This window comes from Papaver somniferum, unplaced genomic scaffold, assembly GCF_003573695.1.
Source record: "Papaver somniferum cultivar HN1 unplaced genomic scaffold, ASM357369v1 unplaced-scaffold_18, whole genome shotgun sequence".
NCBI classification, from domain to species: domain Eukaryota; kingdom Viridiplantae; phylum Streptophyta; class Magnoliopsida; order Ranunculales; family Papaveraceae; genus Papaver; species Papaver somniferum.
The window spans coordinates 2,713,751-2,775,959 of NW_020627707.1; the positions used below are offsets into that span (position 1 = coordinate 2,713,751).

A 62,209-nucleotide genomic window follows, 5' to 3' on the forward strand; every position below is an offset into this window, starting at 1 on the left:
ACTCACTATTCTGAAATACACTTCTTCTGTAGCGAGTAACTTATAATATTTGCGATAAATTTTCAGGATCTGTACCATTGACAAACAAAGAAAAGTTTGTGACGATCGATAACCGTAGACGTCTTAAGGAGGTGTTGCAAACCGAAGGAGGATACTTAGACATGGGTGTGACATATTTCATGGAAAGTTTCCAGATAACTCCCAAAGGATATAACTCATGCATAATCAAATCCATGGTTAGGTATGAAGTGCCTGATGCTGCTGCGTCTAATGTTTCTCCTCTCATTAGTGTTGAAGGTCTTCTTGGAATGGCTGGAGTTGCAGCACAATATGTGATCGATAATAAGAAAAAAATAGCAGAATATTAATATTAATGGGTGATTATATTTGATGTATTATCATTGCTAATTTGTACTATTTAAATGAACTTGACGTTTTATTTTTAATTTGTGCTATTTAAATAAATCATTGTTATAATAAGAATTGCCGGATTTGCGTGATAATAGCTGTTACTTAACTATTAAAAAAATCCGGTTCAAAGAAGAAAAAAACTACTCCGGAGTGTGGATAGTTTCACCGTCTTCATATGTTTGTAATGTAACCCTCTTAGATGAGGATCTTACAGGGAGAGCCTCCCCCCGATCTTCTAGACTGGACCTTCTTTTGATGCTTTGCAGCCTATGAAAATAATAAATAGCCGTCACTTAATTATGCAAGTCCTGCGATGATAAGTAAAAGTAAGCATTTCGATGAGCCGAGATAGCATTATTTTAGTGTATAAAAACAAAAATTCTTTACAAACAACGAAAAAAATCGAGAAAAAAAAAATCGTCCCTATCTTCTCTCAAAAATACCGGTCACTTGCTGTCCTCTACGGGGCCCGTCGGGACCCAGAAAAAAATTTAAGTCTGACGGTTTCGCCTTAATCAGTTTTCTCGGTCCGTAAAGAATCATTGGTATAAAAAACTACTAATATACAAATAGAACATAACTCTTTTAATAAGGCTCATAAACCAAGTCAAATAACATTGAATGAAATGGATATCTATTACAGGATAATCATATGCCTTAAATAGGCAATGATTATGACACACTTCTTTCACACACTTTACAAGACCAGACTGGTCAAGTCAACTAATGTTGATTTGACTAATACAGATTATTACATTATTTAATACACCCCCCTCAAACTGATAAGGGCACACAAACAGTTTGAAAAACACAGTCTGGAGCAATATGTGAATCACAAAGACCTTGTAACTGAAAGCAAAACTAAGAAATAATGTCTGCAGAAGTGCCAAAAGAAAGACCCTGCAAGTGAACATCCATGAGAGACTGTAGAAGCTTGAAGAAGATGGGAAAGCAAAGTCCTTTGGTAAAAATATCTGCAATTTGATCCTCACTAGCAATATGCTGAAGTTTTAAGAACCCATGCTCCACCAGCTCTCTAATTGTGTGATATTGAATTTCTATGTGCTTTTTCCTGGCATGAAAAACAGGATTAGAAGCCAAGGATAAAGCCCTAGTATTATCACAAAGAAATAATGTTGGAGTTGCAACTGAAACATGTAATTCAGACAACAGATCAACCAACCACTTTAACTCTCCAGAAGCTACTGACATACACTTATACTCAACCTCTGTTGAGGATTTAGATACAGTTGGCTGCTTTTTAAAAGACCAGGATACTAAATTGTTACCCAAAATACTGCATAACCTGAAGTTGATCTTCTTGTATCTGGGCACCCAGCCCAATCAAAATCAGTGTAAGCTTTTAAATGCTGTAAACTGTCTTTCTTTAAAGTAATTCCTAGACCAATAGTACCTTTCAAATATCTCAAAATCCTTTTTACTAACTGTAAGTGAATATCTGAAGGAGAATGCATGAATTGTGATACATAATTAACACCAAAACATATATCAGGCCTTGTAATGGTTAAATACTGCAAGCTACCTACAAGTGTCATGTATTCACTAGCATTAGGAAATTTATTTCCATCATGTAAAGATACTCTTGCTCCTTTAGCAACTGGAGTATGACAAGGTTTACTATCAAGCATGTTGTCTTTTTCCAACAATTCAAGTGTATACTTCTTTTGTGTCAAAACAATAGAATCGGGTCCTCTAACTGCTTCAATTCCCAAAAAATAACCCAATTCTCCTAATTCCTTCATTGCAAACTCTTGTTTAAGAGAAGTAATTAATGAATCAATCAAACTAGATGAACTTCCAGTAAGAAAAATATCATCCACATATAGTAAAAGAACAAGCATTCCTTGTGGAGAAGAAAACACAAACGTGCTATTATCTGAAATTGCCTTCTTAAAACCATAATGAATCAGAAAGGAACTAAACCTATGAAACCAAGCCCTGAGGGCTTGTTTCAATCCATATAAGCTTTTCTTCAGTTTACAAACATAATTTGGAGGATAATCAGGATGTAGAAAACCTTGAGGTTGTGCCATATAAACATTTTCATTGAGATATCCATGTAAAAAAGCATTACTAACATCCATTTGCCTAATCTGCCATCCATAAGCTAAGGCCATACAAAGAACAATTCTGACAGTAGTAGCTTTCACAACAGGGCTAAAAGTCTCATTAGAATCTATGCCATCTTGTTGATCATACCCTTTTGCAACTAATCTAGACTTAAGTCTATCAATTGTTCCATCTGATTTTTTTTTAACCTTGCAAACCCATTTGGATCCTAAAATGTTCATATGAGGTTCTGGAGCTACATAATCCCAAGTATCATTATCTCTTAAAGCTATATATTCATCCTTCATTGATACTTTCCAGTCAGGAATACTCATAGCTTTCTTAAAGGTTTTAGGCTCAGAGACTGTAGTTAACAAAGAAGCATAAGAAAAAGAAATTGGATATTTTACAGAACAATGGGACAAATGATCTGGAAACTGTTTAGGCTTAGTAATACCTGTCTGAGACCTAGTAACCATAGTAGTTGAATTAAGATTATCAGAAGAATTAAGAACACCAACAGGTAAGGAAGAAATAACAGTGTCAGATGGCAAAGATGGATGAAAAGAAGCATTTTCAGGGGACAAAGATTCTGTAAAGTAAAACTGAATTTTATCAAAAGTAACATTTCTGGATATTTAAGACTTTTTAGTAATTGGATTGTAACATTTATAACCCTTATGTAAGGGACTATATCCAAGGAAAATACACTTTATTGTTTTAGGATAAAGTTTATCAACTCTTCCATAGGCTAAATGTGGATAACATACAGTTCCAAAAATTTGTAAAAAAGAGTAATCTGGAGTTTCACCAAACAAGAGTTCAAAAGGAGATTTGAAATTTAAGAGTTTTGTAGGTGTCCTGTTTATAAGATATGTGGCAGTTAAGAAAGCATCATACCACATATCCTTAGGACAAAAATCATTAAACAACAAGGCATTGCCCATTTCAGTAATGTGTCTATGCTTTCTTTCATCTAGACCATTCTGTTCTGGGGTTTTAGGACAAGAAATCCTAAGCTTAATGCCACTTTGTTCAAGAATAACCTTAAAAGGTCCTTTAACAAGTTCAGCAGCACCATCAACTTGAAAGGAAATAATTTTTGTAGAAAATTGATTTTCAGTGTGCTGTTTAAAATGAGTGAAGCATTGAGAAGCATCAGACTTCAATTCCATTGGATAAATCCAATTGAACCTACTGAAATCATCAATAAAAACAATATAGTATTTATAACCATTTAAAGAAGGAACAGTTGGCCCCCAAACATCACAGTGAATAAGAGAAAGAGGCTTATTTTCATGAGAATCAGATAAATGAAAAGGTAATCTTTTGCTTTTAGCTAGCTGACAAGGATGACACAAAGAAGGTGAAATAGGAGTTGATAAAATAATTTGTTTTGAAGAATTTAACTTTTGAACTATAAGGTTAGATGAATGACCCAATCTATTGTGCCACACTTGAGAAGGATAAGACAAAGAGGCTGACAAGGACAAATTGTGAGAAGGGAACAAAACAGAATGATATATGGGATACAAATTGTTAACTACATTCCCTTGAGCAAGCAAAGCATGAGTAGTCAAATCTCTTATCTCATATCCATAAGGGTGTAAATTGAAATAACAATGGTTATCTCCAGTAAATCTTGCTATAGGGAGTAAATTATGTTTCATTTCAGGTACTAATAAGACATTTTGGAGCCTAAAGGTAGCAGTAGATGTATTAATAACTGAATTTCCAGTAGAAGAAATAGTAAGAGACTTACCATTCCCAACTTGAACTGTCTCCTTTCCCTTGTAGCTAGAAGAATTTTGAAGAAGACCATCATTTCCAGTCATATGAGCAGTAACTCCTGAATCAGCCAACCATTATGGAGTCTCAGATGTAGAAGGAGCAGTAAAATGTGAAAAATGACCCTCTTCTGACATAGATTGTTGTTTTTGAGCTACATTTGCAGAACTAGTACTTGGAGGTGGATAATATCTGAAATGGCACCTACTAGCATAGTGACCCTTGATACTACAAATTTGACACTCAACCTGAGAAAAATCTCTTCTCCCATTAACAACACCAGAAGAAAAAGCTTCATAAGAACCAGTTGTAGGTGGTTTCCAATTTTGAGTGTTTTTATTAGTACCATATCCACTACCTTTATTGCTAGCAGTATTATTTTTATTCTTTCCTCTCCCATAACCATTGCCATTATTGCTACCATTATTACCATTTCTTGAATACAAGGCAGAAGAATTTTGTGCATCAAAGACTAAACTTGTATCCTTATGCTGATCAAGAAGCCATTGTTCATGGTATCAATCAGGTCGGTCTGATATTTCATCAAAAAAAATTCTCATCAAAATCTTTCTCTGCAAACAATTTTTAATCAATACCTTTTAGCAGATTTCTGAATCATTACAAATATTTTTCACAATAATCTTTTCTTGATTCAATTCTTCAAACAACTACATCAAGATCCTTTTTAGGGTTCTTTATTTTCTGGCTCAAGCAACTTTTTCAATACTATTTGATGTCCGTTATTGTTTATACAAGGAGAAACAAGATGAATCCAAACACAAATTCCGTTGTTGCTGATGGTAATTTCATCATACCCTTTTCTAATATTGGAAATTTTGTCTCAGTGAAATTAGATTCTTCAAATTATTTTCTATGGCGTGACCAATTTGAGTCGATTTTATATTCTGTTTCTTTATTTGGATATGTTACTAGGGAAGAAGTAGAACCAGAGAAGAATGTTACTGTTAATGGAGTTATTTCTCTTAATCCGAAATGGGTTTATTGGAAGAAAGCTGATTCTTATGTTATGAGTTGTTTGAAAGCTACGTTTACACCTTCTGTTTCTGGTGATGTATTGGGGTTGTCTTCTGCACAACAAATTTGGTCGTTTCTTGAAGTAAGCTTTAAAAATCAATTCATGGCTAGGAAGAGTATGTTGAGAAATCAATTACATGGTTGCAAGAAAGGTAACTCCACAGTTCTTGTTTATCTTAAAAATTTAAATACTATTGCTGATTCTTTAGCTGCAATAGGAGAAAAGGTATCTGAATCTGACTTAGTAATGTATGTACTCAGTGGATTGGGAAGGGAGTTTGATAGTTTTGTAATTTCTGCTCAAAATACAGATGTTCCCTTTACTTTTGTTGAGATAAAACCAAGGCTATTAAACCATGAACAATGGCTTCTTGATCAGCATAAGGATACAAGTTTAGTCTTTGATGCACAAAATTCTTATGCCTTGTATTCAAGAAATGGTAATAATGGTAGCAATAATGGCAATGGTTATGGGAGAGGAACGAATAAGAATAATACTGCTAGCAATAATGGTAGTGGATATGGTACTAATAAAAACACTCAAAATTGGAAACCACCTACAACTGGTTCTTATGAAGCTTCTTCTTTTGGTGTTGTTAATGGGAGAAGAGATTTTTCTCAGGTTGAGTGTCAAATTTGTAGAAAGAAGGGTCACTATGCTAGTAGGTTCCATTTCATATATTATCCACCTCCAAGTACTAGTTCTGCAAATGTAGCTCAACAACAACAATCTATGTCAGAAGAGGGTCATTTTTCATATTTTACTACTCCTTCTACATCTGAGACTCCACAATGGTTGGATGATTCAGGAGCTACTGCTCATTTGACTACTCATGCTTTGCTTGCTCAAGGGAATGTAGTTAACAATTTGTATCCCATATATCATTCTGTTTTGTTCCCTTCTCACAATTTGTCCTTGTCAGCCTCTTTGTCTTATCCTTCTCAAGTGTGGCACAATAGATTGGGTCATTCATCTAACCTTATAGTTCAAAAGTTAAATTCTTCAAAACAAATTATTTTATCAACTCCTATTTCACCTTCTTTGTGTCATCCTTGTCAGCTAGCTAAAAGCAAAAGATTACCTTTTCATTTATCTGATTCTCATGAAAATAAGCCTCTTTCTCTTATTCACTGTGAAGTTTGGGGGCCAATTGTTCCTTCTTTAAATGGTTATAGATATTATATTGTTTTTATTGATGATTTCAGTAGGTTCAATTGGATTTATCCAATGGAATTGAAGTCTGATGCTTCTCAATGCTTCACTCATTTTAAACAGCACACTGAAAATCAATTTTCTACAAAAATTCTTTCCTTTCAAGTTGATGGTGCTGCTGAACTTGTTAAAGGACCTTTTAAGGTTATTCTTGAACAAAGTGGCATTAAGCTTAGGATTTCTTGTCCTAAAACCCCAGAACAGAATGGTCTAGATGAAAGAAAGCATAGACACATTACTGAAATGGGCAATGCCTTGTTGTTTAATGATTTTTGTCCTAAGGATATGTGGTATGATGCTTTCTTAACTGCCACATATCTTATAAACAGGACACCTACAAAACTCTTAAATTTCAAATCTCCTTTTGAACTCTTGTTTGGTGAAACTCCAGATTACTCTTTTTTACAAATTTTTGGAACTGTATGTTATCCACATTTAGCCTATGGAAGAGTTGATAAACTTTATCCTAAAACAATAAAGTGTATTTTCCTTGGATATAGTCCCTTACATAAGGGTTATAAACGTTACAATCCAATTACTAAAAAGTCTTAAATATCCAGAAATGTTACTTTTGATAAAATTCAGTTTTACTTTACAGAATCTTTGTCCCCTGAAAATGCTTCTTTTCATCCATCTTTGCCATCTGACACTGTTATTTCTTCCTTACCTGTTGGTGTTCTTAATTCTTCTGATAATCTTAATTCAACTACTATGGTTACTAGGTCTCAGACAGGTATTACTAAGCCTAAACAGTTTCCAGATCATGTGTCCCATTGTTCTGTAAAATATCCAATTTCTTTTGCTTATGCTTCTTTGTTAACTACAGTCTCTGAGCCTAAAACCTTTAAGAAAGCTATGAGTATTCCTGACTGGCAAGTATCAATGAAGGATGAATATATAGCTTTAAGAGATAATAATACTTGGGATTATGTAGCTCCAGAACCTCATATGAACATTTTAGGATCCAAATGGGTTTACAAGGTTAAACAAAAATCAGATAGAACAATTGATAGACTAAAGTATAGATTAGTTGCAAAAGGGTATGATTAACAAGATGGCATAGATTATAATGAGACTTTTAGCCCTGTTGTGAAAGCTACTACTGTCAGAATTTTTCTTTATATGGCCTTAGCTTATGGATGGCAGATTAGGCAAATGGATGTTAGTAATGCTTTTTTACATGGATATCTCAATGAAGGTGTTTATATGGCACAACCTCAAGGTTTTCTGCATCCTGATTATCCTCCAAATTATGTTTGTAAACTGAAGAAAAGCTTATATGGATTGAAACAAGCCCCCGGGGCTTGGTTTCATAGGTTTAGTTCCTTTCTGATTCATTATGGTTTTAAGAAGGAAATTTCAGATAATAGCATGTTTGTATTTTCTTCTCCATAAGGAATGCTTGTTCTTTTACTCTATGTGGATGATATTTTTCTTACTGGAAAGTTCATCTAGTTTGATTGATTCATTAATTACTTCTCTTAAACAAGAGTTTGCAATGAAGAAATTAGGAGAAATGGGTTATGTTAAGCACTTTTTATCAAAAAAAGGAAAAAAAAGTGTTAAGCACTTGACGGCATATCTCAAACAGGTTGTAAGCTTTATTAATAGCCAAATGGAAGTAGCTGGGCCAAATTATAATAGAATGCAAAAGTTGTATTACAATACGATGCATGATGAAACTCTTCAAATCTTTGAAAGATAACCAGAACAATATCAAACATTCATGACACTGAGATTGAAAATATGAATAACCCTATGACTTCCTCTGGAATTGGACTATCTCTAAGTGACTATGCAGGTACAACTATTGAAGCTAGGGGATCCTATGCAGATTGCACAAAAAGGGAACAATTAGAAGAAAAAGGAGCCGAAGCTGCTTTCTGATGGGCAAATAAATGGAGTGGGTATTCAAATCATATTCCAAAGAAGATTCAATCCAACTCTGAAGTTGTTGATGGGAAAATGGGAAAATACGTCGATGCTAGACAACATAGATATAGAATTAGTAATGATTTTGTAAATCAAACAAATGATGTTATTAATTTTAAAGTCAATGACTTTATTTTTACCTTTAGATATAGTATAAAAAAAGCAGCAGACATCTCCATCTTTTGTAGCCGTAATGTTGTTGAACACATATGGAAAGAAGATGCTCTAATTGCTATTTTGAACAATCTATATATTAGGAACTGTATCAATGTTGTAACTGCAAATGATACTCAGTTTTCTGAGAACAATCATTATTATTATCATGAATTGTTAGATAATAGGAAATAAAAAACCAAACTTATTGAGCATTCCTCTAAGTACTACCTCCCCAGTTTGGCGATCCTTCACAAGACAAAAAGAGTCATGGAATTCAAAGAAGACATCATTATCAAGGCAAAATTTAGAGACAGATAGAAGATTTTTGGAGAGATGGGGAACATGAAGAACATTGGGAAGAAGAAACTTACGAGTAGGAGTAGCAAGAATACCATCACCAGTATTAGAAATAGGCAAAGAAGAACCTCCAACAGTCTGAATATGATCAGGCCCATTGTATTCATAATGAGTGTGAAGGTTGCGAAGATCATTGGTCATATGATTTGTCGCACCACTATCGGGAAGCCAATCATAAGTATAAACAGAGTTGTGAGATGCAGCATAAGCAGCGGGAGCAGTTGGTCGTCGTCCTCTAGTAGCATTATTCTTGAACAGTGGGCGTTTGTCACGGGAAGGATAGGTCACTGTATTCAACCTCTTGCGACAATCACGAGCATTATGAAAGGGTTTAATACAAATTTGACAAACAACAGCTAGTTTACCGTCTCGTGTAAGCGGAATATCCTCAGTGCGATTTACAGAAGCAACATTAGCAAGCGGTGAAGAAAGAGCTACCTGATTTTGTGTAGTGACACGAAGATTATAGGAGAGAAGCATGGATTCAAATCATCAGTTGTGATGACACCCATTGTGGTGATTAAGGATCTAACAATTGATTCATATGACGAATCAAGACCCTTAACAACAAAATGACGAAATTCTTTATCAGAAACTTCAACACCACTAGCAGCAAGGGAATCCACGATATTCTTCACAGATTGAATATAATCTGACATGGTTGAGCTTCCTTTCTTGATGGATGAAAGCGACTCCTTGAGATGTATAAGGTGTGCATCTGTTTTAGATGCAAAGAAAGCATCGAGTTTTGTCCAGATGGAGGAAGAAGTATCACACATTTTAACCTTGGCGAGAATAGGGGAAGTGAGAGATGACATGATCCAGCCGAGAAGTAACTTATATGTGCGCCTCCAAGACAGAAATAGTGGATTAGGAAGGTCATTAATCAGGGCCGGAGGAGCTGGAAAGGAACCATCAACGAATTTCTCCAAATCATATCCCTGTAAATAGGGTGTGAACTGAGCTCTCCATAACAGGTTGTTGGAACCAGTTAATTTTTCAGAGATAGCACCATGAAGACGTCCAAAGGGTGTGTGATCCATAGAAACTGAGGACGTAGCAGAGAAAGACCCAGAAGATTGAGAAGACATAGAAAAAGTGGTGGAAGAAGAGTCAGAAGAAGATTGAGAAAAGGAAGTAGCCATGAAAACAGAAGCTGTAGGTAAGAAAAAAGATGAAAAGAAGATGAAAACCCTAAAACAGGTCGTATTTTAGGTAAGAAAAGAAGATGAAAACTCTAAAACAGGTCGTAGTTTTGATCGACCTGTCTGATACCAAAACAGAAATTGATTTTGTGTAGATTTCTCAATGTGAGAAACCTAAGGTGAAAAACCCGTTTATATATATGTAGTGTTTACAAAACTTGTAATACAGGGAATTTAGCCGTGACTTGGCTTACAAGATATAACAAACTAAACCAAAGCTATATACAAGAAAACAGTATTTCAATAGGAAATAAAAACCAAACTTTCCTATTATCTAACATGAATCAATAGAATGAGGTTTCACTCCTCTTCTAGGAAAAAAAAAGTGACAAATAACCAAGAGGGAGAATTGCACCTCGTTGCTTAGGCGTTGACCCGAAAATGATGGAGGAAATGAAACTTGAAACAAAAATACTAGACCTACAAAGGTTCGTACGCACCAGTTTGCATCGTGTGAGATAATCCCATGGGATCCCGAGCACAAAAACCCATTGTCTGCTAATTTGTCAGGGGAGAGGATTGTCTCATACCGTCACACACGGGACAAACCATCTTGAAACAACTCACAGTAAGTTTTGCAGTTGTGAACTTGAAACTCAACAAAGTTTAACAGTTGTCATTAAAAAGATTTCTTTGTCATCAATTAAATTTGAAGTTTGACTATTAAACGTAAGAAATTGTATTGTTTTCATCCTTTAAAAAGAGATCATTTTGCTCGCATAAATTCAAGAAAACAAAGGGGGAGTTCTGTGTTTGTTCTTTTCTTTTAATCATCAAATGGATTTTGCAATGAGTTAGCACCAGGAGAAGATTTAACATCAAGTTTCTTTTCTGCATACATATTCTTTTTCTTAATTAAAAAATATCAAGGATACAGGCTATCACCTGCCCTTAAATCTCTCAACAAGATACAACAACACTCAGTCCGGTCCTCCAATAAACTCTGCTACTTAGTTTACGGATCTCAGTTTGTTTTGAGTTTGAATATTGACTGTGTAACAACTTCTATAACAGCCTAGTTGTGAATCTGAGTATAAATAAAAATCTATCTCTCCACTGCAGAACTGTGGAAGAATTCACCAAAACCCTTTTTGCTAAGTAAATGAAAAGACCAAGTATCAAGTTTATTGCACTCTTGATCCGAAATCTATTTCTATAACTAATTATTTTGGGAAATCAATCCCAAAATATAAATTATTTTTGCCGCCCCCTTACAAATCATTTTTGAAAGGTTGTTTGGATAGGATATGCAAATGTCAATCCCACATATTAGAAGCAAAATATTTTGCTTCGTAAAATTAACCATTTTACTTCTAAAAATCATTTTGAAAATTAAATTCACAAACTTCTAATTTTTTTTGTTTCTACAAGTTCAAAAGTGTTCCCTCCGTTTCAAAAAGACAGTCCGCTTTGACTTTTACAAGATATTAAGGAGACCGTAGTATTTTACTTGACTGTCCTTAATTATTTACCTATTTTATGTTAATAAAAATGTAAGTATTAAAAATTGTCTAAAATTGTTAAGAGGATTGTAATAGGAAATTAAAAAAGAAAAATTAAAAGATATCGAATTTATGGAGTATAAACTCTATAAGGAATTTAATTCTAGGAGCCAAATATATTGTTTTTTAAAAAGAATGAAGGATATATTTATTTCTTTAATTATATAATTTTTTTAATATTTTAATATAATAAATTGAAGGTTATTATAGAGAGTTCATTGGAAAGACACGATTATAAATAGAAATTGGACTGTCTTTTCGAAAAAGAGGGACTAACTTTTATAGTAAACGGTATTCAAACAAGTTAAACAGGTATCCAAACACCTGTAAGCATATTCGACCAGACTACGCATTGCCTGTAAATCAAGTTGCAGCCCCCTTGGAAAGTTTATTGACTGAAACTGCCGCAGACGTGCCAAAGTGCATTAAGATAAACTATACTTTCTCAAAAATTAATCGTAGACTGCCAAACCCACATAGTGAATTAAATTACTTAATTAGGAAATAATAGCCGCCTCCAAGCTGGGAGATGCTGTTTGAAATCCTTACATTTTTCTATAAATGCAATCACACAACGGTAAGCAAGATACAAAACTCTATCCATCTTACACCCAGAACATTAGATTTAAGAGAAAGAAATGAAGTCCCAACTTTGTTTTTCAATCTTTCTGTTGTTTTCGTCCATCTATAGCACAGAGTCACTGAAATATACACTTATCAGCGAGTTGGACGTAGTAGGCGCTTCTGCAGACGAGATATGGGCCCTTTTTGCGTCTAATGATGCTCCTCAGATCTTCCAGCAATTACTTCCAGGTGTGTTCGAAAAGATAGAAGTTCTTGAAGGTAATGGCGGTGTTGGAAGCGTTCTTCGCATAACTTATCCAAAAGGTACGTACTTTGAGATATTACTCATTATTTTGCTCATATATTTCCTTCTTATCTTCCATCGGTAGTGAGTGACTTATGAGTTTTGCCATGAATTTCAGGATCTATACCGTTGACAAACAAAGAAAAGTTTGTGACGATCGATAACCGTAGACGTCTTAAGGAGGTGTTGCAAACGGAAGGAGGATACTTGGACATGGGTGTAACATTTTTCATGGAAAGTTTCGAAATAATTCCCAAGAACTATAAGTCATGCATAATCAAATCCATGGTCAGGTATACGGTCCCTGATGCTGCTGCGTCTAATGTTTCTCATCTCATTAGTATTGAAGGTCTTCTTGGCATGGCCAAAGTCGCTGCAAAATATGTCATTGATAATAAGAAAAAAATAGCGGAATATTAATTTATATTAATGCATGATGTATTATCAACTCGATGTTTTTTATTTTCAACTATTACTAGAATAATTGTATTTGCGTGATATTAATCATTAATTAATGTTAATTGTTGAATTGTAAAACAATTGAATTACTAATTTATAACTCATTTGTTAATCATAATCGTAATGGTAAGCACTTTGTAAATAAGTTATCTGCTAATCTCTAGCTATATCTAAAGGATAAAGACAGGACTAAGAGACAAAACACGCGGTGGGCCAAAGACCAAGAGGGAGGGATGAATTGATTGCCCCCTCCTGGCTTAAGCGTTGACTAAAAAATGCCAGAGGGAAATGAAGTATTGACCTTGAAAATCAATTAAGTTTGACAATTGCCATGGAAGAAAACCAAGTTCATTTGACTAGTATAACCACAAGAAAGGATATTGTTATCAACCTTTAAAATGAGAATTTCATTGCTTGCACACATTAGAGAAAATTAAAGGGATGTTTTTCTTTCATCCGGTTTTGACAGGAGGTAGCAACTAAATCTACATGATAAAATGTTGATCTTTTTTTTCAAAAGGAAAAAAAAAGGCCACGATAATTTGATAACTTTATAGCACGTTTTTGTACAATTTTGATCCAAAATCCTCTCAAATAGTAAAATTCTCCAATTTTTTGTTTGTGAAACTCCTTAAGAAGACTTGGGGGTCAGGACGTAGCCAGTTCAAAACAACGGCACACCCTGCCAAACTGATTCTCAAGCCTAGTATTTTAGGCGGTGGCGGAGCCAGTTAAGAGTAAGGCTGTGCAACTGCACACCCAGCCCAACTGGTTCATAAGCTTAAATATTGCTAAATATTAAGATCCAAGCCCATTTTTCTGTAATTGCATCCTAAAAAATATTCTTGCTTCCCCTTTAGTCTAAAGTCTGTCTCCGCCGCTGGATTTAGGGCTCCCAAGTCTTGCAACCATCGAAATACTTCGCTTCCCAAGAGTTTCCGGCTCCACTCGTGTAAATTGTAATGGTGGTCATTGTTGTCTTTCCGGCCTGGGAGAGAAACGGGCAATTCACCCCGTTACAAAAGCGTGGGTTATATTGGCCGTGTCTCCTCCTCCTGGTCATTTTCCCCATCATTACCTTTACCTGGCCGGAGTGAGTCGCTGAATCTCTCCTGCTCCGTTGTCCATACAATTAATGGAGTCATGGCGGAGATTCCTGAAATCAAACCCCATCTTATTACTACTGCTACTACTTTTTCATTGTTATTATCATCCAATAAATATCAGATCACTTCAATTCATATCTCTTGATTCAATTTAGATTTACCTAGTAAATACCAATTTCGTTGTAATTAATTCTCAGTTTCTGATTCTATTTTCTATCTTTACATTTCCTTATTTTATTATATGCAATAATGACTATATTCTTTGATATCTTTCTTTAAATTGATTTATTTGGTAGTTAATTCCAAGAATTTTTTTTCATATACTGAGTGTGTGAAGTTCAGTAATGGCATCAATTAGAAGAACATTGTCTCCAATGGCAAGACCAGAAGGACAAAATGGAAATGTTCTTCATTCAGGGCCATCTCCTTTATCTAGGTCTATTTCGTATAGTAGGAGAGAGCCTGTGTTGGTAACTACATTTTCTGATTTTGTGGATTCGTTTTCAGTTCTGTATCGAGTTAAGTCTAGATTACTTGGTGTTTTTTCGCCTTCGCGTGGCGTAGAAAGATCGAAATCGAAAAGACGAGCTGGTTGGAGGAAATTGTATATCCATGTCTTCATTTGTTTTATTGTTGGTGTTGTCATGGGTTTGTTTAGTTTAGTGTCAATGAATAAGGACGAAGCAGTGTTTCCTTTAGATGTTCGTTCGTCTAGTGAAAATGCAAGCATTGATACTCCTTTTGATGTCCATTTGTCTAGTGAAAATGCAAGCATTGATACTCCTTTTGATGTCCGTTCTAGTGAAAATGCAAGCATTGGTACTCCTTTAGATGTCAGTTCGTTTAGTGAAAATGCAAGTATTGATACTCCTTTAGATGTCGGTTCGTCTAGTGAAAATGCAAGCATTGATACTCCTATTGAGGAAAATGGTGGGAGAATTCTTAGTGAATTCGAATTGATACAGAATGATACTGTTCTTGTTCCTAGGAAGCTTTTGATAATTGTTACAACAACATATACTAGGCCTTTTCAAGCTTATTATCTGAATCGCCTATCGCACACGTTAAGCATGGTGCCACCTCCAATGGTTTGGATAGTTGTGGAAATGTCTAACCAAACTACTGAAACAGCAGGCATTTTGCGCAAAACTGGAATAATGTATAGACATTTGGTATGTGGTAACAATATATCTGATATAAAGGATGGAAGTATTCACCAAAGAAATGTGGCATTAGCTCACATCGAAAAGCATCAACTTGATGGGATTATGTACTTCGCAGATGAAGATAACATGTATTCTATCGAGCTTTTTGAGCAAATGAGGGATATCAGGTACTTTTTATCAACTTGAGATTTCTTTTGATACCTTTAGTTATGGTAATTTTATATGTGTTGTTGCTTTAAACTTATCTGTATACTAGATGAATGAATAACTGCCACTCCCATTGCTCTGATGAATCATGGTTCTACTGGCAAAGACATTCCACTTTTGCTTTTCTAACGGATATACACGTCTAGGGTTAGCAAAACTGAAATCCGAGAGGCACGCTAGTTACTTTTAAGAAAGTTTCAGAACCAGTATTGTTAGAAATTGTCCCCATCCAATGCATTTATTTCTTTACATAATGAGTTCACCACGTGTACGATACATTACTAACTGGCCACTAATTCTTAAAAGTGTATGTCGGCGTCATTAAATCCATAGAGAGGATATATGCAGCTTATATAAGGAAGAGCGTTTTGACATTAAGACATATACGTACGTATAAGGTTAAGTCAACCTATCCCTGGAAACTCTTAGGTTTAGTAAATCATATATAACTGCTGACTCTGTTATTATGTGAGTACTTAAACATTATTGTGGTGTGTCTGTACATCAACTTCGTAAATGCCCTGAAGCAAAAGGAAATAATTTGTCGTTTAACTTTGGTTGCAACTACTTAAAACTTAGTAAGAATATATGTACAGTTGATCTGAACTTGTCTTTTTGATATCCTGCGTTGTCGGTGGAGTTGCTTTGCCATTTTTGCCTTTAATGTGCTCCCCTCACAAATATGTGTATATCCATTTTCGTCTGTTATTAAGGGCATCTCCTTGTGTAGTATTCATTTTCTTCCTTGTTCGCTCGATCCATAACCATTTTAATCTAAGAAGGAGGTATTGTATTCTGCCAGAATTCTGTTTGGTAGTTACCATGAGATTGACAGCAGCATATTTTTTCATTGAATGGCATATTTGTTAGAAATTGTCCCCATCCGATGCATTTATTTCTTTACATAATGAGTTCACCACGTGTACGATACATTACTAACTGGCCACTCTTCCAAGAAGTGTATGTTGGCGTCATTAAATCTGTACTTAGGATAATGTACTCTAATTGGAATATGAGATTCCATTATATGCAGCTTAGATAAGGAAGAGCGTGTTGACATTAAGACAGATACATACTTATAAGCTTAAGTCAAACTCTTAGGTTTAGTAAATCATACATAACTGTTAAGTATGCTATTATGCGAGTAGTTAAACATTATTGTGGTGTGTCTGTACGTCAGCGCTTCGTGAATACCCCGAAGCAAAAGGAATTCATATGTTTCGATTGCAACTACTTAAAACCTAGTATGAATATCTGTACAGTTGGTCTGAACTTTGTCATTTTGATATTTCACGTTGTCGGTGGAGTTGCTTTGCCATTTTTGCCTTTAATGTGCTCCTCTCACAAAGATGTGTATATCCATTTTCGTTTGTTTTTAAGTGCATCTCCTTGTGTAGTATGCATTTTCTTCCTTGTTCGCTCGATCCATAACCATTTTAGACAGAGAAGGAAGTATTGTATTTTGTCAGAATTCTGTTCTGTAGTTACCATGAGATTGACAACAGCATATTTTTTGATTGAATGGCAGACGTTTCGGTAAATGGCCAGTTGCAACGCTGACAGAGAACAGAGCAATAGTGGAAGGTCCTGTTTGTAATGGCTCCCAAATTAGTGGATGGCACACAAATGAAAGAATTGGGAGAACCAAGAGGATTCATGCTAGCATGTCAGGTTTTGCATTCAACAGTACTATAGTCTGGGACCCGAAGAGATGGCACCGTACTACTCTTGAACCTATTAGGCAGCTCGAGAAAGTTAACGAAGATTTCCAAGTGAGTTCTCTTCAGCCATCCTTCACCCAAAAGATGTTGCATAATATGAACTAAAACCTATCTAGGGAGATATGTTTTTCTCATCGCGTATTTGGTTGAGATATGCAGGTGAGTGCATTTATAGAACAACTTGTCGAGGATGAAAGCCAAATGGAGTGTTTAGTTGACTGCTCGAAGGTCATGGTTTGGCATCTCGCTCTGGAGGCTTCCCATCCCTTGTATCCTCATAGATGGCATCTCCCTCTGGAGGCTTCCCATCTCGATGAAGATATGCTAATTAATAGAACTCTACAAACAAAAGTGGCGCCATAATGTGGAAAACAAAATGGTAAGACTCATAATATGAGATTTATTTCATTGATTTTTACGTTTCTTTGTGAATAGTCAAAGGGGTATTCTTGTCTCATCCGAAATCATGTTTTTTTTCGGTTGAGGTCTTAAAGGGAATATAAGTACATCATTAGATTCTTTCTCTTTTTGAAGGAAACGTCACCACTTTCTCATTTATTGGAAGATTAGAACTCGTTATCAGTTTACACTGACTTGTGTATTTATATATTGATCCAGGATAGGATTCACAAACAAATGCAGTTCCTTGGTAAGTTACAAAGAGAAATTGCAGAGGAAGGGCCAGAACCCTGAAAGCTACCATCTGTATCGATTGTGGCATGTAAATTGTTAGGTCAGGCCAAGAGAATGTTTTGCAGACATGAAATTTATGCTATCAGATTCCTTTGTTCTTGTTTTTTCTGAAATTTAGGTGAAGCTGTTTATGCAGTCATATTTAGTTTGGTGTTGTGCATTGTCGCTTTTGACAGACATGCAAAGGCTGCAACAGCTAGGTCAGAAGGAGCGGAACCATCCGCCATCCCTTGCAGGGAGATGCATGGTTCTTATGTGTAATTTATGTTTTCTGTGCTTTGCTAGCATTTCAGTACTTTGGATAAGCTGGGTAGGAAAATTCAAACCTGCTGGGCATTGCCAGAGAAAATTCAAACCTGTCCTTCTGCTATTATAACAGTCTGCAAACCGTAGGTGAACAACCAAATACAAGAAGTGCAAAGGTATACAACCATTTTCAGTATGCCATCTTGAAAAAAAAAACAGACATTGTTAACATGGTTGATTTTGAGGAGTTTCTCCTTCTTTATAACAGTTTTTTGTCAACATTGGTCAGTCAAATGCAGTATAAATCTGGTGCAGTACAACCACCAATATTATTACTGTAAAACCTCCCATCTAATTGGTGCTTGGTGGTGCGTTTTGATACTGCTAACTTTAAATGGAATGAGTCCATTGACCTGGCCTTCAATTAAGCATTCAGTTAACAGCGGTGACGATGGCAAATTCTCATTGAAAGGAAGTGCAGAAATTAGCTTATATTACAGGCAAGGGTACACTTATTTCTCTGCAGACCCAGTTGATAATCCGCTATCCTTAAAATTTTGTAGGAAATCCAGATCATATTGGTGAGTTTAGTAGTCTGGCAGTCATTTCACCATTCAGCGGATGGCATCTATATGAAGAAAATCGTACTAGTTGGAAAACCTTAGAATGTATAAGAGTAGTTCCTATGGACTCAACAAACTTGTAGTTTGTTTATTTTGCTTCCACTATGGACTCAACAAACATGAAAAAAAGATGGACAAACCAACAAATTTGAGGGTTTGTTGAGTAAGGTTGTAGAATAAACGTGCGCTTGATGTACAATCAGGCCTTGGAAGTAAACACGCGACTGTTGGCTTGATGTACAATCAGGCCTTGGAAGTAAACACGCGACTGTTGGAAGAAAAATGCTGGTATGTGATGTTTGACCGCCCCTCACATTTTCTCTTTCCAAATCTCGATTATTATATTTTAGGTTTTATTTTTTATTATTTGTTTTATTAATTAAATAATCAGTGGGACCCAACCCTTATTAGTTTATATTAAAAAAATTACTAGTAGGATCCTAAAATATCATATTTGTTCATTTTGCCTTGGTTTCTTATAGTGCAAAATCGTGTATGTTTGTTCATGCACGTGGCTCAACAAAAAAAAAAATGTTGATTGCCATATAAATTGTCCTAACGCTTAAAATTCAAAGGGGAAAAGATTATGTATCTGGCCGGAAGAGGATCTACCAATTGGTACCAAAATAGCTCCATTTGCAAACTGTGAGTTGTGGTTATATGCCCGCAGTCCTTAACTTTGTTTCAGTGTTATAGGTTGGCGCCCAGGCGCATACTCTCGCAGTATACGGCCCCAATTCTCTAGGTGACACGTTACATTACCCAGTAATTAATCAAATTTCAGATATAAATATATTAACTTTTAAGTTAGCTAGGCACGCTTGGTCTCCTTTTTCTTTTCCTTTTCCCTTTTTTTTTTCTCTCTTTTGGACACAAAAAGATAAGTTCATTCGTTGCTTAATATTGCACAACACCGGGCTAGTTTTTACATCCCTTAAAACATCAACACATTCGACCGGGATGAAACTAAAAAAGTCAAAAGAAGCTACGTCAGTTTTAGCTTTGTTGGCAAGATTATGAGCTGCATTGTTGCCCGGTTTTTTTTACATAGTTAACAGTACTATTAAGAACACTTGATAGGAGGTGTTTTATTTCTATTACAATCCCCCGCTTCTCCTAATGTACATACAGAGTTGCACCTTTTATAGAATTGACTATATTTAGACAATCTGATTCAAACACCACATTTCATATATTAAGAGTCTTGGCTCATAGGATAGCTTCTTTAACCGCCAAGCATTCCGCCTATTCTGCGTCTAATCATCCGGGGAAGTATCTGCCTCTGATGACGTAGCACGAACCAGTATAATCTCTGATTATTAGACCAATTCCAAAGACTTTATGCAAATTATCAAAAGAGACATCAATATTAATCTTGAGTTGCTCGGTATGCTAAGGATTCAATTTATCTTGGTTACAAGAAAATACTGAAAATTGGGTCTTGGTTGGTGATAAACACGTTTTTGTGTCTGATTTGATCTCATTTCTCTAATTTGTTAGTACTCATTTTGTACTTATCTTGGTGTTTTATGTGTATGTAGATGTTTTTGGAGAAATAAACTCTTCTGGAAAAATTGGCTCGAAAAGTATTGTTTGCACTCCCGGGAGAAATTACTAAAGGCACTCCGCGACAAAATTATTAAAGACATCCCCAAAATTACTAAGGGCCCCCCATTGAATGAAGGCATCCGCGTTTTTGGTAGAGGGTCACATTCTACCAAGAAAAATATGTATTTTAGACTCAATCATCTACCGTTTCATTCCTGAGTGATCGATAAAGGCATTCTACCGTTTTTGATACAATCTTATATTTTAGTATAATTTAACTTTATTTTAATTGTTCCATGGATACATTTCTTTTTTTTTATATTTTAACAAAGAATTTTCATTACTCAATAAGGCAGAGAATAAAGAGGGCTAAGACTAGCTCATATACAAATCTACCTTATGGATTGATTTAAACCAAAACTCAAAGAGCTAGAATTAGGTACCTTCGAAGAGGTGTCTATACAGTCTATAACGTTTGAGCATAAACATGTTTCATCCCCAAAATTTCGCTATTGAAATTAAAACTATGTAGTATTGTACCATAGTTTATGGGCAGATGATATAAATAAAATTTTGAAACCAAATCCAGTTCTAGCGTTTTAAGACTAACATCAACACTATAAACAATATTTTATGGAGATTATAATCGAAATAAATTAGCACAAATTATTGAACCTTAATAACTCTAACAAATTTATAAAATAAACATCATGTAAATAAATTACTAAAACAAAGTGAATAATATAGAATAAACAAAAATCTGACATCCAGGAAAGAGACCACTGAAAGCTTTGTGCTATTCCAATAGAGATTAAAAAAGTAGAAAACAAAGTTAGTTGTGGTGGTTCAATCAATTCACTCAATTTCGAATTTGGGGTTACATGTTTGATGATGATTAGATATTTAGTTAAACCAACACTCTGAACTATATATTTAAAATTGAGTAAATATTATTCGAGAATTTATAGCGGGAAATCCATATCGATGACGATGAAGAAAGAAGAGATTTCAACCGAGAAGAAGGAAAAAAAATGGAAGGAGAAAATTGTTTATTTGGAAGTGAATACCAAAGAAAAGTGTTGTATTTATCCCTAATTTGTTGAAATCTACGACATAAACTAAAGGACGAACGAATAACATGAAAGGATATTTTCTTTATTTTGTTTATTGCATGTATATCAATTTTTTCCCTAATTTTATTAGAAATTATGTTATTTTCAATGATAAAAGAAAATACGAAGAGATATTCACGTAATATTATCTACCCAACAATTTTTTCTGGTCACATCCAAAAAACCATTATCCATTATAGAATAAAAATAATAATGTACTTTGGGAATTGTACTTTAACCCCTGCCATGTGCTTTTGCATGTTCCCCTGTCTGAGCCCGAGCATGTGCACAAGCTCGTGCCTATACATGTGGGTATAACAACAAGAAAAAGTTCAAATAAAGTACAACAACATTTCAAGCAAAAATAACAATGACCCAAAACAAACCCAACATATCCCCTTCTGATTTACCCACATGAGTCCTCGGCTGGTCGGGAGTGGAAGGTCTTGTGTGTTGTATGTCAACCAAGTCCATTCACAACCAACCTTAAATTATATTTATACTCCCATAATCTGGTTTCACAATATACTTCATATTAGTCCATATGTTCTACATACTTATAACCTAACTTTACTCGAGAGAGCTTGAGTGAAAATCCTAGATTCTAAGTCCAACAACTAACACCATGCATAGAAAAACATGCTTATCGTTATCGAAGAAGGTCTTGAGTACTAATTATTTGTCAAATTTTATGCAACAAAAGATTAGTATTTAATTTCATCAAGAAATAATGAATATACATGTAAGTAAAATATATATGATTTGTGTGGTATCATATATAAAATAAAATCATTCTTCTTATTAAATATAAATAGTTTATGATAGGCTCATTTAAAATAAATTATACCTATGTTGTCATCAACATAAAAGTTAAGAAAATCACTTTTACAAACTAAAAAGTGAGGGTACCAAGTAGACCACCAACTTTTTTATTTGAGAACAAGTTATTTGAGAAAAGTGAGGGTACCAGTATAGATCCCTTTACTTGATTTGTAAACAAGTTTATCAAAAATAAGTATCCAAGAATCAACTTAGTATGTACCCAAACTGTATACGAACTGAATTCCAACAAGAATAAGTAGTCTTGTAATTTGTATTTCAAGAAAAAAATTCACAAGAGAAAGTTTTGTATCTTATGTCTAGTTTGAGCTTACAAACTATAGGTTGTTTCACGTATTACTTGTGATAATTCTACTATAAAGATAAACAACATAATGCAGAAAATAAATAATACAAGACATTAATGTGCATAAAACCCCGGGAACTAGTCCAGTTTTGAACATTGCCCAGTTAGACCATTACAGACGTTAGTCTACTATTGGACTTCGGACTGGAATGTAGTTGAGACAGGATCAACCCTACGAGCAATTCAGCTTCAGTCGTTTTCCTTACGTATCATGGATATAGAAAGACCATGCGCACTTGATTCCCTAGTTGACGTCCTTTACACCCCTAAGAGTTTTTCAGCCTAGGTGAAAACTTTTATCTAATCTGCCTCAAATAGATAGCCTATTCATTTCCGTCAGATCGAAAGATATACAATTAAGGTAATGGGAATCTGTTTTCTTATGAGTAATCTTCAAGGTAAAGAAGATATCAGGCAAACCTCAACAATTAGGATAACTTAATCTCTTCAGAAGGTTATAAAGATGCCTAATAAATTTTGTCGCACATGGCCAGTCTAATAAATATGACACGTGTGGAATTACAAAGTATGAAACAAAAAATACTTTGTAATTCCTATCAATCTTATTCCCTGATAGATAATTTTTGAATGACGACATAGCAAAAGATAATGACCTTTACAATAGAAAGAATTACGATGATCAAAATACGATTCCGGATATCAAGAACTATCAAGTAAAAGATAGTTTTACCGATCTTGAAGAATCCTTAGAGAATATTTAAAATTTGTAATTTAATACAATTTTAAAAAATAACAACTAGGTCTTTAGAGGACGAATCTAGCCACAACTAGGACACCGAAGTGCCATGATTGAGATTTTAGTTCGCAGAGTCCTCTATATATAATGATGAACAAGATTATGTAGATTACAATCAAATCAAAGTTGGTGAACTACATATTTATGAATTATTTTGATACCAATAAAGCTTAAATTCTAAATGTCGAGTGATCATACAAATAATCCGGAAGCTTTTCTTAAATTACAAAGAAGAATGTGCAACCGCATATTAATCGAATAAGCTTGTTTTAGTCAAGTGGTTAGCCTAAAAACAATAGCTAAGTTGTTCGTGAACCATGAAATATTTGTGGAGTTAAATAAATCTTAAATATTAAAACATTTAGTGAATTTTCCAAAACCGTTTGTGAACAATATGTCGTTTCTGAGTTCAGAAACTTTTCATATCGATAAGTTCACAAACTGTCCAAATCCGTTTTTATATTCAAGTTACAAAAAAATGTCCAGAAACTTCTTAAAATAGCCATTGTGTATTGAACAAATAAGTTCATATACTTGAGGATGCAAAAGTGTCCAGGAACAACTCTGTAACAACCCGTTCGTGAACTGACCAAATCAGCTTATGTACGCGAGTTAATAGGAGAATAATTCATCAACTCTTATTATTTATAAGTTCAAAGTTCGTGTACTAAGCAAATCAGTTTGTGAGCATAAAAACTAACTTGGAGACTGTTATGAACTTTATTCGCAGTCATGATATGTTGAACAATATATGGTCTCAACCTACTACGCGATAAGTTCTTCATTACTTGAATTTATGATTCGAGTTTTATCAAGTAATAATTTGAACTCGAGATTTCTTCTTTGAAATATTCATCATATATTAAGTCATATATGTTGTATCAGTAGATAGAATGACAGATATTAAAAATAAGAGGGTACCCAAATACACCACAATATTTTATTTATCCACATATAAGTCCTCTTACCGAAAGTGATCGTCTATGGACAAAGTCGATACAATGCAACAAATCGGTATTCACACTTTGTGTGATTTTCTATGTATGCGAGATCGATACAATACGACTATCAAAGTGTGATACTTGATAATAGGTTCGGACTTAACCAAACTCTATAAGATCACTATCAAGTATATCGGAGTTAACATTTGTGTAATTTACTTTAAATTATATAACAAATATAATTGCGGAAAATAAAAGTAAATCACACAGAAAGATTTTGTTAACGAGGAAAACTGCAAACGCAGAAAAACCCCGAAACCTAGTCTAAAATTGAATACTCTCAGAATTAAGCCGCTATACAAAATCTATGCCAACTTCGTATAGTTAAGACCAAGAAACTACCCCTAGTTCACTTAGTTTCCTCAGTATCCTTGGCTTCCGACTTCGATGAGTGCACGCGCTGAAATAATTCCATTGGATCGTATTCCAAACAGTAAAGGAACAACAAATCCGTTTGGTAAAAACTGTTTCGATTCTTTAAAGATAAAGATATCTCATGTCACACGCAAAGGCTCTTTCGTTTAATCTAATAAACTCCTTTGCATGGTTAGATCAATCTATCTAATAACTAACTAAGTAGTCAAGCTTAGATTCACAATCAATCAATATAGATTCCAACATGAAACTATAAAGTGCAACTAATCAATCGAATAAATCCGATTCTAGTTGGATCCCAGCCGATCAAGGTTTGTGCACACCCAAAGATATGAGAACCAAATAAGAAATCTTCTTCGTCTTCAAATCTTCTTTAATCTTCAATAAGTACCTGCACAACACCACTTGAATCTCTTGTGATCAATCACACACAGAACGGAATCTGCTAACAATGGATTATCACAATATTTCTTTAGATCTACAAACAGTTCTAAAGATCCCGTCGATACTTCGATCTAGTTTGAGTGAATATTATATCAGAAGAGAAGATTCTCAAGAAGAAACAAACTAGGTGCAATCAAAGTTTCAACAAACATTAGTCAATCAAATCAATCGAAAACTAATAACACTGCAATTATATAGTTTCCCACCAACGGTACTCGTAGAGCTTCTTGATCCCACAGAAGCCTTTAAACGAGCGGTCGTAAGAGATTTCACCTAATTATGATACTTTCCTATCCGAATAGACGGCTCCACCACAAACAACAAGCATGAAGTTTTCCTGGCTCGTAGGATAGTTTGTTAGAAATGAAAACTTAGGTATTTATAGACCAAGAATGTTTGGACACCAAGGAATTTCCAAAACCGAAAATATTCTCAAGATATGCAATGAATAGAAAAATTCGGTTTTCCTAGTTCCAATAAATGTTTGTCCAAAATTTCCGAAATCTCTCAATAGAAAATCTCCAATTAGTAAATGCAAATTACTAATTTTTATTCTCTAGAGATATGCATTTAATTGCTGGTAATTAAATCATATAAAACCAAAAACCTTAATTGAAAGATTCTCAATTTATTTCGGCACAGGATCTCCTTGAGTACTAAGAAAATCTTTGAACAATAAATGATAAGAGTTATTGTACGTGTTCAAAGTATGTTGACATCTTTTCACTGTAAATCCTTATTCATATTTACATGGATTTACATTCTTGGAATCGGTTATACCATATTTCTAAACAAGTTTAGAATTGGTTCACCTGTATTCCAAGATCACTATGCAATTGATCAAATATCAAATCACATACATGGGTTCAATCGGTTCTACCAATTAATAGGATCGGTTATACCTTAATATGGAAATACTTGTGATCGGTAACACAAGTTACCAGGACCGGTTTCATCAGTTATCAGGATCGGTTACATCAATTACCAAGACCGGTTACCATATACTCATGGTATTGCTTGTGATCGGGAACACCAATTACCAGGATCGGTTACACCAATTACCAGGACCGGTTACCAATTACAAGGATGGATTAAACAACACTCTGTGATCGGTCACACCAATTACTAGGATCGGTCACACCAATTACAAATATCGATCATACCATCTCATGGTGATTACTGAGGATCGGTTATACGAATTAGTAAAAACTAGTCATACCAAATCATAAGTCAGGCATTGTGATTAGTTATACCAAGATACATAAAAAATTTACGATCGGTTCTACCATATCACACATATTGGTAATCCAAAGATTTGCAATGAATGGTCGTACCAATAAGCCTAATGATTTCCATTTTGATTCACAAAACAAGTTCATCAATGTACTTCCTTTAAACAAATGTAAAACATTGTTTCCTGGGATGAAATCTTCACCATAACCCATTCACATAATCATAACAATATATACAAGATTATGTCGATGTCATATCTACGAAGTTCAAAAGATATGCGTTATACTTCATAGTCTAACTCCGTAATACTATGATCATACAAATATGACCATGTCACATCACTAGAGTATTATAAAATATGTACAGTATATACAGCTTCGCAGTTATGTTTTCAATATAGCACGACTTGAAAGATACGTTAGGAATGAAACAGTTTAAATCAATATTACTAACCTCAAGAGGAAGGATGATGTTGTCGTTGTAGTTCGTTGATTCTTCACTTTCTTTGGGTCTTCGGAGTAATACTTGTATGTCTCAACATTCCTAGACTTTCTAGTCTAACCTAAACGAATTTGACTCTAGTATACAATCAAGCGACTTTAGATGAGTTTTGACACACTAAAATGTGACAACCAAACTTGACATACCAACGCTTGGTGGGTTCAACCGGGCTATGCTCTAACAATCTCCCCCTTTGTCAATTTTAGCGACAAAACTCTTATTACATATGAATAAACAAATTACAAGAATTCATTTTACATACATTTGATTCCAAGTTTCAACGACACATGTATTCAATCAATAAATGCCGTTGTTGACATTTGAATAACAAAGCTTATACTCCCCCTAAAGGCAAGCTAGGTAGATATTCAATCAAAACATCTTTGTTATTCCCCTTTTGTAGTTAAAATTACTACACAACAATATGATATGTTTCTCCCCTTTAGTCAATGCTTTACTCTTTCGTTTGATATAACGTTTAAGCACAATTGTGATACACACATTTTTGTGTCTGAATTGTCCCCAGTGTCTCTATTGTTAGTGCTTGATTTTGTACTTATTATGGTGTTTTTATGTTTGTGTAGGTGTTTTACGAGAAATACACTTGTGTGGAAAAAGTTGTTCAAAACGTGCTATTTGGAACCCCGGAGAACACATACTATTCGGACTCTCGGTATGGATAAGGGGCGCCTAACTGATAAGGGGTATCCCATGGTTATTTGCACCCCAGGGCATCACCTTCTACTCGCACTCCCATCTTTGTTAGGGGGAGGTCGTACCCTACATTTGAATCATGATTTTGGCGGGAAAATAGTTTCCTCACCTGCATAGCTTCCTGGATATGATTTGCATGAGATTTAATCGGGATTTTGGTCAGAGTATGATTGGGAATGATGTGTCACAGTCAATCATGGAATGTATGTTCATCAGTTTCGACAAAACATGGATTAATCTTTGGTTTAGACAAAACAGGGTTGCAGTCAACTGGAAGATTTAGGGCTCGAGTTTTGGTGATGATTTAGCCAGACTCAATAGATGGAATTGCTTGGGAAGACTTGAATGAGCCGAACAGGATTGCTATAGGTCTTTGGTTCGATTAAATTTGGCCAGAACCCGTTGTTGAAGTGAAGCAGCGAAGATGCATGCTTTCTCGTGAAAACAGATTCTGAGGATTATTCTGTTCTATTTTTGGAAGGTTGGCGTGCGTCTTGAACATGTCTAGAACTTTTTGATTTGTGTACACATTCATTTGATGCGTGATTGAGTACATATTGACAGCTGCAGACACGAAATCATGAAGGAAAAAAAAAGGGAAACAAAATATTCCCGAGTTATGAGAGAAGATTTTGTTGTTTAATGCGATATTTGAAGGTGCTGAGAGTATATATAGGTGTTACGGGACTCAGAGAAGGGGAAGGATAGTTTGGGAGAATTACAGAGAACTAGAGAGTCGAGAAGATCAAATTGCAGAAACTCAATTTCTGCTGCTGCAAAGCTGAAGAACACGAAGAACAGACTTACCAGGACAGTGGTTTTCCAACAGTGACAACGACACTTGGCCGTGGGTCGTATAGCTACAGTGAAAGCGACTGTTCTCATTTATCGTTCTCTGTAACAGCTAGTTTGTTACAGAATTAAGTGTTACAAACCTGATTTTTAATATTTTCTCTCCATTCCATCATTTGTATACCACCTTTGAGCAATAATAATGATTTTTGAGCGTGTTTCCAACATGATGAGCGGATAATTCTCTCACAACCAAGGAAATGAGGAAGCTATTTACGCATGAATAATTGGTAATTATTTATTTTCTCTAATTTATAATTCATAATTCACTCAATCACTGCTTTTGCAGAGTTTTTAATTGTTTGCAAAATTTTCTTCATTAGTTGTGATTCAATTAGATAGGTTATGCTTTGTTTAGATAATCTATGCTTAGGGGATACAATTAATTTTTGAGAATTTGCCTGATTATTTATGAATTAAGAAATAAGAGACTTAAAAGATAATTAGAGTTTTGAATTATTTACCATAATTTATTCATGTGTAATAGTGGAATCAGTGTCTTGGTTGTTCCTAATATCTTGATATCACTTTATTTGAGTTTGCTATATTTTTAGATTAAAAATTAAATCTAGAATCTTTTGCTTTCACAAGTCTTACGAATCTTTTTACTACAACATTATTGAGTCACATCAATTTTTGGCGCCGCTGGTCTTTAGGCTAGAGTTTTTTGATTTTTTTTCTTTTTTAGTTTTTTATTTTTTCTTATTTTTTTATAAAATAAAAAAATAAATTCTTCTTCTTTCTCTCCTTTCGCTTTGCCTTTTACTCCAAGTCTTTAAGTATTCACCAAAAGCTTTGGCAAAATTTTCTTTCGCTCCAAATTCCTTTCGGCTACTGCTTTACGATTCTACGAGGTGACTAATTTTTCCAATATCTGGCTGAAGACTTTAAACTTAGCACTTCATGGGAGGTAACCCATTTTCATGCGACATGGTAATATTCTTCCTTATTTCTTTTCCCTCGAGTGGTAATAGTTTCTTCTTGTTCATGTTTTTAATTTTATCTTTAGAACATTGAGGACAATGTTAGATTTGAGTTTGGGGGTAAGGGAGAAACTTCTAGCGTCACATGGCATCCGATTAGCTAAGTTTACATACTGTTTCTCACCGAAAATATGGAAATTGGAATTGTTAGGGATAACATTCTATTGAGACATTAGAGAAAAAGACATTGAGATCTTTGAAATTCAGGAGAGAACTTGTTCCTTTTAGAGGGTAACCGTGATGGACCTAACCATCCATGATGGAAAGGCAAGTAGGTCAGAAGGAAATGCCAGAAAGACAAAGCAACCTCACAATGTAGTCTTAGTTACTGGATTACGACTCTCTCTTAGTAGAAACTTATCATCATCAACAAGCGGAGCAACATCAAAATCTATGAAGAAAGGTGAAGACGTCTAAGGTTTAGAAGCAACAATAGAAAAGAATAATTCAAAAATCAAAGTTGAAGACTTAGTTACAAAAAGTTATAAGAGAAAATGATATAAGTTGTTGAAGTTCATGATACGAAGACATCACAAGTTGCGAAGATCCAAGTTCTAAAGTCCTTTTATCATGGCCATTTAAATTTTTGTCTTGTTATTTTTCAGTTAAAAAAAATGAAAAATTAAAAAATGAAAAAATCATCGTTATGTTTTGTTCAATAAGGCCATAGGGAAGTAGAAATCTATAAGGAAGTTTCAAGCAAGAAATTAAGGAGAAAAGTTAAATTGTCAAGGTTCTACGGGGTTCGAGAGTTTATCATCAACAGTTGAAGCCGAATAAGACGTTGTTTCTACTGGGCGCTATGAGAGAGTCGAAGAAACATGCATTTTGGTTGCTTTGTTAGTCCACTTTCCATCTGGCACAAGATCTCTCCAGCATTGGTTCAACTCATCACACGTAATTAGTCCAGTTGTGTAGCAGATGTCCCTCTCATCTTTATCTCTCTCCTAATCTTATCCATCTGTAAATCAGCGGACGCATCTTACAATGTTTATCTAGCTGTGTAGCGGATATATCTTTATCTAGCAATGTTGCGGATGTGTCTCCCCTTTTATTCCAGCCAGCTTTAGAGCTGACACCTTTAATTTTTCTGGCATTCTAGTTACTTGGAGATAGGTTGAGAATATGTATGTCCTCATAGCTCTTTGGATACTTGTGACCAATTAGAACTCATGGTTTTGTGGGTACACCTCTGGTAAACCCTCCCGAGTTTACAATTCGGTCTTTTATTTTCTAGATTTGCTCGAGGACTAGCAAATAATAAGTTTGGGGGAATTTGATAGACATATTTTTGTGTTTGAATTGTCCCCAGTGTCTCAATTGTTAGTGCTTGATTTTGTACTTATTATGGTGTTTTTATGTTTGTGTAGGTGTTTTACGAGAAATACACTTGTGTGGAAAAAGTTGCTCAAAACGTGCTATTTGGAACCCCGGAGAACACCTACTATTTGGACTCTCGGTGTGGATAAGGGGCACCTAACTGATAAGGGGTATCCCATGGTTATTTGCACCCCAGGGCATCACCTTCTACTCGCACTCCCATCTTTGTTAGGGGGAGGTCGTCCCCTACATTTGAATCATGGTTTTGGCGGGAAAATAGTTTCCTCACCTGCATAGCTTCCTGGATATGATTTGCATGAGATTTAATCGGGATTTTGGTCAGAGTATGATTGGGAATGATGTGTCACAGTCAATCATGGAATGTATGTTCATCAGTTTCGACAAAACATGGATTAATCTTTGGTTTAGACAAAACAGGGTTGCAGTCAACTGGAAGATTTAGGGCTCGAGTTTTGGTGATGATTTAGCCAGACTCAATAGATGGAATTGCTTGGGAAGACTTGAATGAGCCGAACAGGATTGCTATAGGTCTTTGGTTCGATTAAATTTGGCCAGAACCCGTTGTTGAAGTGAAGCAGCGAAGATGCATGCTTTCTCGTGAAAACAGATTCTGAGGATTATTCTGTTCTATTTTTGGAAGGTTGGCGTGCGTCTTGAACATGTCTAGAACTTTTTGATTTGTGTACACATTCATTTGATGCGTGATTGAGTACATATTGACAGCTGCAGACACGAAATCATGAAGGAAAAAAAAAGGGAAACAAAATATTCCCGAGTTATGAGAGAAGATTTTGTTGTTTAATGCGATATTTGAAGGTGCTGAGAGTATATATAGGTGTTACGGGACTCAGAGAAGGGGAAGGATAGTTTGGGAGAATTACAGAGAACTAGAGAGTCGAGAAGATCAAATTGCAGAAACTCAATTTCTGCTGCTGCAAAGCTGAAGAACACGAAGAACAGACTTACCAGGACAGTGGTTTTCCAACAGTGACAACGACACTTGGCCGTGGGTCGTATAGCTACAGTGAAAGCGACTGTTCTCATTTATCGTTCTCTGTAACAGCTGGTTTGTAACAGAAATAAGTGTTACAAACCCGATTTTTAATATTTTCTCTCCATTCCATCATTTGTACACCACCTTTGAACAATAATAATGATTTTTGAGCGTGTTTCCAACATGATGAGCGGATAATTCTCTCACAACCAAGGCAATGAGGAAGCTATTTACGCATGAATAATTGGTAATTATTTATTTTCTCTAATTTATAATTTATAATTCACTCAATCACTGCTTTTGCAGAGTTTTTAATTGTTTGCAAAATTTTCTTCATTAGTTGTGATTCAATTAGATAGGTTATGCTTTGTTTAGATAATCTATGCTTAGGGGATACAATTAATTTTTGAGAATTTGCCTGATTATTTGTGAATTAAGAAATAAGAGACTTAAAAGATAATTAGAGTTTTGAATTATTTACCATAATTTATTCATGTGTAATAGTGGAATCAGTGTCTTAGTTGTTCCTAATATCTTGATCTCACTTTATTTGAGTTTGCTATATTTTTAGTTTAAAAATTAAATCTAGAATCTTTTGCTTTCACAAGTCTTACGAACATTTTTACTACAACATTATTGAGTCACATCAAATTGTCCTTTCATTAGTAATTGCAAATCACTTATTTACTCCATATATTTCTCCTCCTTTTTGTCACAAAATGACAAAGGTTCGAGCAAATAAAAGACTAACCAAAAGGATCTTACAAATCTAAAAGACTTGTAAACAACCTATAAGAGTTAAGTACGAAGGTTTCACATACCACTTTAGATAACCAATATTAAAACCGAAAATACAAGTAATTTAGTTTTCATATGTTATCAAGGAAACAATTTCCCGAAGAAATTTTCCCTAATAGTTTAACAAATCGACTAACAAACTTAATTCCCTTGTTAAAACGGTTGCGAATGTACAACCGCTTGTTCCGATAAGACCAAGATAAAGATCAGAATTAACTTTATTTTTCTCCTCAGGCCCTAATTATTCAGACAATAACTTAGACCTTTCTCTTTAGACAAGACAAACACTAGGTTAGTTAACTAGTTTTTCTTGTCAAAGAATTCGATTAGACTTGAATAACTGAATCCTCCAATTTGATAAGTCTAACTAAATCAGAATTAACTTAGTTTCTCTTATCCGGAATCGATTTGGACTAAAAAAATGATCCCATATTTCGTTAAGCCATAAACAATACATACAAACCAAAATAAATTGACTTGCACAATTATTTTCTTAACCGAAAGCAATTGAAACAAACATAGACATTATAGCACCGCAATTGCACCGAATTTCGTTAAGCAAAAACACTTGATACCCAACAATAAAGAAGATACCAAATGATAAGCCTAACAAATTGACACAGTTTTTCTTAACCGGAAACAATTGAATAACACACACGCACACATCCATATATACATAGTAATGGAACATATCAATTGTACCGAAATTTCGTTAAGCAAAAGCAAAATATATGAAATACAAACAGTCTTTTCTTAAACAGGAAAACGATTAACTAACAAATTCGTTATCTCAGATTCCGCAGCCTCTTCTTCCCAGAAAGATATATCATTAAGCGCAAGTTCAAGTAAGAACTCTCCCCCAGTATGTTGTCATCCTCTCGCAAGAACAAAAGAACAACAACAAAAGCAACCTTTACCAGAGAAAGGTTGAAACGTTTTAACTAATGCGTGCCAATAACAAAAGTTGAAAACCCAAAACACAGATTTTATGCTAAACACAACTCATGTAAACATAAATTGATTCAACATATTGTGACTTTTCACATATGAGTTTCAATCGGAACACCTTATGATCCTTTGATAAAGCCTACCTACATGGGATAGAACTTAATCCCTCTAAATCAAAAAGCCACATGATTTAATATTTTTCGTGTTTGTAGTAATGAGGTTCAAACTCTCGGACTTGTGAAGGATAATTTTTTTTAGAAAATAAAAATATATACAAAATTTTTGTCACAGGATCAAGAGACACTAGGACTCAGGATTCCACCATTAATCATTCACACAATTCATATATTTATTCGAAACAATTATAGCTCAAATCATAAGGACTCTCATTCTTGCCAAGGTAGATTTTTAGAATATTTATTGTATATCACTAGCATGACGCATCAAAAGCACTACGACCAAGCATACATCATCATACGATATCACAACCAATTAAGAAAAATCATAAATCGATAATAAAATGAAAAGTGAAGTAGTCAAAAAGAATTATATATAATTATCATATGCGTAAAGAACGGCTTCCTCCATCATCCCAATGTTGGGGTTTAGCTACTCATATTAATCATGTTCTCAAAATACATTTTTATAGCTCAAAAAGTTGATTAAAAGGTAAAGAAGAACTAAAACAGTGAATCTGCGACCAACATAAGGCGTCTAGAAAACAACGATACTTTACCACTGCTGTAACAGAAACAACGATACTTAGCTTCCACTCGGTCGCTGCTGTTTTAAGACTGCTAGAAAACGACTGTTCTGGTAAGTGTGTTCTTCGTGTTCTTCAGGCGTGTTAATGGCAGCAGCAGCAGCAGCAGGTAACTTCTCTGCAACTCCTCCTGCGCCTCTCTGCTCGCCTCCAAACCTCCCCAAACTCTCGACAGCCATGTTCTCTGATGATGACTTGTTTAGCCGATTCTAGCCAAATTCGATCGATTCTGACACACATACTGTATTCCTTAAGCTATATCACATCTTCCTACCAATTTTTAGCCATTGAATCGCACCACAACACCTTCATTTTGTTGATTGAAAATCTGCCAGAGAGAGAATATATTTTCCCGCCAAAAATGAAATTTGAATTATGAGAAGAAAAGTGTCCTCCCCCTAATCCTGTACGGGTGTCCCTTTAGCAATTGGGGTGGAAATAGTAATTTTGGGGTGGAAATAGTAATTTTTCTGGGTTCCTCCGGTACATTTCTGGGACGCTTCCGGTGCATTTATGGGGTGCCTTTAGTACTTTTCTCCGGGGTGTAAATCATCACTTTTTTTGAGCTCATTTCGCCGCAAAGGCTTATTTCTCTAAAAACATCTACAAAAACACAAAATAACACAATAAGTACTTAATCGAGTCTAACAATACAGAATATTGAGAACAAAATAGACACATAAATGCGTCTATCAAATACCCCCAAACTTATTATTTGCTAGTCCTCGAGCAAAATTTATTCTTGAAAAGTGACCGAGTTAATCTCGGGTGGGTTTATCAGAGGTGTACCCACAAAAACCAATACTCCAGACCCTAGCTATCTACGCAGAACCTTGGAAAGCACTAAAGAACCTCCTTGGTTGGCATACAATTATTGACTCTAAGAGGAAGAACCCTGATGCGAAATTCCAATTGTGTACACGAGTTTGCACTCAAGCATACTAAAATTCATATAAGTGACAGAGCTCTACTAAGATAGTTTCACGATGGACATCATACTCGGAGTCAGACTAATCACATGAAAAGATTAAGAAGATGGAAAAAGAAAAATGTAGATGGTTGAAAAGTGAACGGTGTTTCCCATATCTGTCTGAAGGCCTCTGCCAAGGTGAACCTAACCTAAATGACTGAGATACCGGTCTGACTAATATTAACACACTGGCATATACAAGGGAACCAGTGGTCAATAACTTAAATCTAGATCAACAAACTGGCAAATACAAGGGAACCAGCAGTTGACTACACATAACAATAACCATTTTTTTTTTTTTTTAACTTAACGGCATGAATAGATCTTTTGGATCCAAGTGCATGCTTCTTGTCAGCAGATTACACGATAGTTCCCACGGGTCCTGCATTCCACGCTTGCTTAGGCGACGGAAACAGGGAGAACACACGCATATTGCTATCCAAGTGTTAATACTTATTCCGATTGGTCTAACTGGTCCGGTCTTTTTTTTTTTTTTTTTTTTTTTTTTTTTTGGAAAAGGTAACTCAGTCACTCTATTTCACCCTAGCAAAGGTAACAACTTGAATCGTGTGCCCCACCAAATCACTTGAAACAAAAAAAACTAAAAATAGAAAGTGAAAAGGACTCGACAAGATATGGCGAAACTATCATGTTATTTCTAACACCTGAGCTCTGTGCTTTTATGAATAGACTCTATAGATGTTTCCATCTAGTCAGATTGGTTCCTCAACTCCTAAAACAAAAATGTTTCCATCCACTTAGATTGGTTAGTGCTATCCTAAATACGCATAAATTTCTAGGCTCTGAGTTTATTTATTGCAACTAAAAAGTTTCTCCCACACCCCCAAACTTAAATCTAACATTGTCCTCAATGTTCTAAAGATGAAACTAAAAGCATGAACAAGGAGAAACTGTTACCATTTGAAGCGAAGAGTTAAGGAAGATATTACCTTGTTGCATGAGATTGGGTTACCTCCCAAGAAGTGCTAAGTTTAAGTCTTCAGCCAGACTTAGGAAAGGATCAGTCAACTCGAATATAACAGTAGCCGGAATAACTGTGGGTCTTTAAAACCAAAAGAGCTGACCAAAGGAAATTGCAGTAACCAAGAAAGTGAACAAGTCTAGCGTGCCCTTACCTAGTTTCCTGATTAAGATATTTATATCTAATTGTGTTCAGGTTCAGGTTCTATGAAAGGGTCTAAATAAAAAATTTCCTTGGATGCATTTCCTCATAGATTGGATCCAAATTACTAGGTTCTAGAGTCTGGAAAAACTCAAATAAGAACTTAGAATCACAAAATAATAATAACCTAAATAACTGAGGATCCTCTAAGTCAATCAGGTTTGACTTACATAATTGACCACAGTGAGAGTAGTGGTCATTCTTAAGCAAATGTGTCGATTCTAATTTCCTAAGGCATTTAGGTTTAGTCTCACAACTTAATATTCGACACATTTGAAATCTATATGTTCCCACATTTGGAAGAAAACTATTTGGTGGGAAAACAAAATCAATCTTGGTATTATTGCCTGGGTTAACCACATCAACCAGAGGATGGGTTTCTAACATTTGAGACTCTTGTTGGATATCATTAGTTTCTGGAAAACGATTATGAAGATAATCTTGTAAGATGGTTGAGGCATTGATGTCAAGTCCCAAGTGAGGGACCTTACTAAGAGTTAAAGCATATGGAGAATGATACTCACCCCCAAACTTAGAGTTTTCGGCGTCTCTAGATAGACTGGTCATAACCTCCCTAATTTCTAGGTCGGCAATTGATTTTTCTAAGTCAGGTTCATCCTCGCTAATCTCTACGAGTTCATCTAAGACTATTGTTTCTAAATCGTTTGACTCGATCTCAAGATAAACTGGTTCCTCTAAACCATCATCGGTTTCGTAAACAGGACATACTACATCGTCTGAAACGGGGGTATCTCTAGTCAAATCCTCGTCCTTTTGAATAGGTGAATAATTTTTAAAATTATTAGGATCTGAACCAGAAATAATATAATCATTATAAGGCTCAACTGGGGTAACAAATTCCTGATCACTATTCCCACATATTTCAGATTCTTCATCATCACTATCCTCATCATCATGATACAATTTTTGAAATTCAAGAATTCTCAATCTTTGTTCCAAACTACATGGTCTATGTTTGTAATATTTCTCATAGATCGTTAGAGGTGATTCCTCAATAAAAGTTGGAGTATCCATATATCGCTGCCCACGCATATATTCACCAAGAGTCATTTCCGAAGACGTCTCTTGATAACGAGAATTTCTAGACATATATTCTCGCAACGTCATCGCAGGTGGCGTCTCCTCAAAAGGATTCATCACCGAAGAAAAATAAACTACAGAGGAATTCTATACAATCACAAACAAGGCCGACTCGACTCCACCAAAGCAAACCTAAAGATTTCTAGCAAACAAAAAGCATGATGGCTCCACTTAGATTGTTTCTAGACCAGCTTCTATCTTTCGAAAGGGAATTCGTTGCAATTTGAGCAAACCCCTCTGGAATCAATCCGAGTCAAAGTAAGTTGAATTGAGGCGAGGGAAGCTCAGTGGAGCTTTGATACCCAAGGCCTCACCGCTATCACAAGGCGGCGCAGTCACGCATTCAACCCACAGAAACCATCATGAACTTTGGAGTGTGCTTAAAGAGCAACCAATATTTTTCGAACGAGTTTCCTATTAAGCTCGTTACCCTATCGGTCTCGTTCTATTCCAAATTTTAAAGCTTAGGTTCGCGTTCGGTTTCGTTTTCCTAAGGCGGGCAAGAAAGAGAACGGTGATGAAATCCGAACCCTTATCTTGTTTAGGCCAGGCCTTGCCCTTTACTAGGAAAATAAAGACAGTTCGGTTCGTCCTCAAACAATTATCACCTTAAGGCAGACAGTAACCCGCTTGCAGGAGATTCGCGGGTGTTTCGATTGGACTTACCTCCCGTACCAGACGGGCGATGAACCGTTGTCGTCGACTCGGGCCACGACTCCTATGCCGTGTGCGAACCCGAGGGGACGAGACGATATAGTAATCGTCGTCCTTCCCTGCACACAGTTTATATAATTTTTTTTTTTTTTTTTTTAATAATAATACCCTTCCGTAGGGTTAAAAAAAATAATAATAAAGTCCAAGAGTCCAGTCCAAAGTCCAAATAAAGTAAAGTGCAAAAGAAAAAGAAAAATAACCTAAAAAAAATATAAAAAATCTCTCTTTTTTTTTTCTCTCTTTTCTATATATAAAACAAAAAAAAATTCCTCTTTCGCTCCTTTCGCTTTAAGCTTTTCCTTCTAGGGTCCTTAGTACTCCACTTCGAACCTGCAAATCAAAGACAAAAAGAAACGTAAAAAGGAAAAAAAAAAATAATAAACCTAAAAAAAATTCTACCTAAGCACAGGTCCGCGTCGGCGGCGCCAAAATGATTTAATATTTTTCGTGTTTGTAGTAATGAGGTTCAAACTCTCGGACTTGTGAAGGATAATTTTTTTTAGAAAATAAAAATATATACAAAATTTTTGTCACAGGATCAAGAGACACTAGGACTCAGGATTCCACCATTAATCATTCACACAATTCATATATTTATTCGAAACAATTATAGCTCAAATCATAAGGACTCTCATTCTTGCCAAGGTAGATTTTTAGAATATTTATTGTATATCACTAGCATGACGCATCAAAAGCACTACGACCAAGCATACATCATCATACGATATCACAACCAATTAAGAAAAATCATAAATCGATTAATAAAAAGTGCAAGTAGTCAAAAAGAATTAATATAATTATCATATGCGTAAAGAACGGCTTCCTCCATCATCCCAATGTTGGGGTTTAGCTACTCATATTAATCATGTTCTCAAAATACATTTTTATAGCTCAAAAAGTTGATTAAAAGGTAAAGAAGAACTAAAACAGTGAATCTGCGACCAACATAAGGCGTCCAGAAAACAACGATACTTTACCACTGCTGTAACAGAAACAACGATACTTAGCTTCCACTGTCGCTGTCGCTGCTGTTTTAAGACTGCTAGAAAACGACTGTTCTGGTAAGTGTGTTCTTCGTGTTCTTCAGGCGTGTTAATGGCAGCAGCAGCAGCAGCAGCAGGTAACTTCTCTGCAACTCCTCCTGCGCCTCTCTGCTCGCCTCCAAACCTCCCCAAACTCTCGACATCCATGTTCTCTAATGATGACTTGTTTAGCCGATTCTAGCCAAATTCGATCGATTCTGACACACATACTGTATTCCTTAAGCTATATCACATCTTCCTACCAATTTTTAGCCATTGAATCGCACCACAACACCTTCATTTTGTTGATTGAAAATCTGCCAGAGAGAGAATATATTTTCCCGCCAAAAATGAAATTTGAATTATGAGAAGAAAAGTGTCCTCCCCCTAATCCTGTACGGGTGTCCCTTTAGCAATTGGGGTGGAAATAGTAATTTTGGGGTGGAAATAGTAATTTTTCTGGGTTCCTCCGGTACATTTCTGGGACGCTTCCGGTGCATTTCTGGGGTGCCTTTAGTACTTTTCTCCGGGGTGTAAATCATCACTTTTTTTGAGCTCATTTCGCCGCAAAGGCTTATTTCTCTAAAAACATCTACAAAAACACAAAATAACACAATAAGTACTTAATCGAGTCTAACAATACAGAATATTGAGAACAAAATAGACACATAAATGCGTCTATCACCACACAAACCATAAGGGTTACATCATTTGAGATCGATATTAAGGTTATGAAAACCAAAATCAGACATCTCATAAACCGAATACACATAGCAAAAATATAAACATTCATTCACATGCTATGTAGTCGGTAACTATTACAAGAAAAATTGTAAGGAAATAATTTTTATTCATTAATAATGATAGTTTTATTTAAAATATACCTTATACAATAATTGAAGCAAACCAAAAGATTGATGTCTATTTTTCTGGATTAGATCTTTGAACAGTCTTCATCAACTGCATCACGACTGATTTCCCGAATTCTACATACAATACCTTGATTATTTTCACAGGCTAAAACATTAACCTTTCGATTAATATTCCAAGCATACTCCCTACTAACGATTCCAAGTTTAATCAGCTTTCTTTGGTTATGGATAACAGTTCTTAGTAATGCTACCTGTCTGTGATGAGTTTCAACAGTACTGAGGAGGACTTGACGAAGATTGAGAATATAAATCTTAGCATCTAAACTATTTTGGACTAGAAGATTAGTAACTCCTGCTTGAGATGACACATCTTCATTCTCTTTTCGTTTATCCTCACAACCAGATTTCTTGAAAGAATCGATAAGATTAATGGTTTCATCAGAAGTCATTCCACTCAAAGCTTTCAGAATCTTGGCTTGAGATCTGGTTTAAGGATACATGTTTTAGTATAAGTTCTCAAACAAGATGAGTACATATACCAGAGGATTTAAACACATACCAAATATAGATATCAGCCTTAAATAAATAATTCTAACCAGATTCGAAAATATTTTCGCATCTTATGTGTTTCCAAATCATAAAGATTTTTCCGAGAAGAATCACTCTTCAAAATCATGTAATTAAAAATACTTCTGGACAGGAAGACTTATCATGTTTCACAAGTTGTTGTAAAACAACTTTTCTACATAATTAAGTAGATTGTGTATTCTCTCTATGTTGAATAAGAGATATTAACAGGATTCCGGATGCCCAGATAGTTGTGCTTCCTTACATCAAAAGATTGGGCATTGTAAGGATGTACTTTCCAGCATTGCTAAGTATTGGGTGAGAGGAATTTCCCTCCAAGTACCATTGGAGCAAGATCCTTCTTATCTTTAGGGACATGATCTTGTGTCCTCATATGGGTTTCGAATGTGTTTGATACATCACTATATTCTAGATTACTTTTTGAGCCCAGGATGGTATATCCTTTTTATTCGAACCCAAAAACTCTTGATCTGACATCAAACAAATTGCAGATATTTTTCTTTCAATACTTTCAATATGATCTTTTAAGGTATTCATACCTTGTTGAAGATGTTTTTCTAAGGATTTGCCAAAGCAGACCTCTTAACAGGATTCTGTAAGAAGATCTTCTACAAGAATTTTAATCCTTATTTGTGAATGTTCCAGTGATTGTGTAAGATAATTACACTTTGAAGTTTGCCGATTCACTTCATTACACAAATCCAATTTTTGTTCCAAATAATTTGCTATATTATTTTGCAGGCTGAGTGTTTCACACTTTCCTTCAAAATCCTTAAATTTAGTTGAACAATGAGTTCTAAGACATCTTGCAGGTTGTCAATGGATTTTCCTGCTTCTGAAAAGCTTTTAACCTTATTGAAAAACTTTTGTAATCCAATCCGAAATTCAGATTTTGGGCAAGATAGTGAAATTAAATCCTTCTTACTTTCTGGAATAGAAACAGAAGATTTTCCACTAGTAATTGGAATCGGATCCAAAACATGTTTTGAACTAGGTACTTGTTCCTTTTGTTTTGATGCATTGTTTTCTTATCATGAACATGATTCTCAATCAAGTTATCAGTCATAGACTTTGTTCTTGATTTCAGAAAAGAATTACGAGACCAATTTCCATTGACCTTTTTGAGAGATTATTCGCAACATCTTGATGTACATTAACCGAGTCCTTTATAAGTTTAGCTTTACTTTTCTTATTTCGACTCATGTCTTATAGGTTGGATCGCACCAAACACAGATTGTTAGATCTTTTCGTGTTTGCCTGCTCTGATACCAATTGAAAAGACGAGGGTACCCTAATACAACATAATATTTTATTTATCCAACTATAAGTCCTCTTACCGAAAGTGATCGTTTATGGACAAAGTCGAGACAATGAAACAAATCGGTATCACACTTTGTGTGATTGTCTATGTATACGAGATCGAGACAATACGACTACCAAAGTGTGATACTTGAGAATAGGTTCAGACTTAACCAAACTCTATATAATCACTATCAAGTATATCGGAGTTAACGTTTGTGCAATTTAATTTAAATTATATAAGAAATATAATTGTGGAAAATAAAAGAAAACCATACAACAATATTTTGTTAACGAGGAAAACTGCAAATGCAGAAAAACCCCTAGACCTAGTACAAAATTGAATGCTCTCAGAATTAAGCCATTATACAAAATCTACACCAACTTCGTATAGTTGAGGCCAAGCAACTACCCCTAGTTCACTTAGTTTCCTCAGTATCCCTGCGCTACCGGCTTCGACGAGTGCACGCACTGTAACAATTCCGTTGGATCGTATTCCAAACAATAAAGGAACAACAAATCTGTTTGGTAACAACTCTTTCAATTCTTTCAAGATAAAGATATCTCAAGTCATACGCAAAGGCTATTCCGTTTAATATAATAAACTCCTTTGTCTGGTTAGATCAATTTATCCAATAACTACCTAAGTAGCCAAGTTTAGATTCGCAGTCAATCAATATAGATTCCAATAAGAAACTATAAATTGATGCCGATCTCACGCAACTAATCAATCGAATAAATTGGATTCTAGTTGGATCCTAGTCGATCAAGGTTTGTGCACACCCAAAAATATGAGAACAAAATAAGAAATCTTCTTTGTCTTCAAATCTTCTTTAATCTTCAATAAACAGCTGCACAATAGCACTTGAATCTCTTGTGCTCAATCACACACAAAACAGAGTCTGTTAACTGGTACGGATTTTAGATAACCAAAATGAATGATTAAATGAAACCCAGTTATATCCGCAAGCGCACAGGTCAATAGTAATATAGATAGCAAAAGCGGTTCGTTCCCACAGGGAGTGTGAAATACTCAACCAACTAATATCAAGAATCAACTAATTAACAAAGATGATTTTTGTTGAGAGGTTTCAGAAATTCGGACAAAAATGAAATAATAATTAATTTTAACGAAAAACAGAATGATAGAAGGTTGTTAGGATTTTCGGTTTCCACCAATTAATTATGCAAATTCTACTAATCTTTAAAAATCTATTCCATGCATTTTCAAATACTGTTTCTCCGCTCTAGTTTTCTTCGCTTCATGGGTAGTGATTCTTAAGCATTACCTATCAATCCTTGCATACCACGTCTAGGGATTTAACCGAAGCACGCAATATCAATTCAAAAGCATAAATAATCTAGAAAATCACATCAACAATAGAATACCAAGCCAAATGAAGAAAAACTACTAATCAATCAACTCATTATTCAGCATATAAGTGTAGAGTTTTCATTACAAAATTGGGTTCTACCTAAACCCTAACATGAATCTAGCTAGACATGGCTTTCTCAAAATCCATAAACATTTTCAAATCAAACTATACCTAATCAAAATCAAAGTGAGTACTCGTTGTTGTTCTGTTGGAACATAATTCAGGTCACAAACAACCCATATCTTCATTGATTTTGCTTGGATCTCCGATTCTATGAGAACCCAATCTTTCACGACTTTGTACCCATCATTCTCTTCCATACCAGCCTCTTAACAGCTCTTGAATCTCGCCCATCTGCAATTTTGAGGCATGAACAATCATCACTGCCTGTAATTGTATCTGTCATTGAGAACAATCGGTACCTTCAACAACAGTACCCTCCATGAACAATCGAATATAGATGCTGCTTGGAGAAGTGAAACTCTCTTCTGTCTTGAAAGACAAGAGTATGCTTTCGCATTCCACTAAGAAAATGAGATAGAGTTGAGGAGCTGGACGTCTCCCATTTCTTAAGTTTTTCACCCTTTAGTGGACCACACGTGCTCCAAGAGTACACAAAAGAATTTTGTTCCCTGCATTGGTTTCTGCCGTGATATATAAGTACTGCTGATAAATAGAATTATCAGGCCAGCCACATCTGGTCCTTTCAGCAAACTCCATTTAATTGTTCATCTAACCGCTTATTCTTTCGATAATCATGTTTGCTTGTACTTTCTACAAAAGCACTAAAATAGTGTCATTAACTAAATTATCGAGTCCTAACTAATATAAATATGGGTATAGAATGTAGCACTTACGTGCTTATCATTACCAATGGATTATTACAAGATGTCTTTAGATCTACAAACAGTTTTAAAGATCCCGTCGATACTTCAATTTAGTTTGAGTGAATATTATATCAGAAGAGAAGATTCTCAAGAATAAACAAACTAGGTGCAATCAAAGTTTCAACAACCGTTAGTCAATCAAATCAATGGAAAACTAATAACACTGCAATTATCTAGTTTCCCACCAACGGTACTCGTAGAGCTTCTTGATCCAACAAAAGTCTTTATACGAGCGGTCGTAAGACACCTAATTAGGATACTTTCCTCTCCGAATAGACGGCTCCACCAGAAACAACAAGAATGAAGTTTGTCTGCCTCTTAGGATAGTTTGCTAGAACTGCAAACTTAGGTATTTATAGACCAAGGATGTTTAGAAACCAAGAAATTTCCAAAACCGAAAAATATTCTCAAGATATGCAATGAATAGAAAAATTCGGTTTTCCTAATTCCAATAAATGCTTGTCCAAAATTTCCGAAATTTCTCAATAGTAAATCTCCAATTAGTAAATGCACATTACTAATTTTTATTCTCTAGAGATACACATTTAATTGTTGGTAATTAAAGCATATAAAACCAAAAAACTTAATTAAAATATTCTCAATTTATTTCGGCACAGGATCTCCTGGAGTACTAAAGAATATCTTTGAACAATAAATGATAAGAGTTACTATACGTGTTCAAAGTATGTTGACATCTTTTCACTGTAAATCCTTATTCATATTTATATGGATTTACATTCTTGGAATCGGTTATACCACACTTCCAAAGAAGTTTAGAATTGGTTCACCTGTATTCCAAGATTACTATGTGATTGATAAAATATCAAATCACATATAGGGGTTCAATCGGTTTTACTAATCACTAGGATCGGTTATACCTTAATATGGAAATACTTGTGATCAGTCACACAAGTTACCAGGACCAGTTATATCAGTTATCAGGATCAGTAACATCAATTACCAGGATCGGTTACCATATACTCATGGTATTGCTTGTGATCGATCACACCAGTTACCAGGATCGGTTACACCAGTTATCAGGATCGGTTACACCAATTACCTGGATCTGTTACCAATTACAAGGATCTATTACACAACACTATGTGACCGGTCATACCAATTACTAGGATCTGTCACACCAATTACTAGGATCGGTCACACCAATTACAAATATCGATCATACCATCTCATGGTGAATACTTAGGATTGGTTACACCAATTAATAAAAACTAGTCATACCAAATCATAAGTCAGGCATTGTGATTAGTTATACCAAGATACATAACAAAGTTACGATCGGTTCTACCATCTCACACATATTGGTAATCCAAAGATTTGTAATGAATAGCCTTACCAATAAGCCTAATGATTTCCTTTTCGATTCATAAAACAAGTTCATGAATGTACTTCCTTTAAAAAAAATGTAAAACATTTTTTCCTAGGATGAAATCTTCACCATAACCCATTCACATAATCATAACAGTATATACAAGATTATGTCGATGTCATATCTACGAAGTTCAAAAGATAAGCGTTATACTTCGTGGTCTAATTCCCTAATACTATGATCATACAAATATGACCATGTCACATCACTAGAGTATTATACAATATGTACAGTATATACAACTTCACATTTATGTTTTCAATATAGCACGACTTGAAAGATACGTTAGGAACGAAACAATTCAAGTCAATATTTCTAACCTCAAGAGGAAGGATGATGTTTTCGTTGTAGTTCGCTTCTTCTTCACTTTGTTCAGGTCTTCGGGGTAATACTTGTATGTCTCAATATTCCTAGACTTTCTAGTCTAACCTAAACGAAGTTGACTCTAGTATACAATCAAGCGACTTTAGATGATTTTTGACACGCTAAAATTTGACAATCAACCTTGACATACCAACGCTTGGTGGGTTCAACCGAGCTATGCTCTAACAGATAGTATGACTAATTAGGATAGTTATTCTTCACGTGCCTTTGTTAATAAAGTTTCCATAGATATCTTTGTTTTTTTTCAGTCTTCAATCTTCAAGGTGAATTGATGAATTATGATACCCAATTACCATACTTTATTTCTATTCTGAGACCGACCTTAGTAGACAATAATCAAGATACAATTTTGATTAACTAAATTTTACAACAAGATTGACATGCAAACACTTGTGAATTTGACCGAGCGACGCTCTAACACAAACTTTGAAACTTAATTACTAAATATTTACTAACAATAACACTTATATTTTATGTTTGTTATTAAGGCGTTTAACCTGTGCCGTAACGACACATATGTTATTTAAATTCCTGTATAATTATGTTAGAATTTTTTTTAGAAAATAACGGTTCTAATCAAATCCTCTTGAACTTGAAAATAGAAGCCTCGAAAAACGGGGCATTATGATGATTAAATCGATAGTACTGGACCGAAACCAACTCTATGCCATTTATGTTATTTCGAAAAAGGAACTCAACCCACCTATATATTTCCATATTAGGCCACAAAAATGTCACATTACGGAGGTAAAAGGCGCAGGGAGTTGGTGGTGAAATTCACTTATAAGCCCCTAACAACTCAAGTGTTGTAATTAGAACGTCTAAACATGGTTCCAAATTATTACATTTAATCATTATACAATAATGGAGTATGAAATTTTATATAACAAAGGAAGTTCACGGAATATGAAATTTAATATTAAGCGCAAGATTAATTATCGTGATTAATTAATAATTGATCATCATTACATTCATATTACTAATTAGTAAATGCAATTCAAAAGTCTATAATCTAATACAAAAAAAAAAATATCATGACTGGATGATTGATTAGTTTTTTTGCTCATACTACTCACACATTATAGTGGGGTATCTAATCCAAATAAGGATAGAAAATTCCAAGATAGGGTATAAACCGGTGTCATAACGGCACGACTCGATAATAAGTAATTTTTTTGTGTACTGATTTTCACTCGTGCCGTCCGTTTGTAGTTATTGTATAGCGTGATATTCCGCAGTTTTTTCAAAGTGTCATATATTTTGACGGATTTTACTTCATTCAGACAATGAGCCACATCTTCTAATTTATAATGTAACCCATTTTGTGGCGACATAGAATAAACATAATCTAAAACTACTCACCAACACTCGTCACCACCATAAAACCATCTGATACTACTTCTTTCTCCACCAAAACCACCGCCAACCCCTCGTAGGCTGTTGGACATACTTCAAATTTTTGATCACAACGTCATGAATAAAATTTTGGGAGAACAAAATTAGGTCGTCAATTAGTTTATACCATTATATTATTTTCTATTATATTTTCTTAATTTTATCTTAACACTAAAAACCATGATTTATATGATTGGTACCAAAGATAAAAGGAATACCATTTGGATGATTCAACGGTTATGATCATTTTCCTATAAGCTTCGAAATATTTGGTATATGCCTTTATCATTAGCGCTAAACACAACCAACTACATCTTTCACAATATAGTGTTTCCCATGTTCTAAAGACACAAAACTAATATTGTCCATTATGACTCACCAACAACCACCACTACAAAAATCACCCACCACTACTATTTCTTCCACCATTACTAATATTACCGCCTCCGCCACTTACTAACACCCGCCACCGCTTCCATCACCCACTACTTCTTCCAATACCACCACTATTTTTTATTCATAAAATTTTATAATGAAAAATTAATAAATCATTAATTATGAGCCATTAATGAGAAACCAATTGTCAAAATACTTGCATCATTCAAGTTGAATAAACTAGGACCGTAGATTTTATTTCTCTTTATTAAAATATCAAGCTAAACTGGCTTTCAAGACCCCCTACATGGAACTCTAGTTCTTCAAACTGGTGGTTTTATGTGAAGATTCAAAGTGATAGCTTCTCATTGTGTAACATTAAAAATGCTAGCTTCCCCCGGCAGAAACAAGATTTGGTTTGGACGTTCATTGGTAATAAGTCCGTGAAAGATACGTATTAATGCGAGAAAACGAGGCCATCGATTTATGTATTTATTGGGAGATTTACACGGCTATTTATCTTGTCTAACTTAGAGAAACTTTGTTTTTTACTATAGGAGATAGATAAAAAAAAGGATAAATGCATAATTGTGACACCCAAACCTTTTTCGCGGGTTTTTCTAAACCCATTTACTCGACTTTCTCACTAAGAGTGCCGAAGAACAACTGCAGTGGTGCGAGTATAACCAAAGATTATAGACCAAAAAAATGACCAAATTTGAGTTTAGTCTGGTGTGTGACGCTACGAGTAGAAGACTAAATTTGGTAGAGCGTGCATTATACGTTCGCCTGGTGTGGGGCGTAAACTATACGTACGCCCGATGAGATTCCAAAAAAAAATAATGGGGCGGAGGTATAAAGCCCGCCCCATATATAAAGTGAATAAAGAAAAAATAGCGGGGCGGAGGTATAAACCCCGCCCCACCCAAAAGAATAAAATAAAATAAAACAAATAAATGGGGCGTAGGTATAAAACACGCCTGGTGTGGGGCGGGGACTTTATGCACGCCTGGCGTGGGGTGTTAACTATACACCCGCCTGGTGGTGGGGCATTAACTATACGTTCGCTCGACTATATTTGGTTTTGGTCTTGGTCTTGGACCAAATATAGTCTGGGATTTGGTCTTTGGTCCGGATTTTAATCGAGAGTCTGTCTGTTGTGTCTCGTTTTTTGACCAAATATTTGGTTATACTCGCCCACTTTGGTTGCTCTAAGACTCAAACATTAAGTATCATCAACTCTTTTAGGTGGCCTCAATAACAAATGTCTATGTTCCTAAATAATAAAGTCTGTCTCAGTTCAAAGTATTCATGCAGTTGTGCACGTGTCATATTTTGGTCAACATAAAAACTGAGAAACCAAAGAGGAGACGGGGACTTCTTCTTGTTTTCTTTTCTTATGCTTCTCCGGAGATTTGCACTTGAAAAAGAATGAATAAACAAAAAAAATGGAGATTTTGCATGAGTAGGAATTACCTATAGATCCTATTATAGTGTTCTTAGTTAGTGGCAGATCCACCCACTAAAGCCCAGTAACCAGAGGTCCATAATTAAGAGAAAACATAAAAATGGACCTAATTTTTTAAGCCCAGGTCCTGTACACGTGCGGGATAACTAATGCGAAATTTAAAAATATCACAAATAACCCTCCCTATTTAACAGGGATTATAAGCACGAGAAGAACATTAACCTTTCATATTCGTTTTCTTCTTCTCTTTCTTCTCACTGCTGCTGCAAATGGATTATGAACAGATCCAAAAAAAATTCTTCAATTTTTCTCGTTTCTATCAAATCAATGTTTATTTTAGGGTTTCACGATCGAATCGTTGTTGTGTTTGATTACGCTTTTCTATCTCCATGTTTGATTTGTTGATTATTTACCAGATCTAGATGAATAATCATATTTTTTGTTCATTTCATTGTTAGATTTACTCATACCACTTCCATTTTGTTGGTTTTAGATGTGTTTCAGTTTGTTTTTGTATATGAAGCAACAATACGTATATCCCGTACTGACAGAAACTCAATTTATTAAGAAGAATAAGATGATGATGATGATGATGATGCATCGTTGTGATTTACGACGAGAAGATTTGTTTGTGTTTCCGGGTATGTTTTTTAATCATCTTCTTTGATTATTTCGTTCGTTTTTCTTCATTTGATTTTTTTTCCGATTGTATTATGAAGATCAAATCGATTTTCATGATGCTATTATGTTTTTAGGTTTGATACAGTTTGCTTTTGTGTATGAATTGACAGTACGTATACGACGTACTGATATAAAATTCTTATGATCCGGTTATATTCAAAGTTTTGCCATTTTTTTGGTTCGATCTATGAGTACGTATGTGTAGTACTGAAATATGTGCTTTCATTTGGTTATATTCAGAGTTTTTCCATTGTTTTTGGGTTCGATCCATGAGTACGTATGTGTAATAATGAAGTATGTGCTTTGATTCGGTTATATTCAAAAGTTTTCCACTGTTTTTGGGTTCGATCCATGAGTAAGTATGTGTAATACTGAAATATGTGCTTTGATTCGTTTATATTTCTGAGTTTTGCTATTGTTTTTGGGTTTGATCCATCAGTACATATGTGTAATACTGAAGTATGTGCTTTGATTCAGTTATACGCATGGATTCATCACTTCTTCTTGACATGCAATTGATTTTTTAGTTCATGAATATGCAGTACGTATATGACGTACTGTTACAAACTTCTTTTGATTATGATTTATTCAGAGTTTTGCCACTGTTTTTGGGTTCGATCTATGAGTACGTATGTGTAATACTAAATATGCGTTTTGATTATGTTATATTCATCACTTCTTCTTCACATGCAGTTGATTTTTTAGTTCATGAATACGCAGTACGTATATTGCGTACTGATAGAAACTTCTTCTGGTTCTGTTTTATCAGAATTTTGCCATTTTTTTTATTTGTTTGATCCATGAGTACGTATGCGAAATACTGAAGTATGTGCTAATTTTGTACAACTTTTTATGTGTGTATTGTGCATATATAGGTTTTCCTTTATTTTCTATATGATTTAATATTGTATTAAAGAAATACTAGAGATTAATGGTATGATCCTACAATATATGTGATGTAAAACGTTTTCTAATTTATTTATCATTGATTCTAACAAACATGTACTTTTCCTGTAAGCAGTGTAACAGATACATACTCGAATTCGTAAGCAGCAGATATATACTCGAATTTGTAAGCAGTTTAGCGGATACGTGTTCTATTTGTAAGCAGCACGACAGATATGTACTCAAATTTGTAAGTAGTGTAGCAGATATGTACTCGAATTTATAAGCAGTGTAGCAGATATGTACTCGAATTTATAATCAGTGTAATAGATGTGCACTCAATATAATGAATGTGTAAACACACACGTTTGATAATAATGAGTATTATGATCATTTCCATGTTTTAATTAATTTTGGACCTCTAAAACTTCGTGGGCTTAGAACCAAACAGCAAAGTTCCCATGCTTTGCATGAATGAACCTAGTGGAAATAAGAATGAGGCTTCATTTTGCTCTTCTCCTCTTTTTCTCTAACTGTTCGGTTTTCTTTTGCCTTTTTCCTCCAACCAAAGAACAAGAACAAAAAGTTTGAGAAATGGATGAAACCTAGGGTTAGAAATCAGCAGGAGAGGCTATGGAGTTGGGTTGCAATAAACGTAAGGTAGCTTTTGATCAACGATTTCGTTCTAACCTTGATAAATTATTATTTGGAATTGATCTGGTGCTTTGAATCATGAACATAAATTATCTTCTCTTAATTTTGTTTGAGTACTTGTATTCTAATGATATCCTTCACTGTTTTGAAGAAATTGAGTACTGATTTTGGTGTTGTACTTGATTTAGAACATTGGGTAATTTGTAAGGAACATCAATTTCATGTATAGATGTCTTGATTTGAGCATTTTAAAGTTAGGGTTCTTTATGAAATTAGGGATTTGAATATAAATTATGTTCTCTAAGAAAATATGAATTTGAGTATTGTTGTGTTCTTACTTGATTAACATATAACAAGCTATTGGCAAGAAATTACATGATTTAATTATGATTCAACATTATGAACACTAGAAATCCCTGTTTTAGTTTTATTATTATCTTTAAATTCAGCCGTTGGAATACGATGAAATTATAGTATGTGGTGCTTAACTGAGTCATAATGATGCGATAAAAATTTCATGAGGATCAGGTCTTGTTTACTACTTCTAATGTTGCATCATCTATGGCTGTGTTCTGCAGATCTTAAATCCTGAACAGCCGACTAATCTTAGTGCTTCTCATTATCCGTATACAGGATGAAGCTAAAATTTTAGTATGTTATGTAGTACTCTATATGTGACTTTCTGTAAAAATTTCATAAATATATGAGCAATGTAGATACCTCAAAGTACAATGAGATCCTAGCTGAATTCTGTTTGTTGATAGTGAAAGCAGGCAGATTGTATTGTGCTTAGCTTTTTAATGAACCGTTAGAATCTCATGATTTTTGGATATGTTGTTCTTACCTGTGTAAGTATGCTTCAGTTTAAATTTGGGAAGGATCAGATAACGTTTACTACTGTAAAGATTAGAGGAACTGGGACTGCAATCTATAAAGCAGAAATTCTATACAGCCCCATACAACTTTCGTTATCTCATTGTGTGTTCATCGAAATGGCATGAAGTTTTTGCATGTTATTAGATATTATATTTATAATTTTAATGTGAATTTCATGACAATCCGATCATGTATAGCAACCTTACACTTATACGCATATTGTGTTGTTAACTGCATGGCTAGAAATGATGAAATCTTGTTGCTATGAATACAGTCATGGATTGGTGAGAGTGTTAGTAATGCTAGGTAATTTTGGTTGTACATGGTGTAGGAGTACTCAATATTGAATGAATAAATTCTAATGCGTAGAATCTCAGGGACTAGAATTTGTTCTTAAGATTTGGTTGAGAAAGTGACTTCCTTTTGACTGATAAAATTTAGGTCTGTTTACGGGACACTGCGAAATTATGAATGAAGTACATTTTAAATTATCCAACACTTTGTTAGTACAGATACAAAGAAATATCTCTTCCTTACAATTCTGACCGGAGATTGAACCTAATTATCTCAAATGTAGATAGTATTTGGGTTGAGCCTAATGGCCTCTTAAATCTCTGGGCGTCTATACTCGTTATGTCTTAAACTGAGTTAATGGTGTTAACTATTTATGGGCGTGATTGTGAGTCGAACTTAATTGTCTTTGAAATGTATGGCTACTTGAATACAAACTAACGATTGCAATCTGGATTATTAATTTATTTTTGTGGTGATGCTATAAAGCTTTATTTAGGAAATGAAATGATACAGATCTAAGTACAGGCAAGTACTTGATGAATTTTTAATGGGAATCATCATGTGGTGGGCAGCAGGGAGCTCTTCCATCCAACCCAGCAGCATGTAAGGGCACTAATGTTTTCTAAACATGATCTTATTTCTTTTAAATATGCAGCCTTGCTTAGTCTGTTTGAAAATCACGAGTTCAATGTTTTCATTAGACCCAAAAGTATGTTTAGTTAACTAACGTTTTACTATTACTAGTCATTTGATGATGTCTTTTACATGTACATGAAAATGGATTGGTGGCGCTAACGTAACTATGTGGAAAGAATTGTAGTAAAGCTCATGTGACTGAGCTCTGAACTTTGTTTCTTTGATTTGTCTATGCACTGTAGCTAAGGAGAATTCTTATATCAGTGGGGTTTTGGTAACCTAGCATGCCATGACCTTGATACAGATTGGTTTTGATAAAGCAGGGACCTTTGGTACGTTCATAGTAGTACCGTAGACCATAATTCTTTAAACTATACTCACAACACTTCGGTGATATACGAACTCTTGGAGTTATACTTCTGTTCCGCAGCGGTATACTGTAGATGATTTGTATCGTGGCCTATATACAAGTACAATACCCCAGAATGAGTTTTAGGTGTTGAATTGTAGCTTTTACCTTGCCAAAATTGTGGCAACACAGTAACTGCCAAGGAATGACTTGACATGTTTGCAATGGTTGCATTTGTGCGAGTGAATTGTTACGGGGATTTTCTGAACTCAGTAGTTTTAGAATATTTTCCTGTATTACATCACGGCAGTTATGTTGCATGTGTAGGGAAGACTTCCAAATCTCAAAGTGGTGATGGGGGCAGCCAAACAGAACTATAAGTTTTTCAGTGGTCAATGTGTGTTTTCTCCGTATGTATATCTTGATATTAATAACTACTCATCCTATTTTAGGGACTCCGAGATCAGGTCACAAGTTCTCTCATGTGTCTTGGACAATATCCAAAATATTTACGAAAGTTCCCTTGTTATTAGTTGTGTATGCATACTTGGTTTGAATTACTCATCTGTGAGCACGTAGTGTAAAATTCCCATTTTACATGTCAAATTGGTACAGATTATTTTATCATTGTTTCTCTTGCTTCTTTATTAAGTATTCTTTCGTACATAAATAAGACAGGTGAATGACAGTAGACGTCATAGGCTTGGTCAGAGTAGTACTTTGCTCGTAATTCATTATGTATAGTGTAAGTGGAATCAATTTACTTGCTAGCTAATAAGAGATAGTTGCTACTTCGAGTAGTTCATACTATTTAAAACTAAAACGACGAACTACGGTCGTGCTTGATCCCTTCGAGCAACGGAGAGGGTATGTAGGCAGCCGCTATGCGGTTCAGCACAACTCCACATGGTTGTTCATATCATCTGAAAGTCTTGGTTACTGCTCTGCAGTTCATACCATCTATTCAGAGATGATTGCAATCTTGGCAAGTATATATCATTGGCAACTGCTCGTCTGTTACTTTTGGGCAATTAGCCCGTGTTAATTTTGGCAACCTGCCGTCTGTTACTTTTGGGCAATTGGCCCGTGTTAATTTTGGCAACTGGCCGTCTGTTACTTCTGGGCAATTGACTCGTGTTAATTTTGGCAACTGGCCATCTGTCACTTTTGGGCAATTGGCCCGTGTTACTTTTGGCAACTGGTCGTCTTTGAGTTCAGCAATTGGCTGTCTTTGAGTTCGGCAACTGGCCATTTGTTTGGAAATTGGAACTCTCGTGGAATTATGGTATTATGGTATGAGATATATGCTCATAGAATTCAGACCTTGAGGCCAATGAGATTTCTGTTAAGCAGGATCTGAAGTTTGTTATTTGGTAAGAATCGATTGTTGCCTATTGAGATAGGGATTTTATTTATCAATGAACATAATTTGTTTTTTTTTCTTGAGTGGTGTTTCAAGGAGTCGGAGCTTGCCTAACGGGCTGAAATCCAGTTCGTTGGAAGTCCAGATTCTCCTATCCGTCACAATAATTATCCATTTATTCTGTTATTAAATGTTTAATTAGACTATAGTGGATAAAAAGTTTAAATTGATGACGAATTCAGGCGAAATTAAGTTTATTTTCTCGGGGAACTTAGGCGCAGGCCCAAAATTCTTTTTTTTCTTACCGTCAGGCCCAGAATTACTTTTCCCTACGGTCGCGCCCAACATTATTTAAAATCATTAAAATCGTGCAGAGTTCCTCAATTACCCTTCAGCGGTTTTATTAACTCCCAAAAACGGTCGGAACCATTTGTTTTCTCTTCTTCTCATTTTTTCTTCATCCGTTCTTCTCATTTTTTCTTCATCCGTTTTTCTATTCCTATTCCTCCATAAACACTGTAACGGATGATTGATTATTGAAGTTGATCAAACCCTAAAAATCAATTTCAAACTCTAAAAAACATTAACCCTAGAATTCAGTAGAACCAAAATGGATGAAACACCGACAAAAACACGTCTTCAGAAATCAAAAGAGAAGAAATTAGGTACTAAAACTAGTTTAATCGATCTTATTCTTGCATGCATTCGGTACATTTGATTTTCGATTTTAATTTTTGTTCTTGATGCTTCAGATGAAAAAGGAAAAATGAAGTCGAAGAAACAGAAAAAACCCGGTGAGATTTATCATTAGCTTTATCTGTCATTGTTTGATTTTGTTTTTTTTTGAATTTATTTTTTTAATCCTGAATACCCATAATTTTTTTTGAGTTATCACTTTATTCTTCTTCGATTTTAACATAATTTTCTCCTCAATGTGATTTTACCTTCTGATGTTGAAGATGAACAAGAAGAAATTGATAGTGTCGAAACACTGAAGGAGATGCAAATCAAGGCAAAGAAAGCAAAGAAAGCTGCACCAAAGGAAGTATTGGGTAATGCAGATAATGAGGATGATAATACAAATAAGCAATGTGTTGTCTATAAACAAGGTGCGTTGAATACAAATAAGCAATGTGTTGTCTATAAACAAGGTGCGTTGAATTCCTTCCTGTTCCTGTTATGCATCAGTTATGCACCTTAACAAAAATCAATGTATGACATATTATTCAGTTCCAATATTAAATGCATGACTAGTTATGCACCTTAATAAATCAATGCATAACATGTTATGCAGCCCAATATATGAATGCATGACCGGTTATGCATTTTTCCATATTGAAAAGGAGTTAAGCAGGGTTGTGTTTTTAAATGCATAATAAGTTATGCACCTTAACAAATCAATACATGACATATTATTCAGTTCCAATATTAAATGCATGACTAGTTATGCACCTTAATAAATCAATGCATAACATGTTATGCATAGTTTAGACTTGCTGCATCACAGGTTATGCATATAAAACAATGTTGTTATATTTGTTATGCATTCCTTTGTTGTTCTAAATAGCAGTTCTAAAATGCATTTTTTTGTTCTTTTTTTTACGCAGTTAAACCTAAAACCAAATCTACAGTTCAAGGAGGTACTTATAGAGCAGGTTTCCTTAGGGTAGGTCACTTGTTTAGTAAGATAAAAGACAGAGGTGGTTTGAATCCGTTGCAGGCTAAGATGATGAATGTGTGTGTGTTTGGAAAGTTCTATAACTGGTTATATGCTGCAAACATGGCATACTTGGATGGTAAGAACAACAAGCTGATGGATGAAGTCTTTCTATCATATGACCATGAAGAATTGAATCAACATTCATTCAAGTTTTCTGAAAACAAGTCCATAGCATCAACGTCTAGTGAGCTTGTTGTTACATTTCTGATTCCAAGAATTGAAGGAGACAGAGGAAATGATATTCTGACTTCGAAGGCAGAGATAGAGATGACTCAGTCACATCCCCTCGTCAAGCAATTCCCATTCAAAACAAAGCCAGGATTTATCAGCAAAGATCCCAAAGCACGGGTAACAAAGGTGTGGATAGATGATATTGAAAGGCTGGTGTTGGAAAAACTTGATAAGAAAGGTCATGAAGAGGAAGTTGTCTGACTTATCTGCCTTTACATTCTAGTCGTCTTGTTCTTTTGTCGTTCAAGCGGAGACAATTTAGATGTCTCGTATGTTGGTTTGGTTAAGGATTTGGAAACCATGGACTCTGTCTCTTTTCCTGATCTTATTCATGAACACCTGATGGAGAGCATCAATACTGTCAAAAGAAACAATCTTCATATCAGGAATTGCAGTGGTTGCACTATATATTCTCTTGTGAGTTAGTTTTTTTTTTTACTTTCATAACATCTGTCAATAAATATTACTTTCTTGGATACAAAATATCTTATTAGTTATTATTTTTTGCAGCTTTGGTTGGCTGAGCATTCTAACATAGATGAGATATCATCAGACATCGTCAAGGTCATTTCCAATACTACACCGAGAGCTGCGAAATGGGACTTGGCAGCAATGAAGAAAGCAATGCTCAAGAAGAATATTACGTTCTTAAAGGTACCTGTTTGTGAACATTTCATGATTTATAATTGACCTTCATGCATCTATGATTGTATCTCTAAATTCCTTAAAAATGAATGCATAATAAGTTACGTTAGCAAAAAATGATAACTGCATAATAAGTTATGCACCTTAATAAATCAATGCATAACATGTTATGCAGCTCAATATATGAATGCATGACCGGTTATGCATTTTTCAATATTGAAAAGGAGTTAAGCAGGGTTGTGTTTTTAAATGCATAATAAGTTATGCACCTTAACAAAAATCAATGCATGACATATTATTCAGTTCCAATATTAAATGCATGACTAGTTATGCACCTTAATAAATCAATGCATAACATGTTATGCAGCCCAATATATGAATGCATGACCGGTTATGCATTTTTCAATATTGAAAAGGAGTTAAGCAGGGTTGTGTTTTTAAATGCATAATAAGTTATGCACCTTAACAAATCAATGCATGACATATTATTCAGTTCCAATATTAAATGCATGACTAGTTATGCATTGTTTAGATTAGCTGCATCACAGGTTATGCATATAAAAAATGTTGTTATATTTTTTATGCATTCCTTTGATGAGTGTCATTAATCATGTTGCAGTATAATGAGAAATTTAGAGATGAGTACAGTGCAATGGAGATGGAATTCTGTGAACCAAGAAAACCAAGAAAAAGGAAAGAGATATATGGTCTCGTCGCAATGAATCTTGAAGAGAACAGGGACAAGTATGAAGAAGCATTTCTGGATGCGATTAAGATCATTGAACAAGAAACGTGTCCCCCCGATGGTGCTGAAGCAAGGTTGCAGATCATTGAAGCAAAGCTGAAAGACATGAAGCAGACTCGGGAAAGGAATAGACAGAGCGGAGTAGACTTCAATGAAAAGTTGTATAATTACGTGAAGGAATTGCTTGTTGATTGTGGCAACATAGAAGTGCAGGAGGAGTCGTCAGGTGGACCTAGTGTCAATGTATCATCAGCTGAGCCAAGCGACCCATTGAGCCAAAACTTTCCAAGGAATGAGACTCTTGTTGAACTGGTATCTTCAACTGAACCACCTACACAAGAATCAGTGCCAGAAATTATCAGACTCGATAGCCAAGACCAAACGGCTAGTCAAGGTATCCAGTCTTCACCTTTCAAGTTCATGGACATGGAAAAAGCTGTTAATCTCTCCAGCGACGACAAGGAAACAGAAACTCAAGTGGAATCGGAGACAACACCAAATATAGCAACAACACAAGAAAGACTTGAAGCACATGAAAGAGACTTTTTGGCCGGTGGTGATGATGACATTCTTCCAGAAACTCAGAAGAAAGCAGAAGAATATATGGTGCCCACATTTAATCTGCATTTATCACAACCTGCTGCTGCAATTAAAGATGATGCTGGTGGACCACAAGAGCAAGCTGAAAATATGCAACAACCCGCTGTTGAGATACCACAACATCAAACTGAAGAACCACAACAATCAGAAGAGCCAGTGGCTGAAAAGACACAACAAGTAGCTGTTGAGATGGTTGTTGATGCAGAGAAGGAGATGGTGGTTGAGAATCCTTTAACTCCTGGTGCCACACAAGATGCTGAAAAAGAAAAAGGCTATAATGAAGATGTTGAGATGGAGACCGTTTCAAAAAACCTGGTACCTCTTCTTTTATTATAAACTGTTTACTATATTGTTGTTTTGTTGTTTAATCAACTATTTACTTAATTTCATAATAAACTGTTTATATCTAACACATTTTGGTTACATGAATCTCTAGGAAGAAGACGTAGGAGGGGAATTTGTACCAAGAACAGAATTTTTGAAGAGGTCACCATTGAAGAAAAAGTCAGTATTGAAGCGAAAAGCAAACAAGGCAGAAGAGGATGAGAAGCAACCAGGAAGCAAGGTAAGAAGAATCAAGGAAAGGACAACATGTAATGAAAGGACAACCAGTGTGCTACTCAAAGATTGTGAGCTAGGGAAGCAGAAGAAGCAAAAAGACAAGCCTGATGAGAATAAAGTTTAAGAAAAAAATCCCCGTACGTCTACTGGCTTGCCGTTCAGAAAATTACCTCCGCTGGAAACAATGGAATGCTTTCAAGATTACAAGGATACAATAGAACCAGCCATGATGGAAGTACTGAAGACATACTTTGAGAATGCCAACAGCCTGTAAGTACATCAAAATTACCTTTATGCTTGTTTGCATAATATGTCATGCAGCTCCCAATGTTTAATGCATGGTTAGTTATGCATTGTTTAAAATATCTACATCACATGTTATGCAGCTCCAATGTTTAATGCATGTTCAGTTATGCAAAAAATGTTGTTATATTTATTATGCTTGTTTAAGAAATCAACGCATTACAGGTTATGCTTCTGATGAAATAAATGCATAACAAGTTATGCTTAAAAAAAAACCCATGCATAACACAACCCTCTAGTTTATGGTTCTGCCGCATGTCACTTGAATAAAACATCTCACCAATTGTTTCTTATGTCATCTGCAGAAGTTCGGCTTGGAGTATCAGAGAAGGAGAAGACCCGTACTTGTGGGATATTCGGATTCACGGAGATATAATAAGGCAGCTAATGAACAACGAATACTTAGAAGACCAAGTAGTACGCTACTACAGTTATAGGTTGTTCAAGAAGCGGGAAAATGAAAAGATGGCTGATAGTGTTGAACATAGGTATGCGGAGTCTGCATTCATGATGCCAGATGCTTGGGTAAGTCAAGAAAATAAAATCATTTTGCTGCATAACAAGTCAGTCCTGCATATTATCTTATGCGCATATAATTACTTCAGCATAAAATGTTATGCAACTAGATTGAACTGCATAACAAGTTATTCAGCATTGTTTTCTACACCTGTTGTGCACCCTTTCAATTGCATCCACTAACTTTTTTTTCCTAAAAAATATTTCTTTTGCAGTTCTTTGTTAAAACAAAGGAGAAAGATGGGATTGCCAAATTTGTTGGAGAATTCATCTTGAATCTCCCTATTGAAGTTGAGAGAATGCTCATTCCAATGAACTATATGACAAAGGAAAACCCTGCTGGTACACATTGGACATTGTTAGAGTATGACTTTTCAGAGGGTGAGTGGAACTGCTATAACAGTGTTGAAGGCTGTAAATCTAACTGCAAGAAACAAGCTCTCATAATGGCAAAGGCTTGTATGCCGTATTTGATCCAAAGATATGATGAACTGAATCTATCACCACAAATCGTGGATATAAAGCGGGAACCGCTTGTATACAAGGATATTTTTACCAAGATTGTTCCTGAACAAGGTCATCACCCCGACTGCCTCATATTTGTATGCTATTATATGAAGATGAGCATGAAGTCTCAAGTCAGGAACAAATGGCTGAAGTTGGGAAAGGAAGATGCAGTAGAAAAAGCCAACAAGAAAAGAGTAAGTCTGGTATTGAAAATGCTGACGGATCTTAGAAACAGTTGGGCGATAGATGCCAATGAAGACATCTGGGATGATATTGCGCGTCAATGTGATGAAGATGAGCGTCAAATGTGAAGCTGTGCATAATAGAAAGGCTCAAACATAACTTTGTTTTAACAACCTGTGTGTTGTTGGTAGGTTGAGAAATTTAACTTGGGAGTGAAAACTAATGGGAAAGTAGTTAGTAGTTCTTGTCAGAACAACTTATGTTATCTTGTCGATGTTTATAAATATATTTATTGTATATCAATGCTGGTTTCAGTGCTTCTATTTGCTGCAATCTTATTTCATTTAACTGTACTATGATATAAATCTTACAAGGAAAATGAAGGAACAACAGGTTACATATAAACATCTAAATAACAAGTTATGCAACAAAATAAACCTGAATAACATGTTATTCCTAATAAAATAAATGTGCATGACTTGTTATGCAGACGCATGACTTGTTATGCAGATGCATATGCATGAAAGAACCACATTTGCATGAGTCGTTATGACGCCATCTTTAAAAGAATAAATGCATAACAGATCGTGCATCGTCGAAAAACAATGCATAAGAGATTATGCATCTTCAAAACGATAACGCATAATACGTTATGCATCATAAAAACTAATGCATAACAAGTTATGCATCATCAAAAACTAAAGCATAATCCATTATGCATTTAAGAATAAAAATGAAAACATTATCTGATAGAAGCAGAAAAACACACAGTGAAAAAAAAAGTATTTTTCATAAAACCAATACAAAAAAGAAACTAAGTACAGAAAAAGTACTTGTTCATAAAAACTAATACAGAAACTAATGAAACAAAATAAACCTGAATAACATGTTATTCCTAATAAAATAAATGTGCATGACTTGTTATGCAGATGCAGATGCATGAAGGAACCACATTTGCATGAGTCGTTATGACGCCATCTTTAAAAGAATAAATGCATAACAGATCGTGCATCGTCGAAAAACAATGCATAAGAGATTATGCATCTACAAAACAATAAAGCATAATACGTTATGCATCATAAAAACTAATGCATAACAAGTTATGCATCATCAAAAACTAAAGCATAATCC

General features: G+C 35.0%; 4 protein-coding genes and 1 long non-coding RNA gene across 6 annotated transcripts in view; all 5 read left to right on the top strand.

Annotated features, from left to right (window-relative positions):
* Nucleotides 1–446, top strand: part of LOC113337859 (S-norcoclaurine synthase 2-like) — an 807-nt gene extending 361 nt beyond the window's left edge. Inside the window, exon 2 of the mRNA XM_026583426.1 lies at nucleotides 67–446. Coding sequence (XP_026439211.1) covers nucleotides 67–368 — 302 coding nt within the window. The 3' untranslated portion in view covers nucleotides 369–446. The remainder of the gene's footprint in view (nucleotides 1–66) is intronic.
* Nucleotides 447–12,275: 11,829 nt separating this feature from the next.
* LOC113337875 (S-norcoclaurine synthase 2-like) lies at nucleotides 12,276–13,038 on the top strand. Its single transcript, XM_026583432.1, has 2 exons — nucleotides 12,276–12,557; nucleotides 12,656–13,038. Exons 1-2 carry the CDS (start codon nucleotides 12,308–12,310, stop codon nucleotides 12,955–12,957), a joined length of 552 nt encoding a protein of 183 aa, XP_026439217.1. The 5' UTR covers nucleotides 12,276–12,307; the 3' UTR covers nucleotides 12,958–13,038.
* Nucleotides 13,039–13,891: 853 nt separating this feature from the next.
* On the top strand, nucleotides 13,892–18,238 carry LOC113337765 (probable beta-1,4-xylosyltransferase IRX9H). 2 transcript variants are annotated; one of them, XM_026583363.1, is made up of 4 exons: nucleotides 13,892–15,435; nucleotides 17,004–17,247; nucleotides 17,356–17,575; nucleotides 17,815–18,238. In XM_026583363.1, the coding sequence occupies exons 1-3, from the start codon at nucleotides 14,447–14,449 to the stop codon at nucleotides 17,557–17,559; spliced, it is 1,437 nt and encodes a 478-aa protein (XP_026439148.1). In that variant the 5' UTR covers nucleotides 13,892–14,446; the 3' UTR covers nucleotides 17,560–17,575; nucleotides 17,815–18,238. The 2 variants fall into 2 exon arrangements, with proteins under 2 accessions (XP_026439148.1, XP_026439149.1); XM_026583364.1 differs by having other exon boundaries at nucleotides 17,820–18,238.
* Nucleotides 18,239–51,402: 33,164 nt separating this feature from the next.
* On the top strand, nucleotides 51,403–52,520 carry LOC113337782. Its single transcript, XR_003354434.1, has 2 exons — nucleotides 51,403–51,555; nucleotides 52,128–52,520. It is a non-coding gene; the product is annotated as an uncharacterized LOC113337782 (long non-coding RNA).
* Nucleotides 52,521–57,134: 4,614 nt separating this feature from the next.
* Nucleotides 57,135–60,209, top strand: LOC113337777. The gene is made up of 5 exons (XM_026583370.1): nucleotides 57,135–57,435; nucleotides 57,529–57,672; nucleotides 58,283–59,323; nucleotides 59,445–59,839; nucleotides 60,178–60,209. Exons 1-4 carry the CDS (start codon nucleotides 57,319–57,321, stop codon nucleotides 59,691–59,693), a joined length of 1,551 nt encoding a protein of 516 aa, XP_026439155.1. The 5' UTR covers nucleotides 57,135–57,318; the 3' UTR covers nucleotides 59,694–59,839; nucleotides 60,178–60,209.
* The last annotated feature ends 2,000 nt before the right edge of the window (nucleotides 60,210–62,209 follow it).

Coding starts and splice junctions, on each gene's coding strand:
- LOC113337875 (XM_026583432.1), top strand. CDS start 12,308: ATGAAGTCCCAACTTTGTTTTTCAATCTTTCTGTTGTTTTCGTCCATC. Junction 12,558..12,655: donor TCGCATAACTTATCCAAAAG/GTACGTACTTTG, acceptor CATGAATTTCAG/GATCTATACCGTTGACAAAC.
- LOC113337765 (XM_026583363.1), top strand. CDS start 14,447: ATGGCATCAATTAGAAGAACATTGTCTCCAATGGCAAGACCAGAAGGA. Junction 15,436..17,003: donor GAGCAAATGAGGGATATCAG/GTACTTTTTATC, acceptor ATTGAATGGCAG/ACGTTTCGGTAAATGGCCAG. Junction 17,248..17,355: donor AAGTTAACGAAGATTTCCAA/GTGAGTTCTCTT, acceptor TGAGATATGCAG/GTGAGTGCATTTATAGAACA.
- LOC113337777 (XM_026583370.1), top strand. CDS start 57,319: ATGGACTCTGTCTCTTTTCCTGATCTTATTCATGAACACCTGATGGAG. Junction 57,673..58,282: donor AGAATATTACGTTCTTAAAG/GTACCTGTTTGT, acceptor ATCATGTTGCAG/TATAATGAGAAATTTAGAGA. Junction 59,324..59,444: donor AGACCGTTTCAAAAAACCTG/GTACCTCTTCTT, acceptor ATGAATCTCTAG/GAAGAAGACGTAGGAGGGGA.